We start from the raw sequence: 72,089 nt of genomic DNA on the forward strand, positions 1-72,089 counted from the left end.
CCCCAACTGTAAAAAATAAAAATTCAGATGTTGAAGCCCTGACCCCCAATGTGATGGTATTTGGAAGGGGGACCTTTGGGAGCTAAGTTTAGATGAAGTCACGGTGGGGGTGCTTCACCATGGGGTTAGTGTCCTTATGAGGAGGAAAGACAAGAGCACTCTCTCTCTCTCTCTCTCTCTCTCTCTCTTTCTGTCTCTCTGTCTCTCTTTCTCATACACACACACACACACACACACACACACACACACACACACTCACAACCTGCTATATAACAACACAGAGAAAACGCAGCATCTGAAAGCCAGGAGAAGGGATGTTACCAGGAACCCAATCTGCCAGCACCTTGATCTTGGACTTCACAGCCTCCAGAATAGTAAGAAATAAATGTACGTTGTTTAAGCCTCCCAGTCTATGGTATTTTGTTGTAGCAGTCCAAGCTAAGACAGAGCTGGTGATCCCATCATTTTTGTTACAGACTCTAAGTTAACTCTCATATGCTCCTGAATCCCAGGCTACTCCCACTAACTTCTCAAAACAGAAAAAAAAATTATCTAAGTGTCAGCATTTTGTGTATTTCCTACATAGAATTTCAACCTTCATCCCTATTTCTAACTCCATTCCTCTTTCTCACCATTCACTGTAACTCACGCTTTCAAACCTGCGGTTTTGAAGTGTAAACTAATATCATTAATCTCCTCTGCCAAACACATTTTAAACTGTGGCTCCCTGTACACTGTTAACAATAATCCGTCTTTTATCACCTTCTAATACATTATCAAAATCTTTTATCAACTGGTGTCCTCATTACCAGTTGGAGTTTTGGTTAAGAGAAGAAATAAACATGTGGGTCATTTCTTTACTGTAACATGGAGGATGGATTTGCGGGGAATCGACTAGTAGAAGGCATACAAATTAAGTTATGGAAGTTACCTGAAGGCAGGGTTTGGAGATATGATATATGCCTATAGTGTGTGATTGTGAATGGAGACTATGGTTTGAAAGAGATTTAGGAGTGGAATCCACAGACATTTGTGACTGAGTAGATATGACAGACGAAGCAAAAGTAAAACTTATAATGATGATGTCATACTTAAAAGCTAAAGGACAATGCTACCTCTGAAACAGAAAATAATGAAAGGCTAATTTAAAATGTTAATAAATTTTCAAAGTTGGAAAGACATAAATATTTGTATTTTCCTTCAACAAACAATTATTTAAATTAATTCAGAGCCAGACGGGTAGGCAATGGGCATAAGAAAGATGAAGAACTCTTTCTCAGGAAGGATTTACAGTTTAGCAGATTCAGTTGGAGTTTAAATTTGATAGCTCTTACTGGATTAGAAAGCACCAAAATATATCAACCCTACGGGAAAAAGTGTGTGGTTTTTCTCCAGAATCACAAATCTACTCTAAAGTAGGAGCACATGATGATAAATTAGGGTAGATGATGCAGAAGGTAACTGAGATAAATTTCTGAAAGGATTGGTGAGATACAGTTTATGGTTGTATGACATGGGATCCTTATTTGGGAGAAAGAAAAGGAGTACAGAAAGGGACTGATTAACTTGCGTACAAATACTGGATCAAGGAACTGGAGGTTCCAACGAAGTCAGTGACTAGAAATGCAATGAGAGTTGTAGCAAAAACAGCTAATGGTATCCCCCAAACTTTTCTACCTTTCTTCCTTTCAGAAACAGAACCTCCCAATTTTCGACTGCACAAAAGATGCTTAGCTAGGGACTACATTTCCCCATGTTCCTTTTAGCTAGGGGCTATATACTGAATGTTTATGTCCTCTCAAAATTTGTATGTTGAAACCTAATCTCCAATGTGATGGTATTTGGAGTTGAAGCTCTTGGGAGGTGCTTAGGTCCTGAGAGTAGATCTTTCGTGAATCGTGTTAGTACCCTTATAAAAGAGAATCCAGAGAGCTCCCTGGTTTCCAGGGATGTGAGAACACAGCAAGAAAATAGCCATCTATAAACAAGGAAGTGCACTCTCACCAGACACCAAATCTACCAGCAACTTGATCTTGGATTTCCCAACATCCAGAACTCAGAGAAATAAATTTCTGCTGTTTGTGAGCCACCCAATCGACGGTATTTTGTTTTTGAAGCCTGTATGGACTAAGACATTAGGTATGACCATGTGACCAAACTTTAGCCAACAGGACATGGGTATAAGGAATACATGCAACTTTTGGGTCACATCTTTTAATAAGAAAGCAGCTAGTCTTTTATTCTCTTTTTTCCGAGTTCTGGAAAATATATATGATAGTAGTACATCAGCTTCAAATATGGGAACAAAGATAGGCCCCACAAGGGCAGCAGAACTATAAGATAGAAGGAACTTGGGTCCCTTGATGACCTTGTAAAATAGAGCCCTTTGCCACCCTCGACCACCCACTTCTGAACTGTTACATGAGGAAAAGCCATTGGATTTGGGGTCTGTCCATTTCAACAGCTTGTCCTGTAACTAATTTAGGTGGAATAAAGATGTGCAACCTGCAATAATATGATTATAATCAGAGATTAGGATATTAGATTTTGTGACTTCAGACACAATGTAATTCTGGAGAACAAATGTTCAGGATGGGATCATGGGAATTGTTCACTGAAAGCAAGTGAAGATAAATAGAGTAAAAGATGGAAAGAAAATATGAATTTAGTAAATTGGGTTAACAATCTATATGGTTATAAAATCACCTGAATGAGAACAGGAATGAGGATGGCAAAACAAAAACAATAAGCCATATGACAAAGTCCTCAATAGATGTTGGAAAACCTTGAACATTATAACTAAGAGGGACATGGAAGAAAGGTGCCTGCTACAGTTGATTGGCATGAGGCTCAAGGTCCCAGGGATATTTTCCCCAGAGTGGAGGAATAACATTATAGAAGTAGTAATACAGGCTACTGGTGATTCTAGTCCAGATACTATCATTAACTAACTTAGCAAATCATTTTACATCTCTAAGTCAAAAAACTCTCACCTATGAAAGGAGAAAATTGCACTAGATTATAGTTAGTTTCCTTGCAGCACTAAAATTTCATGATTTTAACTTAGAATTGAATCCAAATTCCCTAATTCTAATAACAGGCCAATCTTCCACTTGCTTTAAAACCATGTCACTACATCTTTCATGGAACATAAACCCAGGGCTAGCGCCTCTTGGGGAGAGTGATGAAATGGTATATAAACAAGTCACTTCCCTTCTCTCTCCAGCAGAGATGCCCAACTTGAAATTTCTTCTCTTTGCACCTGTGAGCTGTGGTTCACAGCTGTGTGAGCTGATTCCCAATTACGATGACTTGAAGGAAAATCTAAGCCCAGAATGTGATGGGGCCTATGGGAGAATCCAGGTCCAGGCCAGTCAGGCAGTGTCTTGGGGGACCTCTTTCTGACCTGTGCAGTTTTATTACCCAGCTGCTGGTGGAGAGTGGTTGCTTACACGATAGTATTTCCATTTTCTTCTGCTATTTGGATGTTCCCTCTTTGATTTGTTTTTTTTTCTTTTGATTTCTATAATTTCCACTTTTGAATAGACTATTTCAAATCATATGTGTATTGTGTGTGCATTACACACACATATATACATATATACAACATAGCATTACTAATTTCCCAAACTTTCAAGTAATCCAACCACAATTTTAATAATTGAGTGCTATAAGTAAGATGATGCTCTAGTACTCTGCTAATGAGTCCCAGGCCTTTCATTTTGGCCTCTTTTACCTTTGGCAATGCTACTTTGCATCTTTCTAAGCCTCTGAGTCTCTCATACTTCCCCTCTTGGGCTTGACCCAGCCAATGTGGGTGTAGAGCTCTTGCCACACACCCGTTCTACCATCTGTATTTTTTTTCCTTTTCCAGTAGGATAAACAGCAGCACAGGACAGAGTTAGAATCAATTATTAAGGTAAAGCTATAGATTCTATTAGATTGCATTTGTCTTTAATAACCATGGAATAGGACTATTTCAGATCCATTTTCTTTTCCATTCTTTTCTATTTCTGACTCTTATATGGGGGATCAATATTTCTTAGGTGCCATGATGAAAACACTGAAGTTAGATTCCCCTCACACCAAAGATCTGCCTGATTCTTTCATTGGTTCCCATGCCTACACGAAGGTCTACAAGGTGAACTTTAATATTTTAATGGGGGGGAAAACAAGGTTAGTTGGGAAAGAGTTGTTGATTATTGTTTACTTGTTCTGTAACTAATGCTACCTTCCTTGTTTTGTGTTGATTTTCTATTAAAGAGGGAGATGTTAGTTGTGAAGCTAAGGCTAACAGAGCTTAACATCCTTTAACCCATCAGACCAGGTCTGCCATTGCTGTTTTTTTCTTAGCATCTGTATAGATCATTGCAGCACTTATTACAGTGGTAAATTAGTCATTTGAGTTTATTTACTGAAAGTGAGACCTGCTAGCTTGCAATCTCCATCAAGGCTAGAACATATTTTTATTTTCCAGCACTCTATTATGACTTGCAGTTTCTAGGTACTCAAAAATTTGAGTGAATGAATGTAAGAAGCATTATACTGAGTAATATTTTTCAGAGATTTTTTTAAGTGTTCATGCCTCTGAGGCACTTAGTTTCTGGAAGTTCCTGCATAAGTGTTAAGCCCTGAAAATAGTAATAGGTAAGATTTGAACAAGAATTGTTACAACACTCATAACTGCACTGGTAATTTTCAAAGTATCAGGAAAGAACCTACAACACAAAGAATACCCATTCAGAATGCAATATTCTCTTTTTCTTTCTTTCTTTTTCTTTTTTCATTCAGCAAGCACTCCACCGTCATCTCTGTTAACGTCAATTATCTCTACATTTTAAATGTGTGGAAGTGTAGCTAGGAAATTCACAGTTAACATCCTGCCATGTAAACCAGGCTTTAGTAGAAAATGTAACATTAAAGTGTCACTGAGCATAATCAGTCACCTATCTCTCACACGTCCCACTCTGCATTAGCAATCGCTAAGTATTTATTGCTACTTTTTTCTTTTGAATTATTGTATTGATAGAAGGTCAGATGTGCTAAATTAATGGGTATAATTCAATCAGGGTGCATCTTAAGCTCAATCATACTCATTTTTTCTAAACTATGGCATAAATGCCAGTATTTCTTATTACATATGCTTATCGTCATTGAAATCTCTCATGTAGATATGAAATACTACAATTTCTGTGTGTTTCAAATAAAATCAGATGAAGGATTACATGGATCTCATAGGACTTTCCTACTAAGTATCCAAACCATAAGTGGATGTGTGAATAAAGAGCCAAAACTTCAGCGCATGCCTGTATCATTCAAAGAACAGATCTCCAGAAGAAGGTTGATGACTATTTTTTTTAGCATTTTTAGTAGATACGTTTTATTTTCTAGTTCTTTTTTTTAATATTTATTTTATATTGGAGTAGAGTTGATTAACAATGTTGTGTTAGTTTCAGGCGTACAGCAAAGTGATTCAGTTATACATACACATGTATCTATTGTTTTTCAAATTCTTTTCCCATTTAGGTTATTACAGAACGCTGAGCAGCATTCCCTGTGCTATACAGTAGGTCCATGTTGGTTACCTATCTTATTTTTTAATTTTTTCTTTGGCTGTGCTGCATGGCATGTGCAATCTTAGTTCCCAGACCAGGGATTGAAACCACGCCCCCTGCAGTGGGGGCACAGAGTCTTAAAACACTAGACCGCCAGGGAAGTCCTGGTTACCTGTTTTAAACATAGCAGTGTGTACATGTCAATCCCAAACTCCCAATCTGTCACTCCCCACCCCAGTCCTTCCCCCTGGTAACCGTAAGTTCATTCTCTAAGTCTGTGAGTCTGTTTCTGTTTTGTAAATAAATTCATTCATATCACTTTTTTAAAATTCCGCATATAAGTGATATGATATTTGTCTTTTCTCTGTCTGATTTACTTCACTTAGGATGATAATCTCCAGGTCCATCCATGTTGCTGCAAATGGCATTATTTTATCCTTTTTAATGGCTGAGTAATATTCCATTGTATGTATGTACGCATCTTCTTTATCCATTCATCTGTCGATGGACATTTATGTTGCTTCCATGTCTTGGCTATTGTAGACAGTGCTACAGTAAACATTGGGGTGCATGTATCCTTTCGAACCATGTTCTTCTCTGAATATATGCCCAGGAGTGGATTGCTGGATCATATGGTAGTTCTATTTTTAGTTTCTTAAGGAACCTCCATACTGTTCTTCATAGTGGCTGCACCAATTTACGTTCCCACCAACCATGTAGGAGGGTTCCCTTTCCTCCACACCCTCTCTAGCATTTATTGGTTGTAGATTTTTTGATGATGGCCATTCTAACTGTTGTGAGATGACATGTCACTGTAGTTTTGATTTGCATTTCTCTAATAATTAGCAATGTTGAGCATCTTTTCATGTGCCTCTTGGCCATCTGTATGTCTTCTTTGGAGAAATGGGTTGATGACTATTTTGACACAACTATTTCTGTTACAACATTATTTTCATTCCTGTCCATACTTCAATATAATTGTTCTAGATTTAAATGTTTACAATTGTAGGCTCTCTTGCTTGCAGTTCTTGCAAATTCGAGAAAGCACAAGTCTGTAAGTGTAGATACCTCATTCAAACAAATTCACATTTTTACTCATTTGACCATTAGTACATAGTATTTATTTTACTTAAAAAGTTATTAAAAACTAAATCTGTATTGACATTTAATTTATTCCCGATATTAAAACAGACATGTCTCTTAGATCTTCCCCCTCCTCTCCCATTCTTACTGTCTTGGAACATCTTTGTTTAAGAACAGTAAAGTGTTACCTTTTATAGGAAGTCTAAATCCCTGCCTCTCTCAAGCCTTTCCATAACACGACTTCATCCCTTGCCATGTCCAGCTATTTAAGCCTCTCTACACCACATGGCTTTTGTCTTGATAGACCTTTAGTCATTTGTTTAATCCCACATACATTTGCTTATCTTTATCTTTTGCACTTAATATGCCATCCAGCTATCAATATATCTGCTTGTTTTTAAAATTTTTATTGAAATATAGTTGATTTACAATGTTGTGTTAGTTTCAGGTGTATAGCAATGTGATTAAGTTATATATATACATATATATGTGTATATATATTCTTTTTAGATTCATTTCCATTATAGGTTATTACAAAATATTGAGTACAGTTCCATGTGCTATACAGTAGGTCCTTATTGATTATCCAGCTTGTATATAGTAGTGTTATATTTTAATCCCAAACTCCTAATTTAGATCAGCTTCAAGTTACTCATCCTTCAAGGCAAGTTAAAGTCTCATCTTATGAAAGAGACCTTCTGTTTGGCTCTCCAGATCCACTCTCCACCCTGACCTCTGTCCCAAAGGCTAATGGACTACATTAACAGGTTCCTTTGGCCTAGATGTCCGTTAAATTTAGCCAAAGGGGAGCCCTGGCAGATGGGAGGGGAAGAAAGAAAAGAGTAAGATTGTGGTATTTCTTCCACCAATCCCTTTCTATAAGGTAATGTTTATCTAACTGCATCCCTCAACCAAAGGTAGCCCTCTCCACATGACTCCCTTCTTCCAGGTTCCAGGAATTACTCTAATCCTTAGCCCCTTAGTATGGTAATGGCCTGGTTGTCATTAGCCCCATGGTAATGTATTATCCCTTATGGCTTCCACTTATGCTGAATGCATCTTTGTAAATGATACCTTTATTGAACCTTCCAGAAATTATCTATTTCCTGCTAGGATCCTAATTGATACACATCCCTTCCAAGAAGCCTTAGCCAATAACTCCCATTCACTTTCAGATGATGGCATTTATCTTTATCACCCTGTGTTGGCTTTTAAATATGCCCACAAATTCTTTGGTATTCCTCTCTTCAAAGAATGGAGCCCAAGTCCCCTCTCCTGGATGCAACAGAAAGTGACAGAAGTATTGTCACATGACTTCCTTTTTTAGGACACAAAAGGCATTGTGGCTTTTGATTGCTCTCTCTCTTGGATCACTCATTCTAAGGAAGCCACCTGCCAATTGACACTGGCCCACATGACAAGGAAATGAGATCTCCTGCCAATAGCCATGTGAGTGACTAAAGCAGATCCCCCAGCCAAGAGTCAAGCCTTCCGATGACTGCAGCTGTGGTTGACATCTTGACTCAACCTTATGAGAAACCCTGTACCAGAATTACCCAGCTAAGCTGCCCTCAAATTTCTGATCCACAGGAACTGTGAGATTATAAATATTTGTTCTTTTAAGCTGCTATGTTTGGGAGGTAATTTGTTATGTAGCAATACATAATACTAATAAATAACTAATATAGCCAGATAGACAGAAACATACTCTATTTAAAGGGTTTTAGGCCACAAAGGTATAATGCAAATTCAACATTGGATCACCCTAGAACTCTTTGCCTTTAATTATCCATTTTTTTCCCTATGAAATAATCTTTGGGTCCTCCCAACAACCATGACTCTGAATTCCTCCATAACTGTACTCTTAGTGTAACTTAGTGAAACTCCTGCTAATGACACCAGATGTGCCCTATAATTTTGCCTCTTGTGCCATGGATTAAACCTAAGAGTCCCACTCACTACTTCTCCAATCCTGACCATGAAAATATTTTTACTACCAAATCTGTGCCACACAAGGATAGCACTCTCACATCCTTCTTTTCATTTTCCTATTATATTTATAATATTACATTATTTAAGACTTAAAGCAGTAGTATATGCCTTGCTCTCCTAAACTGTATTGCAAAGGGAGGAATCATAATCTCATGCTTATATTCTATTCCTTTCAATTCTATTGAATATATAGTAGAAAATAAGTGCTTATAAATGTGGATATCTTGTGACATTATGTTTAATAAATGCTCTTTTTTTCTTGCTTCATTCTTCCTTCTGCTGCTACTACTACCCTACCACCCCCAAAATCTATATGTCTCATTTGAGTTAGAAGATTTTTATGTTTCTCTGAGCTCCTCTGCCATCCTCTGGTGCAAATTATTATACATTCTGTATAGATGTTAAACCTTTAGGGGGGTTTTAACTTATTTTAATTTAGAGCAATTTGCTGGTCAAATACATCACCTTCATCCATAATCCCAGAGTAATTATATAGAAAACATTGCTGCTGCTTGCCACATTCAACTTGGACGTAAGTGAAGATGACTCTATCCTGATGTTACTGTGTTGGCTCTCGGATAAACAGGAACATATGTGGCATGTCCAAAGTAAATGGATGACTTACTCTCCTAGATAACTTCATTTGTCAAAAAGAAAACAAGGTTTCCTGGCTCTTTTTCCTTTTGTCCAATAAAAATAAGCCTTTGAGACAGCTTTTCTCTCATTGACACGCCATTAATTGCCAATATTGCTGGAGCTACACAGTTATAAATATGCAAAGTGTGATATATGTGGGCCTATTTTGCATACTGTGCCTGTGTCCCCAGCTGCCTGCTATTTTTATTCAAGTCAAACATGCTTTGATGTGCTTATTTTGTTGTTTTTGTTTGAATTCTGTGATACTGAATGATGAGAAACAGTTTATAAAAATCATCAGATATACAAACGTTGCTGAAATATGTCCAAAATCTAACCTTCTGTGTTTGAATATAAATTATCAATGCTAATATGACAGTAACAGAAATTTGTATTTCATAAAATTCTTCACACATACAGGATTTCAATGATACCTAAATCACATAGACAATGTGCATATAAATTAAAAAAACTTAGTGTGTATGATTAAGTTATGTAATTACAGAGCAGGAGGGAAATTCAGAGATATTTGGATTCAACTTTTTCATTTATGAAGAAGTTGAAGTCAAAGTGTATTAGGGTATTTGTTCATGGCTACACAGCCAATTTAATGACAAACTACACAGAATCAGATTTCTAGTGACTCTTGGTTCAGAGTTCTTTTCCTTTACAAAAATCAGAAGTAGTAGTAGCTGTGTCATCCAGAAGTAGACAGGGTGGCTTTTATTTGGGAGTGCCTTATTCTCCATGTTCTTGGATGTGCTACCCTGCCAAGACAGGTCAACCTTGCTCTTTCAATATGCCCAGGGATAAATAAGTCCCTAGAGGCAGAGTCTCACTACATGAAAGGTATTTAACACTGAGGAAGTTATAAGAATGAAATTTTATAAATTAAAATTGAGAAATGGAAAATTCTATAGACTATAAGATTCAGGTAAGCATTATCATTACAGCCAAAGCTAGATATACATAGCTTTATTCATTAGCCATGATGAATTATCACAGATATCAAGAATTTATTCTTATATATTCAGAGAATTTCTCTCTACATTCAGAAGATACAAACCTATAGGGTCTGGCAGTTAAGCTGCTGAAACAGCTGGGTGTGATAGCATAGGGAATAGTGAAGAGTCTGGTAAAATAGAACATAAATATCCTATTTAAAGGGAGCAGCTGCTATTCATCTCTAGACAGTACCTATCAGCTAGAAATTTGGAACTAACATAAAAACTTTCTATGTTTGGAAAGGAAGCAAGATTGATTAAAAACTACTTTCCCACATTTCTCCAAAGAAGACATACAGATGGCCAATAGGCACATGAAAAGATGCTCAACACTGCTAATTATTAAAGAAATGCAAATCAAAACTACAATGCAGTATCACCTCACACCAGTCAGAATGGCCATCATTAAAAAGTCTACAAATAATAAATGCTGGAGGGGGTGTGGAGAAAAAGGAACCCTCCTACACTGTTTGTGGGAATGTAAATTGGTGCAGCCATTATGGAGAACAGTACGAAGATCCTTAAGAAACTAAAAATAGAGCTACTATATGATCCCACTCCTGGGCATATATCAGGAAAAGATGAAAACCCTAATTCAAAAAGATACGTGCACCCCCATATTCATAGCAGCACTATTTATATTAGCCAAGACATGGAAGCAACCTAAGTGTCTAAGTGACAGTTGAATGGATAAAGAAGATGTGGTATATAGATATAGATATAGATATAGATATAGACAGATACAATGGAATATTACTCAGCCATAAAAAGGAATGAAATAATGTAATTTGCAGCAACATGGATGCACCTAGAGATTATCATACTAAGTGAAGTAAGTCAGACAGAAAAAGACAAATATCATATGATATCACTTATATGTGGAATCTAAAAAAATGATATCAATGACTTTATTTACAAAACAGAAATATACTCACAGACATAGAAAACAAACTTATGGTTACCAGAGGGAGAGTAGGGGTGGGGTTGGGGGAGATGAATTAGGAGTTTGGGATTAACATATATGCACTACTACGTATAAAATAGATAAACTAAACAGACTTACTGTATAGCACAGGGAACTATATTCAATATCTTGTAATAAATAACCTACAATGGAAAAGAATCTGAAAGAATATATATATTATATATAGCTGAATTACCTTGCTGTACACCTGAAGCTAACACAACATTGTAAATTAACTATACTTCAATAAAAAATGGTTTTTAAAAACTACTTTCCCAATTTTTATATACTCACAATGATTTATGAATATTTATTTTAATTACATAAGACAAAAACTTTTGGTCTGAATTTGGCCTCTGGGTCTTCACTTTACAACATGTCCTATGAAGACTTACATAGAAAGTCGAATCATAACCAGATGTTTTCTCACATATAATAGAGTCAGAACAAGGAGAGTTATGATTATTTAATGTCCCAGGTCTAATAAAGTCCCAGATAGAGTTTCCATTAGGGATAATGCTGCCAACGAGGAACAGAAATACTATAAATTCACTCTCTCCATTCCTTGCATCTATGTCCAAACCAAGGAGGGACTCTTATCATCGACCCAGAGATACTCCTGCTCCAATAGTTGAGACTCCTTTTCTCTTGTATTGTACATATGGCTATATCCACTTTTACTTCAAAAATTCTCTACTTTTTCTGGAGAAAAAAGTGGCCAACCCCCTTCTGATTAAAAACAATCTCTTCTATAGATATTTCTATAGAAGATTATTGCTAATGAATAGAAATAATACATTATTTCTTATAAAGGTAAGGTTGGTTGGCCTGGGAATAGTCCTGTTTCCTTCAGGTGAATTTGGATTTGCCTGTTCAGATCCTTCCTGTGTTGATTTTATATTTAACTTTGAGTGTTAACACTATCTTTCTCATGTCCAAGTTCTCGGAGGACTACTTTAATGCAGCTTCTAATTCTGACTTTTTAAGACCAGCTAATGACATAGTGTTCTCAAGTTCATGGAGTGACATGAATTTCCAAATGCCCAAAAAATTAATAGGTTAAAAATTATGTCTAAAATATCAAACCAGTTGCTGAACTGGGTGGCATTTACAGTACCCTGTATTCTCCCTTCCAAATCCTGATGCATGCTATCAACCCACTACCATTTGCACAGAAGTGGTTAAGAAGATCTCTGTATAGTCCTTAACAATCAGGGTACACTGAAATTTATCAGGCACCCAAATTACTGCCTCAATTTTTCCTCATTCTTGACACACGAAAAGTGTGTACCACAGAGTGAACAAAGCACTGGATTTGCAAACAGAACCACGTTCCCTATGAGATCTTGAGCTGGTGGAGTCGTGAGCTAGTTCTTTAGGGGGGAGTGACAATGCTATCTCAATATTCTACTTGCTTAGGTACCAAGGAACTTGTTGTGGAGACCACTTGCCAGATAGCAGCTCCAAGTTTCCTATCAGTGTCGCCAGAGGAGAGGAGAGTCAGATAGGCAGGTGGTATCTTAATTGCCTTTAATAAAGTTCCAAAAATCTTTTAACTATAATCAGCTTATATCAGCTCTAATTATTCTGTCCCATTAATTAAGAACTATAGCCTTCCCCCTTTTTACTTAACCTTGAAAACTATACTTAGGCCCAGTATAATATCATGGTATGGATTCCAAAATAAAACTGATTCACAGCTTATTCTGCCACCTAAAACATCTGTGCCTCAGTTTCTTCAAAAAGGTATTAACATAGGATCTATGTCATAGATCCTATGTAACTATTAAATGTTACTATTAAATGAGTTAATGTCTGATACTTAGGATAGTGCCTGGCCTATGATAGGCACTATATACATTTTATCTAACTATTTTTTATTATCAACTACATTACTGTCTCTGCAGCTGTGCCTTTATAATTTTTTTCCTGATGATTCTGTCCTAGTGCCTTCGTAATTTCATACATATTTGTCAAGCAGATGTCCAAATTTCTGGTTTGGAAAATATGTTCATCATCATAATTAAAGAAAACGTATTTCTAAAATAGTACTGCTGTTCAATTTTCCTATCCTTAAATGCCAGCTGCAGAGTCCCCCGGCAGGAAGTATCTCTTGATGTCTCCTAGTCCCTAGTACTCTGCACCTCTTCTGTGTCTTGGTCTATAAACAGGTAATTTCTTTAGACACTTTTGCTCAAAATCAAATCTCAAATGTCAAACAATGAGTGTATTTTTTAAAAAAAGCCACAAAAGGATACTCAGCAAGCCAATACAATTCCTTTGCTTCTAGACCATGCACACTTTCCAAATTAATGAGGCTTTTTAAACTCCACTGTCATTTTCATTTTGGCTCTGTTCAGGATAACTAGACTTCTGGTCATTAAAAATAATTTTCAGAAAAACTCTATTGTATCAGAGATCATCATTACTTTTTTTTTTTTTTTTTGCGGTATGCGGGCCTCTCCCCTTTGTGGCCTCTCCTGTTGCAGAGCACAGGCTCCGGACGCACAGGCCCAGAGGCCATGGTTCATGGGTCCGGCCGCTCCGCGGCATGCGGGATCCTCCCGGACCGGGGCATGAATCCGTGTGCCCTGCATCGGCAGGCGGACTCTCAACCACTGCGCCACCAGGGAAGCCCAACAACTGGGTTTTTTGAAGGACCATCGCAAGAGTGAGTGTTCCAAGAGGAAAGGAATAGAAGCTGTTAGTCCTTTTAAGACCTAGACTCAGAAGATCCAGAACATTCTATTGGTCAAAGCAGTCACAAGAGCAGCCCAGCTTCAAAGGGAGGGGATATAGTCTTTTCCTGTGAGAAGTGACATACAGTGCAGAGAAGGGAGAAATTGCAGGGTCCATCTTTGGAGACTGGCTACCATGGTAACTAAAACCACCCTCTTCTCCCCAGATTTATTCTGTCTGTTGTTGGACAGCAAATGGAATAAGAATTAAGAAAGTACTTCAGTAAGTCCTTGTTATTTATCTATTTTATATATAGTAGTGTGTATCTGTTTATCCAAAAATCCTAATCTATTCTACTATATAGCACAGGGAACTATATTCATTATCTTGTAATAACCTATAATGGAAAAGAATCTGAAAAAGAATAAATATGTATGTATAAATGAATCACTTTGCTGTACACCTGAAACTAACATAACATTGTTTAAATCAACTATACTTCAATTAAAAAACAACATTAAAAAAAGAAAGTAGTTCAAAATACAAAATAAGTTACAAATCATATCTTTAAATTGTATAGAAATTGAATAGAAAGAAATATGATCTTGGAATCAGAACACTGGGGTTCTAGTCCAGGCTCTATAATTGGTAAGCTAATGTGACCTAGAACAATTCACCTAAACTGAATAGCTTAGATTATTCTCTTATAAGAACAGATGGAGAAAAAACAGGCAAGAAACTTACCCTGGGGATAAAAGTAAAATAACTGATATATGGCCAACATGTAACTTACAAAGAGAAAATCATTAATCAGACTTAGGAAGACAAACTCAGTGGCTCAACATTGTCTCAAGATACTGTCAGGCTCCTCTGACTGTTGTCATAACCACAAAACATAAAAGCCACATGGATGGCTCAGTCACCGTGGAAGGTCAAAGACAAAAGGCAAAAGTCACCAGGATGGACTGAGGAACGGGGATGCAGGCATGGGTCAGACAACAGGGAGAGATAAAGAGATTAGCACTGTCCTGGTCTCTCTGCACTTTTATCCAGATATTCTGAATTAATAAGCAATTCTAAATTAAAAATTTTCAACTCTAGTTCTACACCAAAACTGCCTGTGGAACTTAAAAAAGCATAAGTCCACATTGTGCACACTATTCCTCCACCTGGAATATGCTTTTTTTTTTTTTTACATTGTGTAATCACACCCAATCTTTTTTCACTGTTTACATTTTTTTTAACATCTTTATTGGAGTATAATTGCTCCACAATGGTGTGTCAGTTTCTGCTTTATAACAAAGTGAATCAGTTATACGTATACATATGTTCCCATATCTCTTCCCTCTTGCATCTCCCTCCCTCCCACCCTCCCAATCCCACACTCCCTATCCCACCCCTCCAGGCGGTCACAAAGCACCAAGCTGATCTCCCTGTGCTATGCGGCTGCTTCCTACTAGCTATCTACCTTACGTTTGGTAGTGTATATATGCCCATGCCTCTCTCTCGCTTTGTCACAGCTTACCCTTCCCCCTCCCCTTATCCTCAAGTCCATTCTCTAGTAGGTCTGTGTCTTAATTCCTGTCTTACCCCTAGGTTCTCCCTCAGAATGGGAGAAAATATTTGCAAATGAAGCAACTGACAAAGGATTAATCTCCAAAATTTATATGCAGCTCAATAACAAAAAAAAACCCCAATCCAAAAATGGGCAGAAGACCTAAATAGATATTTCTCCAAAGAAGATATACAGACTGCCAACAAACACATGAAAGAATGCTCAACATCATTAATCATTAGAGAAATGCAAATCAAAACTACAGTGAGATATCATCTTACACCAGTCAGAATGGCCATCATCAAAAAATCTAGAAACAATAAATGCTGGAGAGGGTGTGGAGAAAAGGGAACCCTCCTGCACTGTTGGTGGGAATGTAAATTGATACAGCCACTGTAGAGAACAGTATGGAGGTTCCTTAAAAAACTACAAATAGAACTACCATATGACCCAGCAATCCCACTACTGGGCATATACCCTGAGAAAACCATGATTCAAAAAGAGTCATGTACCAAAATGTTCATTGCAGCTCTATTTACAGTAGCCCAGAGATGGAAACAACCTAAGTGTCCATCATCGGATGAATGGATAAAGAAGATGTGGCACATATATACAATGGAATATTACTCAGCCATAAAAAGAAATGAAATTGAGCTATTTGTAATGAGGTGGATAGACCTAGAGTCTGTCATACAGAGTGAAGTAAGTGAGAAAGAGAAAGACAAATACCATATGCTAACACATATTATATATGGAGTTTTGGAATATGCTTTTCTCCTGGTTAATTCCAATCCATCCTTTAAGTCTCAACTCAGTAGTCACCGTCTCCCAAAGGGCTTCTGAGAGAACCCTTCAACCCAGGTTACAGTCTGTATACCTCCTTTGTTCTCCCAAAGATTATCATATTTAATATGCCCTATTTTCTGTTTCTCTTCAGTATACTGTGAAGCTAATGAATTTCTAAGGTTTAACACAGTGCAATCATCTTCCACCACCAAGACAGGTGATAGGTAGATAGATGATGGATGGAAGAAATGCAAGAAGGAAGGGAGGAAGGGGGGAAAGATGGAAGGAGGGAGAAGGGAGTAAAAGAAGGAAGGAAAGAAGAGAAGAAGATCACATTCCCAGCTTCTTTCTACCGTCTCCAATACACATATGCATAAACATTAACACCCTGACCACCACCACGAGATTCTAAACCAATGGATATATATTTTTATAGATTCTATTCCTGATGTATAGTCAGGGTTGGTATTTTTTGTTTTATGTTTGACAAGCAGAAAGTCAACTTGTACTGGCACAAGAATCTTATATGATCCAAATGTTGGGCATGAAATCCAAGGGTAGGAACACTATGTGTTTCTCCGGGTCCAGATATGGAAACCAAGGGAACTAACTAAATAATATATTTTTAGCATTCATTATGTGTCAAGCAGTGTTCCAAATGTCCTAAATATACTTTATTCTCACTGTAATGACAACAAGCCTACCTTACTATCTCCATTTTTACTGATAAGGAAGTTGGGGAATGATACAGAGAGAATAATTCAGCAGGTAACATATACAGCCTGGTACACAAAAGCAACCATAGCAGCTTAGGGACTGTGTCCCATCAGATTCTCTGTATACTGTTGTATACAAGACTATAGACAGATTGATGTTCAATTCATGTTTATCAGCAGCAGCACATGGTTTACCTTGTCTCCTTTGTAGTCAGAAAACATACTAGTGCATATAAAATGAGTAAGGCAACAAGTATATATTCAACTACAGTGCTACCTCTGAGAATGGCAAGATGGCAGAAGATGGAACATGACGTAATACAGCAGAAAAAGTAATGACCGAATTGAGGAAAATGTTTTCTAAGCAATAGGTGAGACACTTTCACGGGGCATCCATATGGGTCGGTGTTCTTTCCTTCCCACAATACCAGTGCCTACTTTATGGTGCACAGCTTGTGGAGATGCACAGGGCCCATGGTTAGAAGGCAGGCTCCTCTTGGTTTTATGCTCTGCTGTCACTCTCTCAAAAGTTTTAATAGGGCTTCCCTGGTGGCGCAGTGGTTGGGAGTCCGCCTGCCGATGCAGGGGACACGGGTTCGTGCCCCAGTCTGGGAGGATCCCGCATGCTGCGGAGCGGCTGGGCCCGTGAGCCATGGCCGCTGGGCCTGCACATCTGGAGCCTGTGCTCTGCAGCGGGAGAGGCCGCAGCAGTGAGAGGCCCGCGTACCGCAAAAAAAAAAAAAAAAAAGTTTTAATAACTTTTGAAAAACCACCCATTTACAGTTTATATTTAGTTCCACCAATCATGTAGTCAGTCCTGTCCAGGAAATCCTATAAAGCCCCTCACTGCACAGCAATATGTAAAGGAGACACTTTGTAACAGGTGGCCACAGCCAACGTGTTTGCAAAAATGAGAGAAGCTGCTTAAATATCTGTAATAATAAACAAGAAGAGAATAGTTAGACTCATAGAAATAAAGTCAGAGTCTTAAAAATCCTCATAATTAGCATATCAGCCTTAAATCAAAGAAGTGACAAGGCTGACATGAAGCAGATTGGATCAGCAGGTATTGACCCAGCATGGAATACAGAAGTGGATCAATGGACAACAGTGAACAAGGACAGTGAGAAAACAGACATGGATAAAAATTAGAAGGACAATATGCTTAGCAGTAGAGGCAGAGTATTTTTTCAAAACCTCTGGAAAAATAAATTGGTAATAAATATAGGGAAGGGCATTCATTTATCTGGATATCATTTTTAACTGTGTTATGCTTAAGTGAACTGCTTAGTAATCTAGACATAATTTAATTTCATGATGTGAATTCAGTCATTCTCAATTAATCATTTTTGACGTCTTTGTAAACTACTGAGTTATGAGAACCTCTTCAAGAATTATTAATCACAGGAAAATAACTGGATATTTGGGCTGACATTCTTATTGCTCAGAGGGAACAAATGAGGCAAGAACTAATATTGAAGGATCCCATGGAGACTTGTTTCTGTTTAAGCTAGTTGCTTAGGACATTCATTGGGAAGAAACAGGTATTCATAACAATACCTAATATCTGAGGGCTTTTGTGCATTATTTGTTTAACCACTTTAAGAACTCTATGAGGCAGATACTATTTTAATCCCCATATTATTTTTTTCATTCATTTATTTCATTTTATTTATTTTTATTGAAGTATAGTTGATTTACAATGTTTCAGGTGTATAGCAAAGTACATACAGATGTGTGTGTGTGTGTGTCTATATATATATTATATAGACACACACACACACATATATTTAATTTTTCAGATTCTTCTCATTTACAGGTTATTACAAGATATTGAATATAGTTCCCTATACTCTACAGTAGGTCCTTGTAGTTTATTTTATATATAGCAGTGTGTATATGTTAATTCCAAATTTACAATTTATCCTTCCCCCCTTTTCCCTTTGGTAACCATAAGTTTATTTTCTATGTCTGGGAGTCTACTGCTGTTTTGTAAAAAAGTTCATTTATATCCATTTTTTTAATTTCACATATAAGTGATATCATATGATATTTGTCTTTCACTTTCTGACTTACTTCACTGAGTATGACAATCTCTAGGTCCATCCATGTTGCTGCAATGGCATTACTTCATTCTTTTTTATGGCTAATATTCCACTGTATATGTATCACATCTTCTTTGACTTTTTTTATTGAAGTCTAGTTGATTTACAGTGTTGTATTAATTTCTGCTGTACAGCAAAGTGATTCAGTTATATACATATTTGTTTTTATGTTCTTTTCCATTATGGTTTATCTCAGGATATTGAATATAGTTCCCTGTATATATACCACATCTTCTTTATTCATTCATTTGTCGATGAACATTTAGATTGCTTCCATACCTTGACTATTGTTAAATAGTGCTGCTATGAACATTGGACTGCATGTATCTTTTCGAATTAGAGTTTTCATCCTTTCTGGATATATGCCCAGAAATTGGATTGCTGGATCATTTGGTAACTCTATTTTTAGTTTTTTAAGGAACCTTCATACTGTTCTCCATGGTGGCTGCACCAAATTACATTCCTACCAACAGAGTAGGAGGGTTCCCTTTTCTCCACACCCTCTCTAGCATTTATTATTTGTAGACTTTTTGATGATGGCCATTCTGACCAGCGTGAGGTGGTACCTCACCCTAGTTTTGATTTGCATTTCTCTAGCGATATTGAGCATATTTTCATGTGCCTGTTGGCCATCTGTATGTCTTCTTTGGAAAAATGTCTATTTAGATCTTCTGCCCGTTAAAAAATTTTTTATCGGAGTATGCTTGATTTACAGTGTTATGTTAATTTCTGCTATACAGCAAAGTGTTTCAGTTATACAAACACATATATATTCTCTTTCATATTATTTTCCATCATGGTTCATCACAGGATATTGAATATAGTCCCCTGTGCTATACAGTAGGACCTTGTTGTTTATTCATCCTGTATATAATAGTTTGCATCTGCTGGTCTCAAACTCCCAATCCTTTCCTCCCCCACATCCCCCTCCTCCTTGGCAACCACAACTCTGTTCTCTATATCTGTGAGTCTGTTTCTGTTTCATAGATATGTTCACTTTTGTCATATTTTAGATTCCACATATAAGTGATATCATGTGGTATTTGTCTTTCTCTTTCTAACTTTGGTATGATAATGTCTAGTTCCATCCATGTGGCTGCAAACGGCAATATTTCGTTCCTTTTTTATGGCTGGGTAGTATTCTATTGTATATATGTACCACATCTTCTTTATCCGTTCATCTGTTGATGGACATTTAGGTTGTTTCCATGTCTTGGCTATTGTAAATAGTGCTGCTGTGAACACAGGGGTGCATGTATCTTTTCAAATTAGTTTTGTCTGGATATATGCCCAGGAGTGGGATTGCTCAAAATACTTTTTCATTCCCCTTTCAGACCCTTCACTAAAGAAAAGATATAGATGGCTAATCAGCACATAAAGGATGATCAACATCATTAGCACCTGGGAGATGAAAATTAAAACAAACGAAATACCACCAGACTCTCTAGAACGCTTACACTAAAAGACTATCTAATATCAAGTTTCAGTGAGGATGCGGAGCAACCAGAACTCTCATAAACTGCCACTGGGAAAGCAAAATAGACATTTTGGCTTTTAGCCATTTTGGAAAACAGTTTAGCAGTTATTTGTTTGCATTAAGAAGATACTTATTATGTGACCCAGCAATTATACCTCTAGAAATTTACCCAAGAGAAACGAAAACATATGTCCACACAAAGAGTAATTCATAACAGGTTTATTCATAATTGCCAAAAACTGAAAAGAACTCAAATGTCCATCAACTTGTGAATGCATATATAAATTGTGGTATATCCATACAAAGGAATATTACTCAGCCATAAAAATAAACTACTGATATAGACAAGAACAAAGATTAATCTCAAAAGCATTACGCTAAATGAAAGAAGCCAGACACAAAAGACTTTACACTCTGTACTCTTACTTATATAAAAGTTTTTAAAAGTCAGACTGTAGATACAGAAAGCTGATGAGTGATGGCCAGAGCCTGAAAGAGAGGATTGACTGAAAATGGTCATGAAAGAACTCTTTGGGATGATAAAAATATTCTATATGATGACTATGGCAGCTACACACTGTACATATTTGTTAAAAAATCATTAAATTGTACACTTAAACAATGTTAATTTATGCAAATTACATCTCAATAAAACTGATTTAAAAAAACCTCTTTAGTCAATCATAATGTAGCAAATTTGTTGAACAGCTACATCATAACAAAATTGTGAACCTAAGTAAGACTATATTTCATCTTCATTCATCTGTAATTTTTGACAGGTAATTGCTTGCTCATTTATTGTTTCCAGTACCATTTTATAATCACACAAATTACATAACAAGTATTTTCTGATGAAACACATTTGCTTTGAAACACGTATGTTTCATTAAATCACAGATACTAGATTTCATAAAGATGAAGTATTGTTTTTGCACTGCCAGCATTTAATCAGCATATGGGGTAGGGGGGCTTCCTGATTTCCATGTATAAGATATTGAAGTCATCCCATCTTTTCCCATCCCATCCCAATCACTTGTGGTGATTGTTTATATAAATGGCTGCTGACCAGATATATTTAGCAAAATCTTAAATGCTCAGAATTCATCTTGATTCATTGTTTGGTGCTTGTGGATAAAAATCTGCCCGCTAAATTCCTTTCTTCCAAACACTCACATTTCAGGTGAGGGAAGGTCTGAAAGCCCAGATACTTGTTTCCTGCTTCTACTATCTCATCCATGTCCACACATATGTAGATGCCAACAGGAGTCTGAACCACTGCTGTATCTTAAAAACGGACTTTCAGAGAATTGATTGAACCCCAAACCTAAACAAAATACTTTTTCATTCCCCTTTCCAAATGAAGCTTTTTAAAGTGATGTAGATAAAAACAAAAATGTTTCAAAGTTCAGCAGAGAAAATAATAATTTTAAGAAAATAATAATAATTGTGTCATGGTCTCTGCTTAAAAATGCCTTCTTATACATTATCTCAAATCAAACCAAACCACCAGAGGATCAGCCATGATTTAATATTAACTCCTCAGTAATATTTTTTTCTTTGACTACAGAACATTTCTGGGAAGTTTCCTAACACCAGACTGCCCTGAGACAGCTCAGCACAATACACCCCTCACTGCACAGATGACACGTCCTTCCTTTATAACCTGTGCATACCACTTCCACATATGGAATGCAAGGAGAAGGACCAGACCTCTCTGGTTGTTAGTGAGAATACACTTAAAAGGGGCTTTTTAAAAATTAATTAAACCCATGTCATTCCCAAATACAACCAAGTTCCTACTGTTTCCAAGCAGCTAATATCTCAAAGCGAAACATATTTGGCACAGCCAAATCTAGAGTACACTTTCAGGCTCCACTCCCTGCATTTCTTCCAGGAGGAAAGTCGATTTGTCTGATTAAAAATGATGAGATACCACTGGGCACACAGACTTTGGGAAAAGTCAGCTCTAGGATGAAGGATGAAGTAGGAAAATTCCCATTGGGGATACATAAATGGAGATATTGGGGTGTGCTTCAAGACCCTGAAAATAAGATGAGTTTTGAAGAATTAAGTTAATAGTAATTCACATTTTTATATGCAGCAGTAAAGCAAAAGATTATCTGTTATATGATGTAGAGTTTAGACACATTAGAAATCTAATCAGGATAGTTTATTCATTTTATCCTTTTCTCCTCCTTAAGAAAAAAAAAAAAGAATTCAAGGTAGCACACAGAAATATATACAATATAATAAGAAGGTAATAGATAAAAAATAAATGCTGACACCTCTACCTATTAGAATGGAGACTTGAGCACACAAATCTACTTTTGCTTTCTTCTCAAATCCCACTAAAATAACAGAATAGAGACTTTAATGCATAAGAGCAAAAGATGGAAGAACTGGGGGTAATAGCAAAATTTTGGAAGAGATGGGCTACTGGTAATGATATAAACTTGTAAAATGATATAAACTTATATAAGTCTCATAATTTGATGTTACCAGTTCACTTTGAAAATGATGATAAAGAGAGTATCCTAAAATAAGGAGGATGGCTTGAAGCAGCAATTCTTCAAATCCTCTTTCCTAACTCAGCAAATGACTGAAGTTTTATGTATTAGATAAGTTAAAAGAAAGAGCTTCTGGATTTAGGAGGGGGTGGTACAGGTGAGGGTAGAAGTATGAAACCAAATACAGAGAGATTAAATACCACATCCTCACTGGATTCTTAGACCCCAGTCTACTTTCCCTACTCAGATCTCAGAATGCTGGCAACTGATGGACCTTCTACATCCATGTAGAAGACGTGAAGCGTTTTCTTCAGAGAATCTTACTAGTTAAGAGGAAAGATCTGGAAGATACCAACATAGAGGTCGATCCAAAAAAGGCCCAGCCAGATCGTCCTATAGTAAAACTCATGGTACGCCAGCTCTAACTTCACCCTCAAACCTTATAAACGGCTTTTTAGACTCTGACCATTAAATGGAAGCAGCAAACAAAAATTACCAACGTCTGAATAAAGCCTCTGATGCAAAAGATGACAATTTGGAGGAAACAAGAACTAAACAAAGAGAAGAAAGAGTAAAAGTCATTAATATACTCAAAGAGATAAGATAAGCTATTGCATAGAGACAGAAACAGTGCTCTTAGGAACATTCCAAAAACAAGCCCCCAAAAAGAGCTCTTTAAAATTAAACATATGATTATAGAAGTGAAAAACTCAGTAGAAGTACTGAAAGACAAAATTGAGTAAAGAAGGAAAACAATCCAGAAAGAGGAAAACAAGAAATTAAGGCAAAAGAACATACTCACTAGAGAAACAAAAAGAATTCTCAAGTGATGGTAAAGTAAGTTTCTATAATAACAGCTGTGCCCCAGCAAAGAAGGAAAACAATCCAGATTGGAGCAGAGCAGAAAGTTCTTCAGGAAGAGATTTCTTTAAGAAGATGAAACTGATAGAACACCTGATATATTTCAAAATCTTGAGAAGATATTCAGACAATATGACCTCCAGGGAAAACAAAGTTGTGCAAGAAAAGTAAAATTATCAAGATTTACTACATGGCTCAATTGTCAATTGTGTTTATCAAGAGGACGTGGGCTGAGGAGTAGGATTTGTGCAGTGGAGATTGCACAGGTAATTGCTTGCTCAGTTATTGGCAGTGGTCAAAAAGTGGCAGTGGTCAAAAAGAGCTAAATCTGCACATTTTGTAGTTAGAAGTCAGTAAGTCATGCCTAAAATTGACAAACCAACAAGTGGCAATAAACCATGATATTCAGTGACATAGAAATATACCCCAAAATAATCCACCGAAAGTAAGGCAAAGTACGCTACTGGTTTTCATAACAAACCTTGTAAGAACTACTGGTCTCTTTAAACTTTGTGGATATATAACTGACATAAATTAAAACTAAGAGCAACACAGCAAGTAGTTACTTATGGAGATTATGAATGTACACCAACAGAACATATAAGAGCACCAACCTCCTAATGCGATGCAGGTAACTGTAGCATAGAATGAATTTTCACTGACATCATACATAAAATTAGCAAAAGCATATCTCAAAAAATTTAGATGGAAGTGAATGTGACATTGTCAAATATCCAGCAGCCCAAGACCTAAAGTGAACACTGTTACACTCCATTCCTTTGATATAATAACATGGAAACTGATCAGAGGTAGCGGTTTTCAAATTAGTTATGTTTATTATAGAAATACACAACACAACAAAAAGATTCAATTTTAAAACCACCCAATCAATCTAAACTAAACTTTTCTATTAATGAACTCACCGTAACCACACATATTTCTTTAAGTAGGGGTGTAAGGCCACACAGGTGGGTGTCTGTGACAGGCCATTATTTGACTTGTAGGGATAGATGATTTTGCTTTTCCAAGGGGTTGCTAGCCATGCCTGTGGATTGCATCTGGTACAAGAGCTCTCCAAAGATTATTCCAGAGGCTCTGGACAGATTCTCAACCCCTATACATCAGGAGAATGAGAGAACAGCATATATATTTGCTATAAGATCAACCAGTGACATTGAGCTATGTAAGCTCAGGATGCTTACACTTAGTGAACTTTCTTTTATATGCTGGTCTTAAATATTATTACTGTATATTTCACCTCTTCTACCCTCACCAATCAATCCGCAGGTTTCATGTCTATATAAATTAAGAGACTCTATTATGTGGATCCTGATAAGAAGTAGAGTCCCTCACTAACTACTGTCAGATCTATGGGTTGAAAAAGATATGGTGCTGTGGTTAGAACTGGACTTAGAGTCCTAATTCATACTTACATTCTGTGGATATTTTCTGGAAAATTGTCTTTTGATTATAGAGGTATTGATGGCAAAGATGCATGTGAATAATTTGAACTAAACCTCTACTTAAAACATGTAGAATCTAAAAAATAAAACAATCGAACAAAACACAAACAGTCATATAAACAGAGAACACACAGGTGGTTGCCAGAAGGGAAGAGGGTGAGGAGTAAGAGTGAAATAGGTGAGGGGTATTAAGAGGTACAGCCTTCCACTTACAAAATAAATAAGTCACACAGATGACATGCATAGCACGGGAAATAATTCAAAAAGATGCATGCACCCTAATGTTCATTGCTGCATTATTTACAACTGCCAAGATGTGGAGGCAACCTAAATGTCCATCAACAGATAAATGGATAAAGAAGATGTGATCTGAGGACCTTCAAGATTGCAAAAGAATAAGAAGTGGAGATCACCTACATCCTCACAAATACATCAAAAATATACCTACAAGTGGAACAATTCTTACACAACACCTACTGAACACTGGCAGAAAACCTCAGACTTCCCAAAGGCAAAAAACTCCCCATGTACCTGGCCATGTGGCTGACAGGGTCTTGGTGCTCCGGCCGGGTGTCAGGCCAGAGACTTGGAGGTGGGAGACCTGAGTTCTGAGTTCAGGACATTGGACCACCAGGGACCTCGAAGCCCCACATAATATGAATCAGCAAGAGCTCTCCCAGAGACCTCTGTCTCAACGCTAAGACCCAGCTTCACTCAAAAACCAGTAAGCACCAGTGCTGGACACCCCATGGCAAACAACTAGCAAGAAAGAAACACAAACTCCTCTATTAGCAGAAAGGCTGCCTAAAATAATAATAAGATCACAGACACCCCAAAACACACAGCCAGACGCAGTCCTGCCCATCAAAAAGACAAGATCCAGCCTCATCCAAAAGAACACAGGCACCAGTCTCCTCCAACAGGAAGCCTACACAACCCACTGAACCAACCATACCCACTGGGGGCAGACACCAAAAACAACAGGAACTACAAACTTGGAGCATGCAAAAAAAAACCCCAACCACAGTAAGTTAAGCAAAATGAGAAGACGAAGAAATACACAGCAGATGAGGGAGAAAGGTAAAACCCACCAGACCAAACAAACGAAGAAGAAACAGGGAGTCTACCTGAAAAAGAACTGAGAGTAATGATAGGAAAGGTAATACAAAATCTTGGAAATAGAATGGAGAAAATACAAGAAACCTTTAACAATGACCTAGAAGAACTACAGAGCAAACAATGATGAACAACAAAATAAATGAAATTAAAAATTCTCTAGAAGGAATCAATAGCAGAATAACTGAGGCAGAAGAACGGATAAGTGACCTGGAAGATAAAATAGTGGAAATAACTACTGCAGAGCAGAATAAAGAAAAAAGAATGAAAAGAATTGAGGACAGTCTCAGAGACCTCTGGGAAAACACTAAATGCACAAACATCAGATTACAGGGGTCCCAGAAGAAGAAGAGAAAAAGAAAGGGACTGAGAAAATATCTGAAGAGATTATAATTGAAAACTTCCCTAATATGGGAAAGGAAATAGTCAAACAAGTCCAGGAAGCACAGAGAGTCCCATACAGGATAAATACAAGGAGAAATACGCCAAGACACATATTAATCAAACTGTCAAAAATTAAATACAAAGAAAGCATATTAAAAGCAGCAAGGGAAAAACAACAAATAACACACAAGGGAATCCCCATAAGGTTAACAGCTAATCTCTCAGCAGAATCCCTACAAGCCAGAAGGGAGTGGCAGGACATACTGAAAGTGATGAAGGAGAAAAACCTGCAACCAAGACTACTCTACCCAGCAAGGATCTCATTCAGATTTGATGGAGAAATTAAAACCTTTACAGACAAGCAAAAGCTGAGAGAGTTCAGCACCACCAAACCAGCTTTACAACAAATGCTAAAGGAACTTCTCTAGACAAGAAACACAAGAGAAGGAAAAGACCTATAATAACGAACCCAAAACAATTTAGAAAATGGGAATAGGAACATACATATCGGTAATTACCTTAAGTAAACGGACTAAATGTTCCCACCAAAAGACACAGATTGGCTGAATGGATACAAAAATAAGACCCTTATATATGCAGTCTACAAGAGACCCACTTCAGCCCTAGAGACACATACAGACTGAAAGTAAGGGGATGGAAAAAGATATTCCATGCAAATGGAAACCAAAAGAAAGCTGGAGTAGCAATTCTCATATCAGACAAAATAGACTTTAAAATAAGGACTATTAAAAGAGACAAAGAAGAACACTACACAATGATCAAGGGATCGATCCAAGAAGAAAATATAACAATTGTAAATATTTATGCACCCAACATAGGAGCACCTCAATACATAAGGCAAATACTAACAGCCATAAAAGGGGAAAACGACAGTAACACATTCATAGTAGGGGACTTAAACACCCCACTTTCACCCATGGACAGATCATCCAAAATGAAAATAAATAAGGAAACACAAGCTTTAAATGATACATTAAACAAGATGGACTTAATTGATATTTATAAGACAATCCATCTAAAAACAACAGAATACACATTTTTCTCAAGTGCTCATGGAACATTCTCCAGGATAGATCATATCTTGGGTCACAAATCAAGCCTTGGTAAATTTAAGAAAACTGAAATTGTATCAAGTATCTTTTCTGACCACAACGCCATGAGACTAGATATCAATTACAGGAAAACATCTGTAAAAAATACAAACACATGGAGGCTAAACAATACACTACTTAATAATGAAGTGATCACTGAAGAAATCAAAGAGGAAATTAAAAAATACCTAGAAACAAATGACAGTGGAGACACAATGACCCAAAACCTATGGGATGCAGCAAAAGCAGTTCTAAGGGGGAAGTTTATAGCAATACAAGCCCACCTTAAGAAGCAGGAAACATCTCGAATAAACAACCTAACCTTGCACCTCAAGCAATTAGAGAAAGAAGAACAAAGAAACCCCAAAGCTAGCAGAAGGAAAGAAATCATAAAAATCAGATGAGCAATAAATGAAAAAGAAATGAATGAAACAATAGCAAAGATCAATATAACTAAAAGCTGGTTCTTTGAGAAGATAAACAAAATACATAAACCACTAGCCAGACTCATCAAGAAAAAAAGGGAGAAGACTCAAATCAATAAAATTAGAAATGAGAAAGGAGAGGCAACAACTGACACGGCAGAAATAAAAAAGATCATGAGAGATTACTACAAGCAACTCTATGCCAATAAAATGGACAATCTGGAAGAAATGGACAAATTCTTAGAAATGCACAACATGCCAAGACTGAATCAGGAAGAAATAGAAAACATGAACAGACCAATCACAAGCACTGAAATTGAAACTGTGATTAAAAATCTTCCAACAAACAAAAGCCCAGGACCAGATGGCTTCACAGGCGAATTCTATCAAACATTTAGAGAAGAGCTAACACCTATCCTTCTCAAACTCTTCCAAAATATAGCAGAGGGAGGAACACTCCCAAATTCCTTCTACGAGGCCACCATCACCTTGATACCAAAACCAGACAAGGATGTCACAAAGAATGAAAACTACAGGCCAATATCACTGATGAACATAGACGCAAAAATCCTCAACAAAATACTAGCAAACAGAATCCAACAGCACATTAAAAGGATCATACACCATGATCAAGTGGGGTTTATTCCAGGAATGCAAGGATTCTTCAATATATGCAAATCTATCAATGTGATAAACCATATTAACAAATTGAAGGAGAAAAACCATATGATCATCTCAATAGATGCAGAGAAAGCTTTTGACAAAATTCAACACCCATTTATGATAAAAACCCTGCAGAAAGTAGGCATAGAGGGAACTTTCCTCAACATAATAAAGGCCATATATGACAAGCCCACAGCAAAAATCAACCTCAATGGTGAAAAACTGAAAGCATTTCCACTAAGATCAGGAACAAGACAAGGTTGCCCACTCTCACCACTCTTATTCAACATAGTTTTGGAAGTTTTAGCCACAGCAATCAGAGAAGAAAAGGAAATAAAAGGAATCCAAATCGGAAAAGAAGAAGTAAAGCTGTCACTATTTGCAGATGACATGATACTATACATAGAGAATCCTAAAGATGCTACCAGAAAACTACTAGAGCTAATCAATGAATTTGGTAAAGTAGCAGGATACAAAATTAATGCACAGAAATCTCTGGCATTCCTATACACTAATGATGAAAAATCTGAAAGTGAAATCAAGAAAACACTCCCATTTACCATTGCAACAAAAAGAATAAAATATCTAGGAATAAACCTACCTAAGGAGACAAAAGACCTGTATGCAGAAAATTAGAAGACGCTGATGAAAGAAATTAAAGACGATACAAATAGATGGAGAGATATACCATGTTCTTGGATTGGAAGAATCAACATTGTGAAAATGACTGTACTACCCAAAGCAATGTATAGATTCAATGCAATCCCTATCAAACTACCACTGGCATTTTTCACAGAACTAGAACAAAAAATTTAGCAATTTGTATGGAAACACAAAAGACCCGAATAGCCAAAGCAATCTTGAGAAGAAAACAAGGAGCTGGAGGAATCAGGCTCCCTGACTTCAGACTATACTACAAAGCTACAGTAATCAAGACAGTATGGTACTGGCACAAAAACAGAAAGATAGATCAATGGAACAGGATAGAAAGCCCAGAGATAAACCCACGCACATATGGATACCTTATCTTTGATAAAGGTGGCAGGAGTGCACAGTGGAGAAAGGACAGCCTCTTCAATAAGTGGTGCTGGGAAAACTGGACAGGTACATGTAGAAGTATGAGATTAGATCACTCCCTAACACCATACACAAAAATAAGCTCAAAATGGATTAAAGACCTAAATGTAAGGCCAGAAACTATCAAACTCTTAGAGGAAAACATAGGCAGAACACTCTACGACATAAATCACAGCAAGATCCCTTCTGACCCACCTCCTAGAGTAACGGAAATAAAAAGAAAAATAAACAAATGGGACCTAATAAAACTTCAAAGCTTTTGCACAGCAAAGTAAACCATAAACAAGACCAAAAGACAACCCTCAGAATGGGAGAAAATATTTGCAAATGAAGCAAATGACAAAGGATTAATCTCCAAAATTTACAAGTAGCTCATGCAGCTCAATAACAAAAAAACAAACAACCCAATACAAAAATGGGCAGAAGATCTAAATAGACATTTCTCCAAAGAAGATATACAGACTGCCAACAAACACATGAAAGAATGCTCAACATCATTAATCATTAGAGAAATGCAAGTCAAAACTACAATGAGATATCATCTCACACCAGTCAGAATGGCAATCATCAAAAAATCTAGAAACAATAAATGCTGGAGAGGGTGTGGAGAAAAGGGGACACTCTTGCACTGCTGGTGGGAATGTGAATTGGTTCAGCCACTATGGAGAACAGTATGGAGGTTCCTTAAAAAACTACAAATAGAACTACCATATGACCCAGCAATCCCACTACTGGGCATATACCCTGAGAAAACCATAATTCAAAAAGAGTCATGTACCAAAATGTTCATTGCAGCTCTATTTACAATAGCCCGGAGATGGAAACAATCTAAGTGCCCATCATCGGATGAATGGATAAAGAAGATGTGGCACATATATACAATGGAATATTACTCAGCCATAAAAAGAAATGAAATTGAGCTATTTGTAATGAGGTGCATAAATCTAGAGTCTGTCAGAGTGAAGTAAGTCAGAAAGAGAAAGACAAATACCATATGCTAACACGTATATATGGAATTTAAGGAAAAAAATGTCATGAAGAACCTAGGGGTAAGACAGGAATAAAGACGCAGACCTATTGGAGAACGGACTTGAGGATATGGGGAGTGGGAAGGCTGAGCTGTGACAGGGCAAGAGAGAGTCATGGACATATACACACTAACAAACGTAGTAAGGTAGATAGCTAGTGGGAAGCAGCCACATGGCACAGGGATATTGGCTCGGTGCTTTGTGACAGCCTGGAGAGGAGGGATAGGGAGGGTGGTAGGGATGGAGACACAAAAGGGAAGACATATGGGAACATATGTATATGTATAACTGATTCACTTTGTCATAAAGCAGAAACTAACACACCATTGTAAAGCAATTATACCCCAATAAAGATGTTAGAAAAAAAAAAAAATCTTCCAACAAACAAAAGCCCAGGACCAGATGGCCTCACAGGCAAATTCTATCAAACATTTAGAGAAGAGCTAATACCTATCCTTCTGAAGCTCTTCTAAAATATAGCAGAGGGAGGAACATTCCCAAACTCATTCTATGAAGCCTCCATCACTCTGATACCAAAACCAGACAAAGATGTCACAAAAAAAGAAACTACAGGCCAATATCACTGATGAACATAGATGCAAAAATTCTCAACAAAATACTAGCAAATAGAATCCAACAACACATTAAAAGGATCATACACCATGATCAAGTGGGGTTTATCCCAGGAATGCAAGGATTCTTCAATATATGCAAATCAATCAATGTGATACACCATATTAACAAATTGAAGGATAAAAAACATATGATCATCTCAATAGATGCAGAGAAAGCTTTCGACAAAATTCAACACCCATTTATGATAAAATCCCTCCAGAAAGTAGGCATAGAGGGAACTCACCTCTATATAATAAAGGCCGTATATGACAAACCCACAGCCAACATCATTCTCAATGGCGAAAAACTGAAACCGTTTCCACTAAGATCAGGAACAAGACAAGGTTGACCAGTCTCACCACTATTATTCAACATAGTTTTGGAAGTTTTAGCGACAGCAATCAGAGACAAAAAAGAAATAAAAGGAATCTAAATCAATAAAGAGGTAGAGAATTAAGACATTAGTTATAAAATAAGTTACAAATAAGTTATAAAATAAGCTACAAGTATGTATTGTACAACACAGGGAATATAGCCAATATCTTATAGTATCTATAAACAGAGTATAATCTTTAAAAATTGTGAATCACTATATTGTACACCTGTAACTTACATAATATTGTACATCAACTATACTTTAATTAAAAATTAATTTAAAATAATAATGTAATATCTTTGTATGGTGACGATAACTAGACTTATTTTGGTGATCATTTTGTAATGTACAGAAATATCAAATCACTATGTCATGCACCAGAAACTAACATATTTTTGGTCATCAATTATACTTCAAAAACAAACAAAAAGCAAACAAAGTCATAGAAAAAGCTATCAGATTAGTGGTTACCAGAGGTAGGGTTGCGGGGAGGGGTAACTCGATGAAAGTGGTCAAAAGGTACAAACTTCCAATTATAAGAAAAGTATGTATAAGGGATGTAACGTACAACATGATTAGTATACAATTAACACTGCTGTATGTTATACGTGAAAATCGTTGAGAGTAAATCCTAAGTTTTCATCATAAGGAAAATAACATTTTTTCTTTTACTTTTATTTTGTATCTATAGGACATGACTGTTCGCTAAATTTACTGTGATAATCATTTCATGATGTATGTAAGTTAAATCATTATGCTCTACACCTTAAACTTATACAGTGCTGTATGTCAATTACATTTCAATAAAACTGGAAAAAATTCGTGGAATAAATCAATATTTCTAAATTAATAAACTACATATTTCATTACATATAACAAAAGAAACAAGTGAATTACATATACATTTTTAAAAAGAGAATGTTTGGGAAAATAAAAGAAGCCAGAGAAAAGGCCAGGGATGCCCAGTGCAATTCATCAGATCCTTCAAGATCACTTGCTTGTCCTCCTCAAGGAAACATTATGGGATTCTGAGGATGACAACCTTATACGACGCTCCTACAGCAAATACAACAGTGATTGTCAATGAGTTGTCTGATGGCAAATACCAAAGGACAGGTTAGTAAAAGTAATATTATGAAGAGCCAAAGCAACCTATGTCATATTCACAGTTCTCTGATGGTCTCTTGTAAGAGGAAGAGTGTGTGATGAAAAATGCTTAGGACTAAGATTTTTAAAATCCAAGTTCTCATCCCAGGTCTGCCACTTACAAGATATATGACTCCCGGGCATATACCTGGAAAAGATGAAAATTCTAATTCAAAAAGACACATGCACCCCAATGTTCATAGCAGCACTATTTGTAATAGCCAAGACACGGAAGCAACTTAAGTGTCCATCAACAGATGAATGAATAAAGAAGATGTGGTATATTTATACAATGCAGTATTATTCAGATATTAAAAAAGAATGAAATAATGCCATTTGCAGCAACATGGATGGTCCTAGAGATTATCACACTAAGTGAAGTAAGTCAGACAGAGAAAGACGAATATTATATGATATCACGTATATGTGGAATCTAAAAAAATGATACAAATGAACTTATTTACAAAACAGAAATAGTCTCACAGACATAGAAAACAAACACAGTTACCAAAGGGGAAAGGTGAGGGGGAGGGATAAATTAGGAATTTGAGATCAACATATACACACTACTGTATACAAAATAGATAAACCACAAGGCCCTCTGTATAGCACAGGGAACTCTATTCAATATCTTGTTGAATAAATAGTTGAAAAGAATCTGAAAAAAATCTGAATCACTTTGCTGTACACCTGAAACACTGTAAGTCAACATACTTCAATTAAAAATGACATGAGGGCTTCCCTGGTGGCGCAGTGCTTGAGAGTCCGCCTGCCGGTGCAGGGGAGGCGGGTTCGTGTCCCCGTCCGGGGGGCTCCCGCATGCCGCGGAGCGGTTGGGCCCGTGAGCCATGGCCGCTGAGCCTGCGCTCCGCAACGGGAGAGGCCACGGCAGTGAGAAGCCCGCGTACCGCAAAAAAAAAAAAAAAAAAAAAAAAAAAATGACATGAAATACACATTTAAAAAAAGATATATGCCATTGGTCATGGTAAAATTCTACGATTTGATTGTTTTACTGTGATTTAATGTAACAAGATAACCCTTTATATCCAGCAGAAATAAGTCCCATGGGAGATAATGGCAGCTGAGATGAAGCAATTACAGGGGGGCCTTGAGCTTCATGAGGACATTGGTATATTAGTTTCCTAGCGTGTCTGTAAGAGAACTCCACAAACTGAGTGGCTTAAACAAAGAAATTTGTTTTCTCACAGTTCTGAAGGCTAGAAGTCCAAAATCAAGGTGACAAGAGGGTTGGTTTCCTTTGAGGGCTCTTTCCTTAATTTGTAGATGGTCACCTCTTGCTGCCTCTTCACATAGTTGTCTCTCTGTGCACACATGCCCTTGGTGTTTCACTTTCTGCATCCATATTTCCTCTTCTTACAAGGACACCACTCAAATTGTATTAGGGCTCACCCTAATGGCCTCATTTTAATGTAATCAATCACGCTGTCTCCAAATATAGTCACATTCTGAGGTGCTGGGGTTAGGACTTCAACATATGAATTTAGAGAGGATGCTACTTAGTCCATAAAAACTGGGAAGAAGACGGGACTTCCCTGGTGGTCCAGTGGTTAAGAATCCTTCTTGCAATGCAGGGGACACTGGTTTGATCCCTAGTCGGGGAACTAAGATCTCACATGCCACAGGGCAACTAAGCCCGCGTGCCACAACTAGAGGGCCCACGTGTTCTGGAGCCCGCCCACCACAACTAAGAGAAGCCATGCACCACAAGTAGAGAGAAGCCCCCACACCGCAATGAAGAGCCCGCACGTAGCAACAAAAGATCCCATGAACCACAACTAAGACCTGACACAGCCAATAAATAAATAATTATTAAAAAAAAAAAACAAACTGGGAAGCAGAAAAACCAGTGGATGCTAGAAAGGCAATAAATGAGAGGCGAGAAGACACCAAAGCCAGGAGTGGTTTCCTTCTCCACCCGGATGCACGCTGGCTTCAGTTGTTCTCTCCTCTCAGCAGTCTTCCTGCAGAGCTCAGAGAGAGCCTGAGAGGGAAAAAAAATCCTTGCGCTCACCCTCCAACCCTGCGGAGTGTGGGGATGATGAAGTAAGGAGGTGAATGGGAGAAAAGGATGTGAGCCAGCTGCATTATAACTCTCCAGAGTGCCACAGATGACAGGAGAGTACACGCAGGGTCACTAAAACTAACCCTTTACCTCTAAACCTTTCAGTCTATCTGTAACACACATCATGGAGAGGCCTCCCTCTCTCTTTTTATTTTTCACCAGCCCCATGAGCCGGCTATGGGGATCCTCCAGGACTATGCATGAAGGGAAATCATTCAGGGAGACAGAAATGACATAATGCTGCGCACATCCACAGGCCCGTAGATTTAGTGCACATCACTGCCCTCTTGCCTATTTGTTCATCCCGTAGGACAAATATCATCCCTTAATTTTCAGCATAACCTCTTCAGAAATTCTATTGCTTTGGATTCTAATCTACTCAAAGAGTTGAAATATGTGCTGCTACTGATGGCAGTAATGACATTAGCTAAATATTACAGTAAAAAATGTGTAACACACACTCTGACACCTATGCATTTATAGCATTTGCTGAATTTCAAGATAGCAAGCTATTTCCCTTGGAAAAGTTTTCCACCTTCTGCTGTCCTATGATATTCATATCAGGTAAAATGGAATGGTTTTAACACCTCAAAATTACCAGTAACTATTTTTTTCTGGCAAAAATTTATGGGAGTATAGTTTTCTACCACTAACGTTTAAAATGATTTCATGTATAAAATCCATAAAATTGAAGAAAAATATATCTCTGACACATGCAAAATGTTGTGGTTGGTTTTTCAAAGTGAGTGTTAATCTGTGGCAGCATAAATAGACGTTCGCACAGTTGACGATCCATGTAGGTGAATTGTCTGACTTCCAATTAATATTCTTGTGTCCAATTCTTTTACTACTAAATTATTATTTTTTTTCTAAATTATTTTTTAAGAGTAACAGCTCTCCTCTGTCTCAGTTTTACACAATTTGTGTCTGACACCAGAGTTTTCCATTGCAAGGTACCTATATGGTGATTTACAGATGCAACAAACTGAACAACCTGGGTCCAGCAGCCACTGTATTTCACTACCATATTATAAAGTTGTTTTTGCACCTCAGAAAATATTCAGCAAAAATTCACAATAAGCTCTCTAACCTGGGGCCAAATGCAGTGACAGGATTCAGCCATCAAATATAATATATTCCGGATTCTCTGTGTGTGTGTGTCCTAGTTTTTATTCTCATTACCATGAGCCCAATTTAGGCATTCATTAACCTGTTCTTGAATTATGGCAATACCTTCTTAACACATTTCGTTAGTTCAAGGTCTACTCAGTCTCTGTACTACTTTATCTTATATCCAACAGCACATTAATCCTGCTACAGCACTGCTGTCATCCTACTACTCCCCACCCCCACTACTTTGTTTTCTGAAAAACAGTTACAATCAATTTCAAAATAGAACACAGGTTCTATAACCTGTATTTAAGGCCTTCTATTATGGACTGCATGTCTGTGATCCCTCCCAAAATTTGTGTTGAAACCTAAGTCCCATTGTATAGTATTTGGAGGTGGAGCCTTTGGGAGGTAATTAGGTCTTGAGGGTGGAACCCACATAAATGGAATTAGTGCCTTTATAAGAAAAGACCCAAGAGAGGTTGCTTCTCTCTCTGTTCTCTGCCATGTGAGGCTACAATGGAAAAACAGCCATCTGCAAGCCAGAAAGCAGGCTCTAACCAGATCCCAGATATGCCAGCAATGTTGCTAGACTTCCCAGGCTCCAGTACTATGAGAAATAAATGTTTGTTGTTTAAGCCACTCAGTCTACGGTATTCTGTTACAGCACTCTGGGCAGACTAAGACACTCTCCAAAAACTGTGTCATAATCCCAATCCCACTTTTCAGTCACCCAACCCGAATCCTAGTTTCAGATCCATTTCTACATTGGCTCCTGCATGTATGGTATTTATAATTCCCTATCTTTCCTCATTTTTCTACCAACCTAGAAAATTCTCTTATCCTTATTACCAGGCAGCCAGATTAGTCACTGGATAGATGACAGTACTGGAAGCTGGGGCACCTGAATGATAAACAAGGCTCTTTGGTGAAAGTTTCACCTTCAGTACTAAAACTGTGTCATCCCTGGCTATCTATAACTCTGCATGTCCAAATTCTCCTTCTTCAGTTCAAGCTCTTTATCTTTGTCATCTCTGCTATTTTCCTTCCTCTTCCCAACACCCAAATGTTTGTGCCTCAAACTCAGTCCAAAGACTTCGAGGTATTCTTGACCCATATTTCTTTTGTCCCTTAGAATCAGGCTTCAAATCCTGTCAATTTAAAACTGTTCCTTTCTTTACATTCCCATTACTGCTACCCTTTTCTGTGAGCTTATGACATCCTACTTCGATTCTGATGGTAGTTTCTGAAGTCAAATGAAGAACCATATGCTAAGCACCCACCACAATAACCTGAACATACCAGATGCTTAATAAATGTAATTCCCTTCCTCTCTCATCACTAATTTCCTTGATTTCAACAGGCTCTCAGTAACAGACCCCCCAAACATTTAACACAATCTTTTTTTGCATATGTCAGTCTCTGCTCGCAAACTTTCAATCTGCCCTCTATCTACCTCTCGCAATTTGTAATATATTAAACATCTAAAGAAACACTGCACTTAATCCTACCAAGCCTGCTTAGTATTCCCCAAAGGGCCATTCACATTTTTATCTCTATGTCATTGTTCATTTATTCCATTTTTCCTACTGTCTACTAATATGTGTAACTCTTCCATTAAAGTGTATCTAAGATCCATATTCTCCATCTACTTCAGGCTTTGGTATTTGTTGCTGAATTATTTTGGCATTGAAAATACTTACAATCATTAGGTTCTGAAAGGCTGTTTGAAATCCCATCTATTTGTGAGGCCAAACTGACTTGTACAAGAGGCCATCAACACCACCTGCTTTTGGCACGCTGGGTTGGCAATCTTTTGCTCTGGCCAATAGCATAGTTCATATCAGTGATGTTTCCTACTAGGATTTCCCTGGTGGCCCGGTGGTTAAGACTTCATGCTTCCACTGCAGGGGGCACAGGTTTGGCCAGGGAACTGAGATCCTGCATGCTTCTCAGGGTGGCTAAAAAAAATGTTTCCTACTTTGAAAGTTTGTAAGAGGAGGTGCTTCTGTAACATGAGCTCCTCTCAATATACTTAGCATACATTTTGCATTATTATTTAGCTTTTAGTGAATAAGTCTTCTCTGTTCCATCTAGCATATAAGTGAGAGGCTTATCCAACCTTAAAAATCTTTGCTTCCTGTTTCCCTAGCATAATAAAATCCCAATCAATATTTGTTGATGATAATAAAAAGAAGATTAAAATATTTCCCCATTTATATTACAGGAATATTGTGAAAATACATCTTTAAAGCACCATGAGCTCCTCTGAGACACACAATTTACACTGGAGAAAAAAATATTTATTTTTTAAAACTCTTTAGGCAGTATTAGATTTTGAGGAAAAAGGATAGCAATACAAACCTGCCATGTCTCAAAGGCAAAATTTGGGACTTTAAAATCTGTTAACTCTGTATAATTTGTATAATTATTTGGGAAAGACAAAATCATATTCATTAGCTGAAAAAACTGAGAGATACTATGACCAGGTTGATTTTACAAATGGAGCTTGAAATATATACTGATGACCCTGAACACAGCCTAAAGGACAATATCTGCTTCTAGTTCAAGGCAAACAGTAAATTGTCAATTAAGCTGGCATGTGACAGTCTCTAGGAGCAATATAAAGGAGAGATATACAACATTCTTACAGAAATGCTGAAAATGAGATACTCAGAGACTAAGATAGAACTGCTACACTAAATTCCATACTATGTGAATCCATGTTCTTGTAAATCCCAAAATGCATTCATGCTGGACAAAATACTAAATTCAAGATTGAGATGAGTAAGAAATTTAGATAAGGAAAAGTAATTTTCAAATGATTTAAATAATAAGAAATCAAAATGGAAAGTGCATATATAAGAGGTCATCAGAACACTAACATATTCTGATAGGATAGGGACATATATCCAGAGATCCATATTTTAAATTTCGTATAGAGTGTAAGAAAAGCTTAGGCCAGAGACTTATAGTTTAGAAATAGTTTAGTCATCTTTTACTTTGTCACCTTCTCTCAGCAACTCAGCTTCCTCTATAAACTGTTGATACAAATCTTTCTTCCCTCTAATAGGTTGTTATAAAGAAAAAATTTTAAGTGTTTGAATGTAGTTTGATCTCTTTGAAAAATCTGCACACATAAGTACAAGGCATTCCTACCGGCACACGAAAAGATGTGCAACATCGCTAATCATTAGAGAAATGCAAGTCAAAACTACAATGAGGTACCACCTCATACCAGTCAGAATGGCCATCATTAAAAAGCCTACAAATAACAAATGCTGGAGAGGGTGTGAAGAAAACGGAACCCTCCCACATTGTTGGTGGGAATGTAAGTTGGTGCAGCCACTGTGGAAAACAGTATGGAGGTTCCTCAAAACTAAAAATAGAATTACCATATGATCCAGCAATCCCACTCCTGGCATATATCCAGAATGAACTATAATTCAAAAAGATACTTGCACCCCTATATTCATAGCAGCACTGGCTACAATAGCCAAGACATGGAAACAACCTAAATGTCCATTGACAGATGAATGGATAAAGAAGATATGGTACATATATATATATACAATGGAATACTACTCAGCCATAAAAAAGAACAAAATAATGCCATTTGCAGCAATACAGATGCAACTAGAGATTATCATACTATGTGAAGTAAGTCAGAAAGAGAAAGACAAATACCATATTATATCATTTATTTGTGGAGTCTAAAATATGACACAAATGAACATATCTATGAAACAGAAACAGAATCAGGGACATAGAGAATAGACTGGTGGTTGCCAAGAGGGAGGGTGGGTGGGAGAGGGTAGGAATGGGAGTTTGGGATTAGCAGATGCAAACTGGTATATATAGAATGGATAAACAACAAGGTCCTACTGTATAGCACAGGGAACTATATTCAACATCCTGTGATAAAGCATAATGGAAAAGAATATGAAAAAGAAAGTATCTATATGTATAACCAAGTCACTTTGTTGTACAGCAGTAATTAACAACACTGTAAATCAACTATACTTCAATAAAAAATAAATAAAATTTTAAAAATAGATACAAGGCACTCAACTATAGGTGGCTGTGAATTTATTTCATGTTCCCCAAGCTACAAATAGCTCGAAAACAACTAATCAAAGCTGTTCAGTCAGGAAACAGATGACTTTTCTGCTTTATTGATCTGTTTCTGATCTGAACTGAGTCAGGCAGGTATGTTCCTAGCGTTAATGGCACATTTTAACAGATTTTATTTAACTAACTAAATCAAAAGCCCATTACTTCACAATTTGATTTGAAAATAACTGCTGGAACAGGGATCTTGGATAGTTTGGACAACTGAGCTTCTGCATTAGCTAGCATAAAAGACAACAACTAATTGTGTGAACGAAACACAACCAATTTGTACAGCTAATCATCACAAAGTCCATTTTCTATTATTTATCAGTATGGAAGTATCAGAATGTCCTAGTTGAATCTAAATTGGATTGCTTTTTGCACATTGTCACCTGCAGATGTCTATTTGTGTCTATGGATGTGAGGGAGGGGTTTTAATTTTTTGATTGAAGGAGAAAGTGGAGATTTTATTGTTGTTTATGGTGATAGTACTAGTAAGACAAAGACCCATGGGGGAAGAGTCTTGATAAACACTGTGAAAGCATAGACATTGTGTTCTCCCCTTATTTGAACTGATTAACCAGCTCCAAACCTCTGTAAGAGAAGGGTTAAGAGTAGAAACTTGCAGTTATGTTCATAAAAGATGTTATGAGACTCAGCTTATTGAGTGCTGTTTTTAGGTGCAACTGAGAATTAAAGGAGGAAACAGAGTAAAGTATTTGTACCAAGAAGACTCAAATATTTGGGAGTAGACTGAGGCTCGCCCCTCAAAATGGTTTGAGTATTGGAGCAATTGAGATTTAAATGTTAATGTGAATGGTATTAAGCATGTTCTCCCAGGATAGTGAAAACAGTTACATATACCCAACCTATTTACATACACAAACTGTATCTATTCCAACGTATTTTCTCTTATTTATCCAGCAACAACCCAATAATCCATTTCAAGGGTAAACTATACATACCCAACCTTATATATAATCTAAATCTCTTTAGCTGAAGCGATATTCTTTTTCCGTCTCATAAAGACCCCACATAGATGATCTGAGTATTGAACTTCATACAAGCATAGTGACTACTCTGAATATTTATTATTTTAAACAAATAGGCCATCTTTATAAATAACAAAGTGATATTAACCATATTGAGACTAGGGACAATAGAAGAAAAGGTAATTACTGTTAAAAGTGTTTGAGCTGTAGGAGACCCCAGCTGCAATAGAATTTGCAATTCCTCATGAGCACTCAGCAAATACAACCCTTCCCGTGTTTGTGGAATCCCCTAATCATAAAAGTTGAAAATGCCCAACATTCCCCATCCTGCATCTTTGCAATGAGGACCTGAGCATACCACCTAGACTCTGCCAATCAGATTTGGTGGTTCTGGATTTCCACTAGTGAGATGACATGAAGAAGTGGAGACCAGAGCATGTTCTCTGCTGGCTAAACCCATTGCTTCAAAGATAAAGTCTCCTGCTCAGCACTGTTAGAGGTTCCAGCTACTGGGGTTCGAGTTCTTGCTAACAGCACTGTGTTTTTCATCAGACCACTTTTTCATCTGACCTGGCTGTATAAGTCTGCACCAAGTTTTTCAACCTTCTTTGAGCATCTGTAAACTATCCAATTTGCTTTTACTAAATTACATTTCTGTCCCTTGCAACAAAGAACTCTGATTAGTAAATCTGGGAGTGAGGAAGCTTCTTCTAAATAGTTCAAAAAATGTTAAACTATTATTTATTATCTATTAAGCTGTGCAGGCCCTTCTACCAGACAATGCCCCCCTCTTGGTCTCTTTATTAAAAATCTCTGCCAATCACCTTATCAGACTTTTCTAAAAAGCACTCCTGATCAATTCCACCCCTTCAAGCCCTGCTGAATTTTTCTTGATCTCACTTGTCTCTGACCCCATATTATATTATTTCTTGTCTTATTCCCCCACTGGTACATAAGATCCATGAGAGCATAGGCTTAGTATGAGTTTTCTATCACTTCCTCTACTGTAGCCTTTTTTATATACTTCAAAATTAGAGCTTGTAGGAAAGGCAATTACATTCTAATATATTGTATGGTGATCCACTTGTATCAGCCACTCAAGTAGCTGTTGTAATTTCTTTAAAAACCAACATCAGATATGATATGGGAAATTAAGCATTATGGAAGCAATCTGACATAAAATCAGAAAATTTAATGATGATGCACTGCTGGAATATTGAATGTTTATATAAGGACTTAATCCATATTTTTTAGAAAAGGACAATATAAATGCTTGCCTTTCCCCTCCATTATTCTGGTGTAATCTTTAATATATGTACATAATTTAAAGTACTATCAAGCTGAATTACTAAAGCAAAAACACTACTGTTGGCTTCTTACATTAAAGTGTTTTAGGTTATTTTATGCATCAAAGGATATTAGCAGCAGCCCGATCGTTTTAGTGAAGAGAAGTTTCTGCCCAGTGTAAAGTAAGGCTAGTGTGTCACAATTCCACATGCTGATTATTAGATCTGCTTTTTTTTTTTTTTTTTTTTCTTTGCGGTACGCAGGCCTCTCACTGTTGTGCCCTCTCCCATTGCGGAGCACAGGCTCCGCGGCCATGGCTCACGGGCCCAGCCACTCCATGGCATGTGAGATCTTCCCGGACCGGAGCACGAACCCGTGTCCCCTGCATCGGCAGGCGGACTCTCAACCACTGCGCCACCAGGGAAGCCCTAGATCTGCTTTTTACATAACTGTACCAAACCCATATTTTTCTGAAGAGCTCAAATATTTTACAGAAAATTCCTTAATTGCAAAATTTTAATGTAAAAAAGGTAAATCCCAGCCCCCAAACACAGGAAAGTGTTATGGCCTCCCCTCAGTCTCCAAACAAGGCTCCTCATAAGTCAGAATCAGGAAGTCTGTTGCCACTGTCAGGTAAGTGCTTTGAAACAGTGTAGGCAGCACAGGTGTGGTTGTTCTGAAAGGGGTGGCGACAGCTGTGGAAAGAGCATTTGGTGAAGGTTAGGAGATAGTTTGAAATTCAGCTCTCTCACTAACCAGCTGTGTGATTATGGGCCTCAGTTTTCTCATCCAAAAAATAGGGAAGTTGAATTTCTTCTTACTCTGAAATTCTATGAGCTTTTCAGAGTATAGAGAAAAGATTACATGTCTGCTTTAAGAATAATAATACTAAAACAGATTCCTGGACAGCGAATTAAATCTAGTTGTACAGAATATCCTTTTCTAGGCTTAGCAATTCAGGGGCCCTTGAACTTCAGTCACTGGGTACAGTCACTGTGATCACAGAGCTCTTCTAAGGAGCAGGAGAGGAGAGACTGCCATCATGTTTGCTCATTCTTGTCAGTCACCTGTCTCCTGAATAAAAGGTGATAACACTGTGGACAAAATGGAGACAGAAGATGCTACTGACCTGGCAAAATCTGGGGGAATCCTAGGGCACTTGAGATAAGAAGTGTTCTCCATGGGTTCGCCTAGCTTCCTTTCCAAGGACACACTGTATCTATGATTGCTTGTAGCTCACACTTTGTTGTCACTCACCATTCAGTTCTCAGGGATGAGGAGGTAAAATACCTGTTGTTCACTGACCTGAATTGAGGATAGCAGGTGAAAAATCAAGCATTTGTATTTCTCGTATAAAGTTAGTAAGTGTAAAATCTTTCCTGGCCTCAGGCAAAGATCTAAATTGTGAATCAACAGGGTGATACATAGATATGAGTACAGAAACCTCAGAAACCTTTTATAAGCCTCAAATGTCCATGTCTGCAGGCAGGTTATAGCGTCAAACATCCAAGTACTGGCTGGGCTTGGGATCTCAAATCATCTTTTTAAAGTAACATCATAGTCCTCAGAGCTATCAACTAGGTATCCAAATAAACTGAAGCCTATCTTTTATCTACAGGTCTTACCTAACATGGTCATCATTGAAATAAACACCTCTGCCATAGGCTGTGGTTCACTGCAAAGCTATGGTAAAGAAACATGTGCTAAGGAGGGAAAAGGAGCTGCTTTGGGCTTTCCCTTCCCATGGAACAGTGGTATGCAAATATCACCGCACACTGGAATCACCTGAAGATTTTTATAAACCCCCAATGCCTGGGTTCTACTCCTGGAGATCCTGACATAATTGGCCTGGGTGGGGTCTGGGCATCTGTATTTACAGAGCTCTTTGGGTATTGCCAGAGCTAAGAACCATTGCTTATCGAGGCCGCCAGTAAAGGGGCCATTCGGTCCTTTTAGTGATTGTTAGCTTGGATGCAAAATGGCTGTTTACTAAGAAATTGGGCTGAGGTGGCAATTCATTCTGTTCAGAGCACAAGATCACAATCAGCTGTTAATGGCTTTTTTGCTGTACTGACCTATGCTGGATTCAAGCCAGCAGTGACCTTCATTTTCCATTGTCTGTAATTAAGGATGTCTGCCACCACCATGATCCAGTTTGGGGCCTGATTAATTCTCATAATTACCAAATGCATTTTGGCAGCTGCAGAAAAAGAAGGCCTAAGCCACCGAAATGATAGAGCTATGATGGCAAAAAATAAATAACAATGATGTTTAGCATTTATTTTATGTTTAATCATTATTTTTTATGCTCTTGACATTTATTAACTACTTATTCCATATGATGTGCTGGGGAAGTAATGCAGGATTACTATTTGCATTTTATGTCAGTCAGTGGGGCAGAAAAGTATTTTGTCAGGTCTTAGGAGTTGTAATTTTTAAATCCTTTGGTGCGTGATGAAGCTTGTGGCTTCCCATTAAAGAAGGGACTCAGAGACAGTGAAACTTGCACTGATCTCAATAAATAACCTCTATCAAAGTGGACAAATTAATGATGGATTTTATGACTAGCTCATTATTATGGTCTACTTTCCCTTTCAGGGTACACTAATAATCTCTAAGGGATTTAAAAAGTCTCCATGTTTGGTGTAAAAAGCCAAAATCTTTTCACCTAAACAATAACTCAAATGTTGTACCCAAAAAAGCAGATAGTGCAATTTTTAAAGTTCCAGACCTTGTAGAGGAAGATAGGAAATTCCCTGCCTTTTCCCACTTTCAACTCCCAATTTCAATATTCTCCAATACTCACTTCCGACCACAAGGGGCTGAACATGTAATATTTTTATCATATGCCATTTATTGGGTACTTCCCATGCCTAATATTGTGCTACACACCTTTATATACTTTAACACATTTACTCTCAAATTGTGTACTGGGTAGTGGTTATGATCGCCTCCCCAGGCTATGGATAAGAAAGCTAGAGCTCAAAGAAATGTAGGAACCAGTACAAGATGTAACAGAGAAGAACAGGATTAAAACCCAGGTCTGTTTGACTCCAGAAACCTAAAAACAAAACAAAACAAAAACCCTGTAGAAATTGTTGAAGTTTATCTTTGGGCTTTCTCATCTCTCTTTCTAAATATTCCCTCAGCAAATTCCTTCCACTGCAGTGACCCACCCTGTGTCTGAAACTTAGCCTCCTCTCCTTCCAAAGAAGCTCCTCTGACATTCTCTTCTGTCAGACCCTCACAAACTGGCTAAATCCAGCCTGTTACAGCCTAGAAAGAAATCATGTTGCGATCCCTCCCTCAGATCCCTGGATTCCAGTTGATCACAATTTCTGTCCATCATTGCCTATTGATGTTGATTCTAGTTCTTTCATTACTACTTTTAGTCCAGGCTCTAGAACAGCCTCCCCTCATTCTCAGCATCTCCTGCACAGCCGATGATTGCCTCTGGACCAATAATCCCCAAATGCTACCTTCTGACTCAAAAACCCTCCATGGATCCTCATTTCCTATCACAGCAACTCTAAACCTCTGAATTTGGTTTTTGGTTTTAACGATTTGTTTCCTATTCAATTTAATTTCAGCTTTATTAAGATCTCATAAGTTGTCATTAGATCTCTTAAGTAGTCATTGTTAGAGATGATCATTAGTGAATTACTAATTATTAGATCTTAATGATTTATTAGTTACTAATTTTAGATACCATAATTAACTAATTGTGGGTGGCACGCAGGATTGTCCAGTGAATGATCATAGGTGATTCTGTGTTGCCTGGCAATGAGTGAGAAGGGACCAATGGCTTCTACTCCCAGAGATATCTACTTCCCCCAAGGTTTTCAGGAGTTGGACAGCAGGCATTCCCAGAATCTCATTCAAGCTCGAGAAGTTTGACACCCAGACTCAGGCCATTCCTCTTACAGGACTACTCTCACAGTTGCCCTGTAAGCAGAGAGCAACATGAGGTGGGGCTGCTCTCCTAGAGAACAGACTTGGTGCATACAGCTGCCCCTGACTCAAACTTGCCTCTGAGAAGGATGCTGTGTCAATAAAGAGTGCTGGCATCAGCAGATTTTTAAATGGAGAAATGGGTATGGCCTTGTTCAACAATTCAAAATGTAATAGGGAAGAACCTTTGTATTCTATCACAAGTTCAACACTAAAAAGGGATGTTGGGGGCTTCCGTGGTGGCGCAGTGGTTGAGAGTCCACCTGCTGAAGCAGGGGATGCAGGTTCATGCCCCGGTCCGGGAAGATCCGTGGCTGGGCCCATGAGCCATGGCCGCTGAGCCTGCGCGTCCGGAGCCTGTGCTCCACAATGGGAGAGGCCACAACAGTGAGAGGCCCGCGTACTGCAAAAAATAAATTATACATAATGGCCCATCTCTAGGAACCCTGCCTCCTAGGTAATGAGCTTTAGGCTAAAATACCTTTGTTTAGCTCATGGAAAGCATCCTGACCAGGGCCACCTGTGAATGGCTGCCGGAAGGACCCTCAGGGGTCTGGTCAGAATCAGGACTTTACCTCCTCCCCTTTTAATATAAAAGAAGCCTGAATTCTAACTCAGGGAAGATGCTTCTTTGGGACACCCGTCTACTATCTTCTCGGTCTGCTGGCTTTACAAATAAAGTTGCTATTCCTTGCCCTAACAACTTGTCTCTTGGTTTATTGGCCTGTCATGTGGTGAGCAGTATGAGCTTGGACTCGGTAACAAAAACATCAGATTAAGAGTTGCAGACCTCAGAAACTGTACTATCCAAGGACTCTCCAAAATGAGTTTAAATTAAAACAGAAAGGAGAACTCTGCTGATTTATAAGCTTGTGTAGTTTTTGTACTTGTACTTATTGCTGGAGTTTCACACAGATGGCAGCTACTGAATTATAGAAGATTTACTTTCCATCAAGTTCAATTATACAGTTTGCAATTCAGAAAGTCAAAAAGAAATGACACTATGAGTAGTGAACAAAAAGAAAGGCAAAGCAATAAGGAAACAGAGTTCCAGATGAGCTTAAACCTAAAACTCATGGTACCTAAAAGAACAAGAGTAACAAAGGAGAGAGAGATAGAAACAGAGAGGAAGGGAATTCACTTCAGATGATATTGGGGTGAAGGAGATTCACTTCAGATCATATTGGGGTGAATGAGATAGAAAAATTGATATGAAGCTGTAAAACGGTCATGATGACATATAAAGAGCTATACAATGGATTATAATACAAAGATGATATATAAAGGGTAGAAACAACAGCAATAATAGGAAACACATTTATCGAGGGCAAACTGTGCACTATACAGAGTCTAAATACTTAATATGGACTATTTCATTTAATCTTTAAAACAAATCTATATGATAGATGCTGCTTTTTTCTGATTTTAATTTTTTTACAATTTTTAAAGGTTATACTCCATTTCCGGTGCCTATCATACACCCAGTAGTTTGTCCTCCCACTCCCCTATACCTATATTACTCCTTGCCCACTCCCCACTGGTTACCACTAGCTTGTTCTCTGTATCTGTCTGCTTCTTTTTTGTTACATTCACTAGTTTGTTGTATTTTTTAGATTCTACATATAAGTGATATCATACAGTATTTGTCTTTCTCTCTGTCTTATTTCATAATGCATTGCAAGTCACCTGTGTTGCTGCAAAAGGCAAAATTTCGTTCTTTTTTATGGCTGAGTAGCTTTCCATTGTGTATGTGTGTGTACTTATATACACATACATACACACAAAAAAAATAATTAAACCCACAAGCTGCCTCTGTCAGCAGTCTGTGAGGGAGATCATAACACCTGGTTGGGTCACCTAGTTACACTCTCACTTTGGTTGGAACTTCAGGGGGTGGGAGGGGAAGATGGATATAATAGTGCCAAAACTTACCTATATATTAAGAAAAGAGTTTTTATTACAATTTTTCACCACTGCTCCTATTCCTCCTTCTTTGTCCTGTTTTCACCCTTTTTCTCTTCTCTGCATCAGTGCATGACATTTAATGCTACATATAGTCCTAGCTGATGCCAATAATAAAAGAAAAGAAACCACACACACACAAAAAGCAACCTAAGTGTCCATCTGTTGATGGACACTTAGGTTGCTTCCATATCTTGGCAATTGTACATAATGCTGCTATGTACACTGGGGTGTCTGTATCTTTTCAAATTAGTTGGGGGAGTGGTTATATATACCCAGGAGTGGATTTGCTGAGTCATATGGTAGTTCTAGTTTTAGTTTTTTGAGAAACCGCCATACTGTTTTCCACAGTGGCTGCACAAATTTACATTTCTACCATCAGTGTACAAGGGTTCCCTTTTCTGCGCATCATTGCCAACATTTGTTACTTGCTATTTTTTATTCTTTTTGATGACAGTCATCTGATGGTTGTGAGGTGATATCTCATTGTGGTTTTGACTTGCATTTCCCTGATGATTAGTGACGTTGAGCATCTTTTCATGTGCCTGTTGGCCATCCACATTTTTAAATTTTTTGTTGGTAAATAAACAGGTTCAAAGAACGTAAGCATTTTTGTGCAAGTTTTTCAACCAAGAAGAAAGATTAAAGGGAGGAGGGGTGGATAAGTCATTTCCCCATGGTCACACAAACAGCAAACGTCAGAGGCAGAATTCAAAACCAGCTCTTCTGATTCCAGGTCACGTGCTTTCAGCCAGTATATAAACACATGCAAACTTAATGGAACCATGTTGCAACTACTATCTCCTAGATGTATTTTTTTGCCTATACTATGGATCCCTAATGGGAGTTGTCCCTGATCCTCTAGCTTGCAAGTTGCGTGGGGAAGAAGAAATAAATGCATTTGACAGAAGAGGCAGCACTGCCACAGTCCTTCGCCTCTGGTTAATTAGGAGCAAGCATGCAGGACAGAAAGATAGTTAAGGTATTGGAAAGAAATCAGATTTAACTGCTCAGAGTTAGAGAACACCCTGCTGTGAAGATGGGCACCGTGGAGAGGGCAGAGCTGCAATGCTCATGGGACTTTTACTGATGTAACATCACAAGCAGCTTTTAAATTAAGATGATTTCTTCCTGAACCATGAATAAAGGAAAGCTAGAAAACAGAAAATGAGAATGGTAAAATGTCTAGAAATTAGGTTTTATTTAATGTATTCAGTCAGGCAGGCAGGCTGTTGGTTAACAAATATTTATGAAGAGTTTGCTCTCTGTGAGGATCACTGAAAGCTACGAAGAACATAAAAATACATAAAACACAGTCTATCCTCAAGGAGCTTATGGCTAGGGAGATATTATACGGCACAATGTACCGAACTGTGCACAACATAAAGACCTAACAATCTGACAAGGTACACGAATCCATTTGATCCATTTGATTCCCCAGTATCTAATATCATACTTAGTGCAAACATACCTGCCCAGCTTCATTTAGTCATATATGTTGAATACACTAAGCTGAGTAGGCATATTTGCTTCCCAGGAATAAACAACTGTAATATCATAAACTAGGATGTAATTTTCCTTCCTTTCTCTGTTTTGTTTAAAGTGCCATAGATAAAGAAACATCATCTTAAGCAAAGTTTAAATCAGTCTTGCCATTAGTTTAAAATCATTCAGGCCACTGATGTCTCTTCTCAGTTCAGCTATCAGCTCTATACTTCACAATTTCTCCCATCAACCCACTTCCTTTTTCTACTTCTTCAATCATCAATTCAATGTTTGGCAAGAAAAAGGATAATTATACACTGGGAATATTCTTATAGCTTCTCTCCCCCCACCAAAACAAATTGAAATATTAAAATTTTTAAAATTCAGAAGGGCAAGGGCTGGTTGGCTTTCATTAGGGTAACTGATTTACTTTAGGTTATGGGTATTGGAATGAAGACATAATTTCAGAAGAAAGTAAATTTAGCTAAGAATTGGAAGAGAGTAGATTTAGCTAAGAATTAAAACTACCATGTAAATTTCCATGAGTCTACAGGATCAAACCACCAAAGAAACAAGGTTGCTAGGCAGAGATCTCTACAGTACCAGTGCATGGCTGAAAACAAGAAAATCAAAAGGCACAAAAAATTTGATCATAAGGGAAACATTAAGTTATTAATAAAGGTTCCCATTCACTAAGTGCCTATTCTATGCCAAATATTGTGTTAATTGCCTTGCTCTGTGTTTTAGCACATTGCAGGCTCTTAATAAGTATTGGTTGATTTAACATCTTATTTTTAACCTTTACCAAAAAACCTGCATGTTCCATTTTCCATGTGAGAAAATCAGGTCAAATAGCTAATAAATGGTGTCTAAGCATTTTTCTCTAGGCTGAACTGCCCCTCACCAGGCGAAAGAAATCTGATGATTCTACATTGAATATACAAAAAAATTGACTTTGTTTTTTGCAATTTAAATGTCCTTAAACTGGGCATTTGAAAGGCTCTTCTAAATTGCAAGCATACATAAAATACAAATGCATCATTCTACGTGCATAACTGAGTGGTTAAAAATGCAATTACTTGACCTTCCGTTGTTGTGGATTTGCACACACACAATTTTGAGGTCCTTTGAAGGAGACAGAGTAAGACATCAAAAATATTACTTAACTTGATAATTATTATCATAGCAAACACAACTGTAAATAATGTATAATTGTATTTCCAATTGAATTAATTTGTAATTATGGAAGATTATACATGTATATATATGAAGAGAGGTTATATATGTATATGTATATTTATATATACATGAAGAGAGAGAGATGGAACACTTGACATTTGGCCTCTATAGCCTTTTCTACCTCTAACATTTTAGAATATAAATTGCCAATAACGTACAATTGTACTCACTTTATTTTTTTCATTGGAAACAAATTTGACATACCTTCTTCCTTCTTTTTATTTCTACTGCTATACCTATATAGTATACTATCCTCCGTCAAAATCATATCATCATCAATTCAAAAATCAGTTTCATTGGTGGCAAATCACTATGGATATTTTCATATTGGAGATGGAGAAATTACAATAGGGAAAATTTGTGATTAACCAAGATCTTGAATCAAATGAGGAAAACATAAACATAAGAAAACAGACAACAAGTTACTTCAACACCATGATGTATATCCTAAAAATTAAAGATGTTATTGACTACTCTTGTTTTTAATGCACTGTCACAACTATGAACTGACAATTACATATTATGATACATAAGAATAGATATTTCTAATATAAAACAAATCATATGTACATTTTATTTCTACAGAATTTTGATTTTTAAAGTATTTATATTAAATCTAAGCAGAGATAAATCAATATTAAGCATAATATAGTATTAGATTATCTGTATTTGAATTTTATTTACCAGTAATTGAGGTAGAAAGCATATGCATCGATAAAATCTATTTATATTCCCTCTACATTATTTGTGAGGTTTGGACTGACCTTAATAAATTAAATATTATGAATACATTAGCCCTCAGAAACAAGAATAAAGAGGATGTAGACATTCTCTTGAAAATCTATGACCTTGCTTGCTTGAAACATTCAGTAACTGTCGTGGCCGTGCCAATTTGAATGATGGATATTTTAAAATGTTCCAGGGAACACACAGCAGAATCCTTCATAGAAAGCAACAATGGCTTTACATAAAATCTGCCCAATGCAGACGGAATTCCTGAGATTTAGTAGACAGCCAGGAGTATGGGAAAAAAGACAGGGCAGTCATGGGTTTGAAGTTCTCTCCCCAACTTAGTGAACATAGGACCTTGGGCAAGTTATTTCCTTGTTCAAAGCCTCAATCTCCTCATTTTCAAAATAAAGCTAATAACACCAAACCTGAAGAGTTATGACAGGAAAAAAAGGCACCTTGACAGACATGCTGATTTCATTAATTGCATAACTAAGCCTTCAGGATGGGAATCTGTAAACTGCAGCTTAATTTTCCACAGGACACAGGCTTCACATATGTGCTTTGTCAAGTGGTAGCTCAGTCTCTCCATCTGACACACGACCCCTCCCTCGTAAGTATAAGGTGAGAACTTCTTGGAATAATAAACTTGTAGAGGATTTATACTGCATATTATTCACTTTCATTTGTATTTATAATGTTGAAGGAAAATTACAGTTTTTCCCTATAGGAGTTCAGTTAGGTGAAATAGAGTTCCATAGGATTTGCAGTTTGGAAGTGGAATTGGGGGAATGGGAAGAAGGAAATAGTCAAAAACATTCCAAGTGACCTCTAATAAGTACCCAGAGTTATTGAATTACATGATTTCAGTAGGTCGTGGAAACCTCTGCTCGTACACCCAACGCCTTTAGACAGTCGCTTGAAAGGTTTAATTCCCTGTGATAAATAAAACAACTTTTATCTCAAAATATGAGAAATGTAATGCACGTCTAATTCTGATCCACAAACACATTGATCAACTAGCATCTCTAATCTACATGTTGAGCATTTTACCTTTTCACCTGCATTTATTTACTTATCTCTTTGTTTACATAGTTAACAGTATTGTTTCCTTCCTACCTAAGAATGAAAACTGGCAGCTCATTAAAGCTGGAAAATCAGAGGCATTAAATGCAGCAACAGCAAGAAAGGAATAAACAAAAAAAAGTTTTCTCTGAGAGCTACACTAAGCAGCATGTTTTTGACAGCTTTTATGCTCTGTCAACTTCCAGGCAGGCCATTAGAGGAAGAGGGAGGAGAAAGAAGGCAAAAAGACCTCAAAGCACTGGCCAGTTTTCCATAATGAGCTTCCTGTCTAACTCTGCAACGAACAATAAAGACCAGCTCCAGTAACGGGTCCCTGGTGAATTTGAGGTTCCTAATCCACACGTGTTGCTCCACACAGCTGCATGAAGAAAAGAGGGACCAAAAAATATCCCCGCCTTTTATACAGCTCCTTAAAGGCAAGGTCCAAGACATGATTCATCTCTGTATCCCCAGCTCCCACCAGGATTAGGTGTTTGTAGGATCAATTTGAATATGATTATGTGTTTTTGAGCATGTTAGATTAAAAGATCCTTTAAATGACTTATTTATGAAGCATATTTTTCCGCTGACCAAACTATGTCAATTCCAATGACTGTGTTAATCCATGTTGATCTGTGAACCTCCCCCGCCAGATACACACACATTTGCTATAATCTAGTCCTGTTTCTCGTCTGCTTATCCTCATATTTAACTAATCAACCATTGACTTTCATACTTCCTTGCCAGTCCAGGTGCTTTGACTAGTTTCAACCTTACCTAGGACATTCCAGTAGCCAGTCTCTAAGGTTATCCTTGATCCCCTCTTCCTACATGGTACAGGAAAATGAACCTAAGAACATTCTCCCAAAAAGCTGGAGGCTGGGCCTACTCCCTCTAGCCCCCTCCTGCTACGCCTAGCAGGCTTTTGAAAGGACCACAACCTCAGCACGAATTCTAACATCCTCACTAGCAGCCTTCTTTCCAGACCCACCTGTCCCACTTCAACCCATCTACCACGGAAGCTCCAGGAGAACTCTATGCCCTCCACAGTCGGAATCCACTTGGGGTTGAGTTTCTTTATTTGCAGCAGTTTGGCTTTTGAGCAGTGACTGCAGTCAGTAATAGAGGCAACAATGTCCCCACAGGACAAGGTCCAAGCAGCAGCACTGCAAGCGCAGGCATTGAAGACTTAGTGACGTGTTCTGTGTTCAAGGTGCTGAAGGTGGTCTCAAGCAGTGCCTGTGAGCTCCCCATCACTCTGCCATGAGACAGGTGGTGCTTCAGAAGGTTAAGGTCTCATATTATGCTAAAAGGACCTGAGTCATCAACTACTGACTGCAATGTGTGCCTCAACAAATTCTCTCAACAAGCAGAGGAAAACCTGTTACCATCACAAATGCCACTGTGGTGAAGCAATTCTGCTCAACAATGCCATGGCCAAGACCCAGGTAAAGCTCCCCCGAAAAAGCGACATTTTTAAGAATTATTTTTTAGAACAGATTTAGGTACGTAGCAAAATTAAGACGAAGGTACAGAGATTTCCCACATAACCCCGCCCCCACCATGTGCCTAACCTTCCCCATTATCAACATCCCCACCAGAGTGGTACATCTGTTGTAACTGATGAACCTACATTGACACCATAATCACCCAAAGTTCACAGTTCACCTTAGGGTTCACTCTTGGTGTTGCACATTCTTATGGGTCTGAACAAATGTATAACACCATATATCCAGTGTTACGGTATTATACAGATTATTTTCACTGCCTAAAAAAATCCTATGTGCTCCACCCATTCATACCTCTTTCCTACAAACTAACTCGTGGCAACCACTAATCTTTTCACCGCCTCCATAGCTTTTGCCTTTTTCAGAATGCACAGATGCCTAGTTGGTATCATAGAGTGTGCAGCCTTTTCAGATTGGCTTCTTATACTAGTAATGTGCCTTTAAGGTTTTCCATGTCTTATTTTTTTTAATTAACATCTTTATTGGAGTATAATTGCTTTGCAATGGTGTGTTAGTTTCTGCTGTATAACAAAGGGAATCAGCTATACCTATATAAATATCCCCATACCCCCTCCCTCTTGCGTCTCCCTACCACCCTCCTATCCCACCCCTCTAGGTGGTCACAAAGCACCAAGCTGATCTCCCTGTGCTATATGGCTGCTTCCCACTAGCTATCTATTTTATACTTGGTAGGGTATATATGTCCATACCACTCTCTCACTTTGTCCCAGCTTACCCTTCCACCTCCCCGTGTCCTCAATTTCATTCTCTACCTCTGCATCTTTATTCCTCTCCTGCCACGATGTGTTAGCATATGGTATTTGTTTTTCTCTTTCTGACTTACGTCACTCTGTATAACAGTCTCTAGGTCCATCCACCTTGCTACAAATAACTCAATTTCATTTCTTTTTATGGCTGAGTAATATACCATTGTATATATGTGCCACATCTTCTTTATCCATTCATCTGCCGATAGACATTTAGGTTGCTTCCATGTCCTGACTATTGTAAATAGTCAGTTTCATTAGGTCTCATTTGTTTATTTTTGTTTTTATTTCCATTACTCTAGGAGGTGGGTCAAAAAGGATGTTGCTGCGATTTATGTCATAGAGTGTTCTGCCTATGTTTTCCTCTAAGAGTTTTATACTGTCTGCCCTTACATTTAGGTCTTTCATCCATTTTGAGTTTCTTTTTGTGGATGGTGTTAGGAAGTGTTCTAATTTCATTCTCTTACATGTAGCTGTCCAGTTTTCCAAGAACCACTTATTGAAGAGGCTGTCTTTTCTCCACCGTATATTCTTGCCTCCTTTATCAAACATAAGGTGACCATATGTGTGTGGGTTACCTCTGGGCTTTCTATCCTGTCCCATTGATTTGTATTTCTGTTTTGGGGACAGTACCATACTGTCTGGATTAATGTAGCTTGTAGTATAGTCTGAAGTAAGGGAGACTGATTCCTTCAACTCTATTTTTTCTTTCTCAAGATTGCTTTGGCTATTCAGGGTCTTTTGTGTTTCCATACAAATTGTGAAAATTTTTGTTCTCGTTCTGTGAAAAATGTCATTGGTAGTTTGATAGGGATTTCACTGAATCTGTAGATTGCTTTGGGTAGTATAGACATTTTCACAATGTTGATTCTTCCAGTCCAAGAACATGGTATATCTCTCCGCCTGTTGGTATCATCTTTAATTTCTTTCATCAGTGTCTAATAGTTTTCTGCATACAGGACTTTTGTCTCCTTAGATAGGTTTATTCCTAGGTATTTTATTCTTTTTGTTGCAATGGTAAATGGGAGCGTTTCCTTAATTTCTCTTTCAGATTTTTCATCATTAGTATATAGGAATGCCAGAGATTTCTGTGCATTAATTTTGTATCCTGCTACTTTACCAAATTCATTGATTAGCTCTAGTAGTTTTCTGGTAGCATCTATAGAACTCTCTATGTATAGCATCATGTTATCTGAAAATGGTGACAGTTTTATTTCTTTTCCGATTTGGATTCCTTTTATTTCCTTTTCTTCTCTGATTACTGTGGCTAAAACTTCCAAAACTATGTTGAATAACAGTGGTAAGAGTGGGCAACCTTGTCTTGTTTCTGATCTCAGTGGAAATGGTTTCACTTTATCACCATTGAGAATGATGTAAGCTGTGCGTTTTTCATATATGGTCGTTACTTTGTTAAGGTAAGTTCCCTCTATGCCTACTTTCTGGAGGGTTTTTATCATAAATCAGTGTTGAATTTTGTCGAAAGCTTTTTCTGCATCTATTGAGATGATCATATGGTTTTTCTCCTTCAATGTGTTAACATGGATTATCACATTAATTGATTTCTGTATACTGAAGAATCCTTGCATTCCTGGGATGAACCTCACTTGATCATAGTGTATGATCCTTTTAATGTGCTGCTGGATTCTGTTTGCTATTATTTTGTTGAGGATTTTTGCATCTATGTTCATCAGTGATATTGGCCTGTAGTTTTCTTTCTTTGTGACATCCTTGTCTGGTTTTGGTATCAGGGTGATGGTGGCCCCACAGAATGAGTTTGGGAGTGCTCCTCCCTCTGCTATATTTTGGAAGATTTTGAGAAGGATAAGTGTTGGCTCTTCTCTAAATGTTTAATAGAATTTACCTATGAAGCCATCTGGTCCTGGAGTTTTTCTTGTTGGAAGATTTTTAATCACAGGTTCAATTTCAGGGCTTGTGATTGGACTATTTACATTCTGTATTTCTTCCTGGTTCAGTCTTGGAAGGTTGTGCTTTTCTAAGAATTTGTCCATTTCTTCCAGGTTGTCCAGTTCATTGGCACAGAGTTGTTTGTAGTAATCACTCATGATCCTTTGTATTTCTGCAGTGTCAGTCATTACTTCTCCTTTTTCATTTTTAATTCTATTGATATGAGTATTCTCCCATTTTTTCTTGATGAGTCTGGCTAATGGTTTATCAATTTTATTTATCTTCTCCAAGAACCAGCATTTAGTTTTATTGATCTTTGCTATCATTTCCTTCATTTCTGTTTCATTTATTTCTGATCTGATCTTTATGATTTCTTTCCTTCTGCTAAGTTTGGGGTTTTTTTGTTCTTTCTCTAATTGATTTAGGTGTAAGGTTAGGTTGTTTATTTGAGATGTTTCTTATTTCTTGAGGTAGGATTGCATTGCTATAAACTTCCCTCTTAGAGCTGCTTTTGCTGTATCCCATAGGTTTGGGGCCATCTTGTTTTCATTGTCATTTGTTTCTAGGTATTTTTTGATTTCCTCTTTGATTTCTTCAGTGATCACTTGGTTATTAAGTAGTGTATTATTTAGCCTCCATGTGTTTGTATTTTTTACAGATCTTTTCCTGTAATTGATATCTAGTCTTATAGTGTTGTGGTCAGAAAAGATACTTGATATGATTTCGATTTTCTTAAATTTACCAAGGCTTGATTTGTGACCCAAGATACGACCTCTCCTGGGGAATATTCCATGAGCTCTTGAGAAGAATGTGTATTCTGTTGTTTTGCATGGAATGTCCTATAAATATCAATTAAGTCCATCTTGTTTAATGTATCATTTAAAGCTTGTGTTTCCTTATTTATTTTCATTTTGGATGCTCTGTCCATTGGTGAAAGTGGGGTATTAAAAGTTCCCTACTATGACTGTGGTACTGTTGATTTCCTCTTTTATGGTTGGTAGCATTTGCCTTATGTATTGAGGTGCTCCTATCTTGAGTCTATAAATGTGTACAATTGTTATATCTTCTTCTTGGATTGATCCCTTGATCATTATGTCATGTCCTTCTTGTCTGTTGTAATAGATTTTATTTTAAAGTCTACTTTGTCTGTTATGAGAATTGCTACTCCAGCTTTCTTTTGTTTTCCATTTTCATGTAATATCTTTTTCCATCCCCTTCTTTCAGTCTGACATGTCCCTAGGTCTGAAGTGGGTCTCTTGTAGACAGCATATATATGGGTCTTGTTTTTGCATCATTCAGCCAGTCTATGTCTTTTGGTTGGAGCATTTAATCCATTTACAATAAAGGTAGTTATCGATACGTATGTTCCTATTACCATTTTCTTAATTGTTTGGGGTTTGTTATTGTAGGTCTTTTCCTTCTTTTGTGTTTTCTCCCTAGAGAGCTTGCTTTAGCATGTGTTGTAAAGCTGGTTTGGTGGTGCTGATTTTTCTTAGCTTTTGCTTGTTTGTAAAGGTTTTAATTTCTCCATCAAATATGAATGAGATCCTTGCTGGGTAGAGTAATCTTGGTTGTAGGTTTTTTCCTTTCATCACTTTAAATATGTCCTGCCAGTCCCTTCTGGCTTGCAGATTTTCTGCTGAAAGATCAGCTGTTAACCTTACAGGGATTCCCTACTATATTATTTGTTGTTTTTCCCTTGCTGCTTTTAATATTTTTTCTTTGTATTTAATTTTTGATAGTTTGATTAATATGTGTCTTGGCGTGTTTCTCCTTGGATTTATCCTGTATGGGACTCTCTGTGCTTCCTGGACTTGACTGACTCTTTCCTTTCCCATATTAGGGAAGTTTTCAACCATAAACTATTCAAATATTTTCACAGTCCCTTTCTTTTTCTCTTCTTCTTCTGGGACCCCTATAATTCAAATGTTGGTGCATTTAATGTTGTCCCAGAGGTCTGTGAGATTGTTCTCAATTCTTATCATTCTTTTTTCTTTATTTTGCTCTGTGGTAGTTATTTCCACTATTTTATCTTCCATGTCACTTATCCCTTCTTCTGCCTCAGTTATTCTGCTATTGATGCAGTCTAGAGAATTTTTAACTTCATTTATTGTGTTGTTCATCATTGTTTGTTTGCTCTTTAATTCTTCTAGGTCCCTGTTAAACATTTCTTCTATTTTCTCCATTCTATTTCCAATATTTTCAATCATCTTTACTATTATTACTTCGAATTCTTTTTCAGGTAGACTGCCTATTTCCTCTTCATTTGTTTGGTCTGGTGGGTTTTTACCTTGCTCCTTCATCTGCTGTGTATTTCTCCATCTTCTCATTTTGCTTAACTTACTGTGTTTGGGGTCTCCTTTTTGCATGCTGCAGGTTCGTAGTTCCCATTGTTTTTGGTGTCTGCTCCCAGTGAGTAAAGTTGGTTTAGTGGGTTGTGCAGGCATCCTGGTTGAGGGGACTGGTGCCTGTGTTCTGGTAAATGAGGCTGGATCTTGTCTTTCTGGTGGGCAGGACCACATCCGGTGGTGTGTTTTGGGGTGTCTGTGACCTTATTATGATTTTCAGCAGCCTCTCTGCTAATGGGTGGGGTTGTGTTCCTGTCTTTCTACTTGTTCGTCATAGGGCGTCCAGCACTGTAGCTTGTTGGTTGTTGAGTGGAGCTAGGTCTTAGCGTGAGTTGGAGATCTCTGGGAGATGTTTCACCTTTTGATATTACATGGGGCCAGGAGGTCTCTGATGGACCTATGTCCTGAACTCAGCTCCCCTACCTCAGAAGCTCAAGCCTGACACCTGGCCAGAGCACCAAGACCCTGTCAGCCACACTGCTCAGAATAAAAGGGAGAAGAAAGAAGAAAGAAAGAAAGAAAGAAAAGAAAGAAAGAAAAAACAAAGAAAGAAAGAAAGGAAGGAAGGAAGGAAGGAAGAAAAGAAAGAAAGACAGAAAGAAAAAGAAGGAAGGAAGGTAGGAAAGGAAGAAAGAAAGAAAATATAAAATAAAGTTATTAAAATAAAAATTTTTAATATTATTAAAAATAAAAAAGTAATTTAAAAAAAATGAAAGAAAGAAAGATGAGAAAAACCAAACCAGAAAACAAATCCACCTATGAAAACAAGTGATAAAAACTATACTAAGAAAATAAAGAAAACAGACAGACAAAACCCTACGACAAAACCCTACGACAAATGGTAAAAGCAAAGCTATGCAGACAAAATCACATGAAGAAGCATACACATACACACTCACAAGAGAAAAAGGAAAAAATATATATATATTAAAAAAAAAGAAGAGAGGAACTAAATCAATAAACAAATCTACCAATGATAATAAGCTCTAAATACTAAACTAAGATACACATAAAACCAGAAACAAATTAGATGCAGAAAGCCAACCCCAAGTCTACAGTTGCTCCCAAAGTCCACTGCCTCAATTATGGGAAGATTTGTTGTCTCATCAGGTATTCCACAGATGCAGGGTACATCAAGTTGATTGTGGAGATTTAATCCGCTGCTCCTGAGGCTGCTGGGAGAGATTTCCCTTTCTCTTCTTTGTTCGCACAGCTCCAGGGGTTCAGCTTTGGATTTGGACCTGCCTCTGCATGTAGGTCACCTGAGGGCATCTGTGTCCCACCCAAACAGGACAGGGTTAAATTAGCAGATGATTAGGGGGCTCTGGCTCACTCAGGCTGGGGGGAGGCAGGAGTACAAAATGTGGGGTCAGCCTGCGGCAGCAGAGGCCAGCATGACATTGCAACAGCCCAAGGCATGCCGTGTGTTCTCCCGGGGAAGTTGTCCCTGGATCACAGGATCCTGGCAGTGGTGGGCTGCACAGGCTGCTGGGAGGGGGGCACTTGCACACAGGCTTCTTGGTGGCTGCAGCAGCAGCCTCAGCATTTCATGCCCGTCTCTGGTGTCCACACTGATATCTGCAGCTTGAGCCCGTCTCTGGAGCTCGTTTACGTGGTGCTCTGAATCCCTTCTCGCGTACCCCAAAACAATGGTCTCTTGCCTGTGAGGCAGGTCCAGACTTTTTCACAGACTCCCTCCCGGCTAGCTGTGGCACACTAGCCCCCTTCAGGCTGTGTTCACGCAGCCAACCCCAGTCCTCTCCCTGGGGTCTGACCTTTGAAGCTCTGAGCCTCAGCTCCCAGCCTCCACCTGCCCCTGCAGGTGAGCAGACAAGTCTCTCAGCCCGGTGAGTGTTGGTTGGCACCGATCCTCTGTGTGGGAATCTCTCTGCTTTGCCCTCTGCACCCCTGTTGCTGCGCTCTCCTCCATGGCTCTGAAGCTTCCCCCCTGCCCACCCCTTCTCCGCCTTCAAAGGGGCTTCCTAGTGTGTGGAAACCTTTCCTCCTTCACAGCTCCCTCCCACTGGTGCAGGTCCCGTCCCTATTCTTTTGTCTCTGTTTTTTCTTTTTTCTTTTGCCCTACCCAGGTACGTGGGGAGTTTCTTGTCTTTTGGGAGGTCTGAGGTCTTCTGCCAGCGTTCAGTAGGTGTCCTGTAGGAGTTTTTCCACATCTAGATGTATTTCTGATGTATCTGTGTGGAGAAAGGTGATCTCTACTTCTTACTCCTCCACCATCTTAAACCACATTCTCCATGTCTTTTTTTTATATATACTTTTCTTTTATTTATTTATTTTCTTTCTTTCTTTTGGCTGCGTCACATCTTAGTTGTGGCATGTAGGGTCTTCATTGAGGCCTACAGGATCTTTCGTTGTGGCGTGGGCTCTTCACTGTGGTGGGCTGGCTGCTCTCTAGTTGTGGCATGTGGGTTTTCTCTCTCTAGTTGTGGTGCATGGGGTCCAGAGCATGTGGACTCTGTAGTTTGCAGCATGCGGGCTCTCTCATTGAGGCACACGAGCTCAGTAGTTGTGGCATGTGGGCTTAGTTGCCCCGTGGCACGTGGGATCTTAGTCCCCTGACCAGGGATCAAACCCACTTCCCCTGCATTGGAAGGCAGATTCTTTACCACTAGACCACCATGGATGTGCCCTCATGTCTTTTTATAGCTTGATAGCTCTTTTCTTCTCAGCACTAATATTCCACTTTCTGGATGTACATAGCTTATTTATCCATTCACCTACCGACGGACATGTTGGTTTTTTTCCAAGTTTCAGCAATGATGACTAAGGCTGCTGTTAACATCCTGTGCAGGTTTTTGTGTAGACATAAAATTTTAACTCCTTTGTGTAAAAACCAAGAAGCACAATTGCTTGATTGTATGGAAGGTAGATGTTTAGTTTTGTAGGAAACCACCAAACTGTGCCCCAAAGGGGCTGCACCATTTTGCATTCCCACCAATAATAAGTGAGAGTAGCTGTGCTCCACATCCTTGCCAGCATTTGGGGTTGCCAGAGATCTGGATTTTGGCCATTCTGACTGCTGTGTAGTAGTATTTCATTGTTGTTTTAATGGGCATTTCCCTGATGACATATGATGTACAGCATCTTTTAATATGCTTATTTGCGCACTGTATATCTTCTTTGGTTAGGTGTCTGTCATAAAAGTGACATTTTAATCAAACTTAAAATAATTAATGCAATATTAAATATGCAATGCAAAAAGCAAAATCCATCCCTTGCCATCTATCCATAAAGTCATCTCTCTAAGCCAAAACAACTCTGGAAAGGGAGAACAAAGTTAGAGAGCGAACACATACTGTTTTCAAGACTTAATATAAAGGTACAATAGTCAAGACAATGTGGTATTGCATAAAAATAGACACAGGGAGAAAAAGAGTCTGTTCAACAAGAAATTAAGGAAACACTCCCATTTACCATTGCAACAAAAAGAATAAAATACCTAGGAATAAACTTACCTAAGGAGACAAAAGACCTGTATTCAGAAAACTATAAGACACTGATGAAAGAAATTAAAGCTGAGGGCTTCCCTGGTGGCGCAGTGGTTGAGAGTCCGCCTGCCGATGCAGGGGACACAGGTTCGTGCCCCAGTCTGGGAGGATTCCGCATGCCGCAGAGCGGCTGGGCCCGTGAACCATGGCCGCTGAGCCTGCGCGTCCGGAGCCTGTGCTCCGCAGCAGGAGAGGCCACAACAGTGAGAGGCCCGCGTACCACATTAAAAAAAAAAAAAAAAAAGAAATTAAAGCTGATACCAACAGATGGAGAGATATACCATGTTCTTGGATTGGAAGAATCAATATTGTGAAAATGACTATACTACCCAAAGCAATCTACAGATTCAATGCAATCCCTATCAAATTACCAATGGCTTTTTTTTTTTTTTTTTTTTGCGGTATGCGGGCCTCTCATTGTTGTGGCCTCTCCCGTTGTGTAGTACAGATGCGCAGGCTCAGCACCCATGGCTCACGGGCCCAGCTGCTCTGTGGCATGTGGGATCTTCCCGGACCGGGGCACGAACCCGTGTCCCCTGCATCAGCAGGCGGACTCTCAACCACTGCACCACCAGGGAAGCCCACCAACGGCATTTTTTATGGAACTAGAAGAAATCATCTTAAAATTTGTATGGAGACACAAAATACCCCAGATAGCCAAAGCAGTCTTGAGGGAAAAAAACAGAGCTGGAGGAAGCAGACTCTCTGACTTTAGACTATACTACAAAGCTACAGTAATCAAGATAATATGGTACTGGCATAAAAACAGAAGTATAGATCAATGCAACAGGATAGAAAGCCCAGAGATAAACTCACGTACCTATGGTCAATTAATCTATGACAAAGGGAGCAAGGGTATACAATGGAGAAAAGACAGTCTCTTCAATAAGTGGGGCTGGGAAAACTGGGCAGCTAGATGTTAAAGAATGAATTTAGAACACTCCCTAACATGAAGTACAAAAATAAACTCAAAATGGATTAAAGACCTCAATGTAAGACTGGACACTATAAAACTCTTAGAGGAAAACATACCAAGAACCTCTTTGACATAAATCACAGCAATATCTTTTTTGACCCACCTCCTAGAGTAATGGAAATAAAAACAAAAATAAACAAATGGGACCTAATGAAACTTATAAGCTTTTGCACAGCAAAGGAAACCATAAAAAAGATGAAAAGACAACCCTCAGAATGGGAGAAAATATTTGCAAATGAATCAACAGACAAAGGATTAATCTCCAAAATATATAAACAGCTCATGCAGCTCAATATTAAAGAAAGAAACAACCCAATCCAAAAATGGGCAGAAGACCTAAATGGACATTTCTCCAAAGAAGACATACAGATGGCCAAGAAGCACATGAAAAGCTGCTCAACATCACTAATTATTAGAGAAATGCAAATCAAAACTACAATGAGATATCACTTCACACCAGTTAGAATGGGCATCATCAGAAAATCTACAAACAACAAATGCTGGAGAGGGTGTGGAAAAAAGGGAACCCTCTTCCAATGTTGGTGGGAATGTAAATTGACAGCCACTATGGAGAACAGTACAGAGGTTCCTTCAAAAACTAAAAGTAGAATTACCACATGACCCAGGAATCCCACTACTGGGCATATACCCAGGGAAAACCATAATTCAAAAAGACACATGCACCCCAATGTTCATTCTAGCACTATTTACAATAGCCAGGTCATGGAAGCAACCTAAATGCCCATCGACAGACAACTGGATAAAGAAGGTGCTGTACATATATACAATGGAATATTACTCAGCTATAAAAAGAAATGAAATTGAGTCATTTGTTGAGACATGGACGGATCTAGAGACTGTCATACTGAGTGAAGTAAGTCAGAAAGAGAAAAAAAAATATCGTATATTCATGCGTGTATGTGGAACCTAGAAAAATGGTACAGATGAGCTGGTTTGCAGGACAGAAGGTGAGACGCAGATGTAGAGAACAGATGTATGGACACCAAGGGGGGAAAACCGCGGTGGGATGGGGGTGGTGGTGTGCTGAATTGGGCAATTGGGATTGACATGTATACCCTGATGTGCATAAAATTGTTGACTAATAAGACCCTGCAGTATAAACAAACAAACAAACAAAACAACTAATACTAAACTTTCTTTGGGTTATTTGTATGGAAATATGTTAATATAAATGTTTCAGACATTATATGAAATTTCTAAAAATCTTAAAAAAAAAGTAGTGGTAGAATAATTGATATTCAGAGGCAAAAAATAATCCCACTTTCATGTATATATTGTATAATAAATAGGCAAAATATAGTATATACTATGTGATTCCATTTATATAAATCTAGGAAATGCAAACTAAACTATAATGACCAAAATCAGAGCAGCCATTTCCTGGGGAGTGGATAATGAGGAACAGTAGAAACAAAGGATTACCAAGGGGCATGAGTAAACTTTGGGGTGAAGTTTCACTGTCTTGAGTGTGGTGATGATTTCACAAGTGTATGCATATATCAAAACTTGTCAAATTGTATACTTTAAATGCAGTTTGTTATATGACAATTATACTTCAATAAAGCTGTTTATTTTTAAAAAGCAAACAAAACCTAAAATTATCATATTAAGTGAAGTAAGTCAGAAAAAGACAAATATCATATGATGTCACTTATATGTGTAATCTAAGAAATGATACAAATGAGATGGCCAAAAAGCATATGAAACTATGCCCAACATCACTAATTATTAGAGAAATGCAAATCAAAAGTACAATGAGGTATCACCTCACACCAGTCAGAATGACCATTATCAAAAAATCTACAAACAATAAATGCTGGAGAGGGTATGGAGAAAAGGGAACCCTCCTACACTGTTTGTGGTAATATAAACTGGTACAGACACTATGGAGAACAGTATGGAGGTTCTTTAAAAACCTAAAAATAGAACTACCATATGTCCCAGCAATCCCACTCTTGGGTATATAACTGGAGAAAATCATAATTCAAAAAGATACATGCACCCCAATGTTCATTGCAGAACTATTTACAATAGCCAGAACATGGAAGCAACCTAAATGTCCATCAACAGAGGAATGGATAAAGGAGATGTGGTACATATATATAATGGAATATTACACAGATGTAAAAAAGAATGAAATAATGCCATTTGTAGCAATATGGATAGACCCAGAAGTAAGTCAGGGAGTTATCATACTAAGTGAAGTAAGTCAGGGAGAGAAAGACAAATATCATATGAAATTGCTTGTATGTGGAATCTAAAATAAGGGTACAAATGAACTTATTTACAAAACAGAAGTAGAGTCACAGATATACAAAACAAACATATGGTTACCAGGGGATGGGGGGGAGGGATAAACTGGGAAATTGGGGATGACATATACACAGTACTATATATAAAATAGATAACTAATAAGAACCTGCTGTATAGCACAGTGAACTCTACTGTGTTTAATGGCCTATATGGGAAAAGAATTTAAAAAAAGAGTGGATATATGTATCTGTATAACATTCACTTCGCTGTACCCCTGAAACTAACAAAACATTGTAAATCAACTATACTCCAATAAAAATTTTTTAAAAATTATAACCAACTGTATAGCACAGGGAACTATATTCAATATCCTGAGATAAACCATAATGGGAAAGAATATAAAATAATGTATATGTATAGCTGAATCACCTTGCCACAGAGCAGAAATTAACACAACATTGTAAATCCACTATACTTCAATAAAAATTATAACCAAAAAAAGATACAAATGATACAGTTATATACATATATATATAACTGAATCACTTTGCTGTACATCTGAAACTAATACAACATTGCGAATGCTACTGTATACAATGTATTGTATACAACACAACTATACTTCAATTAAAAAATGGTTTAAAAATCATTACTGTATTTAAGAAAAGTACCTGTTTCCTTACCTAAAAAAAAAAAGTAGATAAGGAGGATGGGAAGATGTCCACAGTATATTGCTAAGTGTGAAAGCAAGGTTCAGAGCCATGCTACTGCTAGTAATAGCAAACTCATAAAGCATTTATTTGTGGCAGAGAGTCTTCTAAATGCTTTATGTGTAATAATCCATTTATTCTTGCTAATATTCATGTGAGGTGGCATTATTACTTTACACTTTTGCAGATGAAGGAACTGAAGCCTGTCTCAATCATATAGCTAACAACTTGTGAATGAGGGTTGCTTCATCCAGCAGTCAGGTCCTAGTTTGTGCTCTTAACTGCTAAATTGACTGCAAGATCCTACTTGTGTAAAATAACTGTGCCTGTAAGGGCAGATGTATGTAGATTAGGGAAGGAGAGTGAAAAATGGAAAAGGCACCGTTGAAAGTGAATTTTATTCTTTAATGTAAATACTATGATCTTGTTTGAATTTTTTTTTTTTTTTTTTTTTTTTTTTTGCGGTATGCAGGCCTCTCACTGTTGTGGCCTCTCCCATTGCGGAGCACAGGCTCCGGACATGCAGGCTCAGCGGCCATGGTTCACGGGCCCAGCCGCTCTGCAGCATGTGGGATCTTCCCAGACCGGGGCACGAACCTGTGTCCCCTGCATCGGCAGGCGGACTCTCAACCACTGCACCACCAGGGAAGCCCCTCTTGTTTGAATTTTTACAGCAATCAGTCTTGTGTCAGTTAGGAAGCAGATGCTGAGAAGTCAGAAATGCAAGTGGTTTATTGGGAGGTAACACTTGTGAACGATAAAGCGGAAGCAAGACTGGGCAGGGAGAGCCTCAGACTATCAAATAGATGGGCCTAAATCTAAGCCAACAGTGGAGAGCTCTGAAGCGAAGACTGCCTACTCAATCTCATGTTGAGTAGAAATGGCCAGGCCCTGGTAGTCCCATCATGTTCAGTCATGGGCTATGGACCACTTAGAAAAGTGAACCCTCAGCTTGAAAAAAAGCCCAAGAGGATCCTGAAGGCACTGCAGAGAAAGGCTGTCAACTACCGGCATTGTGTAGCAGAACAAGCTCTCTCTTTAAAGAGATCTGAACAGCTCTCCTCCTTGGCTGCCACACCACCAAATGGGAAGAATATATTTTCTTACAAAGTTCTTAAGTGTACAGTGTTTCCCAGAACTGCTTGGGAGACAAGTGGAAGATCTGCAATGATGATAAAGCATTGCAGATCTCAGTGAAATAGAAATGAGCAAAGATACCCATTAGACAAACTACTCCAACTATTGATAAGAAGGTTTGGAGATATATCCATTTCTTTAGTATGTTTTTTTCCACCCTGTGGAGGAGAAAAAAAGCAAATGCCCAAGTATACTGAAACTTCTCCAAAAGAAACTGCTTCTTTATACGTGCCCGGTATGGAAGACAATTCAACCACTCCCTCTAAACAAATCCTCCTCAAGAAGGTCTTACACTCTGTTTGATAATACTATATGAGATAGAACTCCTATACTAGTATTCATTTATTATTATACTTACTATTGTTGTTGTTGTTACAGCATTTAGCAGGTTCCATGCAAGGCAGAACAAGTCAAGGTGGAATCTAAAGTCCTCAATGCAAAAGATTCTATTTTTATTTTCAAATTCAATTGAGTGAGATATGCAAGTAAACATGCTCAAAAAGGGAAATACATTTGTTGTCCCTAATACTTTCCCAATCAAGGAAAAGGGAATAAATCTCCAGAATATTGAGTGAAAAGGACATGGTGAAATATCTTGGCCGGTCTCTCCTGCCAAGTAAAGCGGTCTCTAAGTATAGAGGTTGCATTACTGAGCCATATGAATAATTAAGCAAGTACTTGCCACCTGCAGGAAACAGAAAATGAAGGATAATATCAAGTACCTCTCAACTCCAACTGCAAAAAAAAATCATTTTCCCTGGGAATCAGTGGTTCCAACCTGATAAAACTGGCACAAAATTATTAATTCCCTATATTTTACAAATTGAGACACAGCGCTTTTCAAAAGTTTATCTCCTCATCTTTGATGGTTATACATTCTTCCCTATGTTCTCTCTTTTCTTTTTCAATCAACTTCCATCCCCTCACCACACACACACACAACAATATTTTAAGCTTGTAGTATGATTATGGAAATAGATTGTGAATCCGAAGAACAAGGTTTGATACTCATATCTGCTACTGAGTATTCTGTCTTAAGTTAATTTTTCATTTAAATTAATTTTGACACAATTTTCTCAAATGCCCAAGTAATGACTAAAATATAAATATTCAAACAGAGATACACTTTCTGTATTCTGCCTCCAAAGTACCAGCCACAGTCTCTGTGTTCAAGTAGTGTTTCATCTATGGAAAAGCAAGAACAAACATAAAATCTATGGAAAAATGCTAAGGAAAAGGAAAACATCCAGTTAGGAATTATGAGCCCCTTGCCTGTATATATGCGATGGCTATAGCCAGACAGCACTTTGAAATACCTGCTTAAGATGAATCTGATTGTGCATACATCAAAAGACAAAACAAAAATTCAAGACTGTGACTCAGATAACATTTAAAACTAAGTACCCTTCATTGAGCTTTTTGCTGTGTCTCAGATTCTGTGCTAAGACTTTACTGACATTACTCCATTTAAATAACAATGTTAAGAAGTAGATATTAAAATCCCCATTCTAAAAAAAATCCCCATTCTAGAGATGAAAATAATCAAAACTTAAAGGAGTAAATACCTTACACAGTAGAAGTTCCAGAATTCAAAGCAGCTTTGTTTTATTCCTAAACCTGTACTACAGTGACTCCATATAAAACAAAGGAACACTGTCATTGGCCCGCAAACATTCATGTGCAAAATCACCTGAAAGACCTGTTAAAACAGACTGCCTAGCTCACCCTCAAAGTTTCTGATTCAGTAGGTGCTGCAGCTGGAGAATTTGCATTTCTATCCAATTCCTAGAAGATGCTGATGCTGCTAGTCTAGACACTACGTTTTGAGATACACTGTTCTAAACCAATGGTTTCCAGACCTCTAGATTTCAGATAGTAAAAAAAAAAAATTTAATAAAGTTTGAAAGATCACCAAACTTTATTATACTAAGTTGCTACATAAATACACATACCAAAACAAAACAAAACAAAAACCTACATTCTAGTATCTCTAATTTTTTTTTAATTAAGGCATAATTTACTTATTGGAAAACTGACACTGCAAGTTTTGACAAACATATAGTCATGTAACGGCAGTACAATCAAGATATAGAATAGTTTGTTCATCCCAAAGAATACCCCTGTGCTTCACTGTAATAAACCCCTCTCCCACCCCCAGCCCCTGCCAATGACAGATATGTTTTCTGTTTCTATAGTTTTACCTTTTCCAGAATGTCATACAAGTGGAATCATACAGTATGGAGCCCTTTAAGTTTGGCTTCTCTTCCTTAGTATAATGAATTTGAGATTCATCTAGTTTGTTTTGTGTAATTTGTATACTGGTATACAGTCTAGAAATACAGGTATTCCCCGCATTTTGAAAGTTCGCTTTACACCTCTTCCCTATTACAAAAAAACCTACATTAGTATCTGTTTCCGTTAACCAAAAGAAATTCAAAAAAGAATTCTGCTTTTACAAAAAAAGGTGGAAATCATATATAGTGTTCAGCGTTTGTTTTGCAGCAAGGCATTATAGAGGCAGCGTGTGCCCCGAGCAGGGAGTGGCCCCGCCAGGCTCCTTCCCCAGAACTACACACAGCATCTCTGCACCAAGCCACTGTAGCTTTGAACTGTGTCTGTGAGCCTCTAAGCTTTATCTCAATTTATTTTGTGTATCCGTTAGTAAGATGTACCCTAAGGTAATTGCTTCTTCTCTTTATACTATTTTGACTGTCTTACAGAAGCTTCCATAGGAACTCTCTAGTTTCGAATAGCAGGAAAAGCTGTATTCCACTGTATGGATATGTCACAGTTTCTTTAGTCCCCAGTTGAAGAGTATTTGGGTTGTTTCTATGTTAGAGCAATTATGATAAAAGCTGTTATAAACATTCACATACATGTTTTTATGTATGGATTAGGAATGGGATAGCTGAATGATATGGTAAGGGTAAACTGAGCTACACAAGAAACTCCCGAACCGTTATCCAAGATGGTTGCATCATTTTACATTCCCACCAGCAATAGAGTTGTTCCACATACTCACAAGACTTAAGATTGTCAGTTGTTTTGTTTGTTTTTAACCTTAGCCATTCTAATAAGTGCATAATGAGATCTGACTGTAGTTATAATCTGTACTTCCCTAATGAATAATGATGTTGAGCATCTTTTTGTGTCTTCAAAACTTGTTCTTTTTCAAAGTTGTCTATTCTAGTTCCTTTGTTTTTCTAGAATCAGCTTGTTAATTTCTATTAAAAGTCCTGAAGGGATTCTGAATGTCATTAAACTGGCTCTAAAGATCAATTAAGGTATGAACAAAATTGGTTCTCCCAGTCCACAAATATGGCATAGCTCTCCTTGATTTCTTTCATCAGTATTTTTTTGTTCTCAGCATACAGATCTTGAACATATTTTGTAAAATCTATATCTAAATGTTTCATTTTTTGGTGCTACTGTAATGATACTTCTAAAATTTCAATTTCTAATTTTTCATTGCTAGTATATCAATAATTTAATTTTCAAAGATGTTTTAGTGCTGAAAGTGAGAAAGGTGTACAGTAGTGTCAAAAACTATTTTTGGTATAGTGAATAAATTAATAAGAAAGTAAAATGAGGGAAAAACACAATAAGGAGCTTCAGGT

Source organism: Phocoena phocoena, chromosome 4, assembly GCF_963924675.1.
Source record: "Phocoena phocoena chromosome 4, mPhoPho1.1, whole genome shotgun sequence".
Lineage (NCBI taxonomy): Eukaryota > Metazoa > Chordata > Mammalia > Artiodactyla > Phocoenidae > Phocoena > Phocoena phocoena.